Source organism: Oncorhynchus keta, chromosome 19 (genome assembly GCF_023373465.1).
Source record: "Oncorhynchus keta strain PuntledgeMale-10-30-2019 chromosome 19, Oket_V2, whole genome shotgun sequence".
Classification (NCBI taxonomy): Eukaryota; Metazoa; Chordata; class Actinopteri; order Salmoniformes; family Salmonidae; genus Oncorhynchus; species Oncorhynchus keta.
The window spans coordinates 56,319,407-56,387,084 of record NC_068439.1 but is presented as its reverse complement, the minus strand read 5'-3'; the positions used below and the strand labels follow the sequence as shown (position 1 = coordinate 56,387,084).

The following is a 67,678-nucleotide window of genomic DNA, read 5'->3' as shown; positions in this document are numbered from 1 at the left end:
CTGTTTGTGGTCAGCATTTGAAATGACAGCGTTTGCAAATGCAGCATTTTCTTACAGCTTCAAATTTCCTTTTAAATTCTGATGCATCATATTGCACTCCCAAAAATTGGGATGAACCCCTGCTGGCTAATCCAGATTTTGGTGTGAAAATTTTAAATTTCATATTGTGAGTTAGGTAAAGGACTTGGCATACTGCAAAGATAAACAAAATGTAATACCTGTGCCCTGCGTTTTCATCAAGACCCAGTAAGTCACTAAACAAGTTTGTCCATGTGGAATTACCAAAGGTTAACATTACTCAAGTTCCTCTGAGTGACTCCAAAAGGGAACCATTTTAGGTTCTCTGAAGAACCCTTTGCAGAAGGTTGAACCTAGAACTTCTACGGAGGAGGGTTCTTCCTAAAAACCGTTTATGAACATAACACAATTTCGCTTAGGGCCCCCGCAGCCCCTCATGAGTTAAGATTTCTTTCGTGGTCTGCCTGTTTAAAAGCAGCTTCAGACCCCTTTCTATTGTACTCTCTGCTCAATGATATCACAGAAAATACTGATTTGAAATGAATAAATATTAGCAGTACGGTAAATGTACAATTCTTAATTAAGGGAATACCAGATACATACATGTACAAATATTCCAATATAGGGAAAGTTTAAAAACACTCACACCTATCTTTTTAAACTCAAACTCCTGTTAAAGTTTAAACACTAATGCTCAGGCACTATTTAAAAGAAAGGAAATGACAAAAAGGAATATTCAAATTCAGATGGGTTCTATGTACGTACAACCTTTCTTGCCTTTAAAAAAAACAACGAACTTTGGTCTCCCAAAAAAGTGTCTTCAGATCAAAACAGTTCTTGGTAGAACCCTATACCTCAGCAAATAACTTTTTTTTTTCCTGAGTGTAGGGAAGTCCAAGGTAGCATAGAGCATAATCACACTCGACGTTCAATCTCTTGCATACACAACAGATAACACACACATTAATAATGGCGAGAATCATCATGGACTCTGTTACATTACTACCACAGACAATTACATAACCCCACAGCACAACCTAGTGGACAAAATGCAAACATGCAGAGCTTGAATTACAAAACATTCCACACTGTGCAAAACCTAAAAATATCCCACATGTGCTGCTTTACAAAAGACAGGATGAATTCCATGTTGAAAATGGAAGTCTTACTCACAGTCCACACAACACATCAAGATTAAAAAGAATGAAAAGCTTATTTCGCAGGGGAAAATAAATGCATCTTAATTAAGGTATTCCAACTACAGCTTGGTATTTCTACTAAATGTTTCCCTGTTCAAGTTAAATAAGCAATACTGTGCTCACAGTGAAGCAATCACAGTGCTTTGGCTCTGTACTCCATTAGTTTAGATATGAGACCAGATGATGAATATGAGGCAAATGTACAAAATGTCAGCTTTTATTTGAGGTTATTAAAATGGCTTTGAACATTTTAGGGAACCAAAACTGTTTGCTGACAGCCTGTTGGTAGGGTGTGTCCTGTTGCATTGAGCATGCTTGGAAGAGGTGATAATGTTAACCTACTAAACTCAGCAAAAAAAAGAAATGTCCTCTCACTGTCAACTGTGTTTATTTTCAGCAAACTAAACATGTGTAAATATTTGTGTGAACAAAACAAGATTCAACAACTGAGACAAACTGAAAAAGTTCCACAGACATTTGACTAACATAAACTGATTAATGTGTCCCTGAACAAAGGGGGGTCAAAATCAAAAGTAACAGTCAGTATCTGGTGTGGCCACCAGCTGCATTAAGTACTGCAGTGTATCTCCTACTCATGGACTGCACCAAATTTGCCAGTTCTTGCTGTGAGATGTTACCCCACTCTTCCACCAAGGCACCTGCAAGTTCCCAGACATTTCTGGGGGGAATGGCCCTAACACTCACCCTCCGATCTAACAGGTCCCAGACGTGCTCATTGGGATTGAGATCCAGGCTCTTTGCTGGCCATTGCAGAACACTGACATTCCTGTCTTGCAGGAAATCATGCACAGAACGAGCAGTATGGCTGGTGGCATTGTCATGCTGGAGGGTCATGTCAAGATGAGCCTGCAGGAAGGGTACTACATGAGGGAGGAGGATGTCTTCCCTGTAACGCACAGCATTGGGATTGCCTGCAATGACAAGCTCAGTCCGATGATGCTGTGACACACCGCCCCAGACCATGAAGGACCCTCCACCTCCAAATCGATCCCGCTCCAGAGTACAGGCCTTGGTGAAACACTCATTCCTTCAATGATAAACGCGAATCCGACCATCACCCCATGGTGAGACAAAACCACGACTCGTCAGTGAAGAGTACTTTTTGCCAGTCCTGTTTGGTCCAGCGACGGTGGGTTTGTGCCCATAGGCAACGTTGTTGCCAGTGATGTCTGGTGACGACCTGTCTTACAACAGGCCTACATGCCCTCAGTCCAGCCTCTCTCAGCCTATTGTGGACAGTCTGAGCACTGATGGAGGGATTGTGCATTCCTGGTGTAACTCGGGCAGTTGTTGTTGCCATCCTGTACCTGTCCCGCAGTTGTGATGTTCGGATGTACCGATCCTGTGCAGGTGTTGTTACACGTGGTCTGCCACTGCGAGGACGATCAGTTGTCTGTCCTGTCTCCCTGTAGCGCTGTCTTAGGCGTCTCACAGTACGGACTTTGCAATTTATTACCCTGGCCACATCTGCAGTCCTCATGCCTCCTTGCAGCATGCCTAAGGCACGTTCACGCAGATGAGCAGGGACCCTGGGCATCTTTCTTTTGGTGTTTTTCAAAGTCAGTAGAAAGGCCTCTTTAGTGTCCTAAGTTTTCATAACTGTGTCCTTAATTTCCTACTGTCTGTAAGCTGTTAGTGTCTTAATGTTCATTAATTGTTTATGGTTCATTGAACAAGCATGGGAAACGGTGTTTAAACCCTTTACAATAAAGATCTGTGAAGTTATTTGGATTTTTACTAATTATATTTGAAAAACAGGGTCCTGAAAAAGGGACGTTTCTTTTTTTGCTGAGTTTATGTGTGGACTAAAGGTGTCGTCAGCCAGGTCAACTGGGTGTGGATTCCAATGGGTTGGGAGCGATCAGCCAATAACCAGAGCATTGTCTTTTTCTTCAAATTACGTTGCCTATGTTTAGTAAATGGCTTTAAGCTATATCACCACCATCTAGTGGCTACAATGAAAAAAATGACACACAAAAAAATATCAGGACTCCAGCACTGCAGGTGGTGGTAAAACCACCAATATTAGCCTTACGCTTTTTTTCAAATACAAAAGAAAAAGAAAACTGACTACTTTGAAATGGATATGGAATCAATAGAGTGGTGAGGAGGAGCTCCATGTTATATTAATAAAGTCAGATTTAATCAACAAATATGATAATGGTAAGGGTACATGGTAAGGGTACAAGACTGTGTACATATCTGGCTGTTTTGGCAAAATCACTACATATCCCATCGAGCCAAGCAGGGAGAGGCTGCCCATTGTCACAGTTCCAATCAGAAACATACAGTCTACCCCATGCTAGTGGATCTCAAGACAGAACTTGGATCCGCGTGAAGTAGCAATGATATCCTTCGCCACTACCGTATTACTTCAGATATCTCTAACCAGTCAATGATTATTCAACAAAACCATGAAAGTTATTTATTGTTTTATGGTTTTGTTGAATTAACTTAGGACACTAAAGAGGCCTTTCTATTTCCAGATAATTTCTTAGTTACATGATTGTATAACAAGCAAAGGAGTTTTAAAGTTGAAGGTCTTTATGAAGTTTGGCAATGAGGACGAAAACAATACTGAACAAAAATATAAACTCAACATGTTCAGCAATTTCAAAGATTTGTTCATAGTTACAGTTCATAGAAAGAAATCAGTCAATGTAAATACATTCAGTAGGTCCTAATCTATGGATTTCACATGACTGGGCACAAAAGGGCTTTATTACAGACAGAAATACTCACTTGTTCAGGCGAACATGACCAAAGACATGACTGCAACAGTAACCAACTTTGTTCCGATTCATGTATACAGCGGATATCACTGGAGGCTGCTGAGGGGAGGACGGCTCATCATAATGGCTGGAAGGGAGTGAATGGAATAGTATCAAATACATGTTTAATACTATTCAATTCCCTCCATTCCGGACATTATTATGAGCCATCCTCCCCTCATCAGCCTCCACTGGTGGATATGAATGTGATATTTGAGTCAATTCAATTCAAGGGGCTTTATTGGCATGGGAAACATATGTCAACATTGCCAAAGCAAGTGAAGTAGATAATATACAAAAGTGAAATAAACAATAAAAATGAACAGTAGACATTACACTCACAGAAGTTCCAAAAGAATAAAGACATTACTAATGTCATATTATGTCCAGTGTTGTAACGATGTGCAAATGGTTAAAGTACAAAAGGGAAAATAAATAAACATAAATATGGGTTGTAATTACAATGGCGTTTGTTCTTCACTGGTTGCCCTTTTTCTTGTGGCTACAGGTCACAAATCTTGCTGCTGTGATGACACACTGTGGTATAGCTACTGGGTGAAATGGGAGTTTAGCAAAATCGGGTTTGTTTTGAAATTCTTTGTAATCTGAGGGAAATATGTGTCTCTAATATGGTCATACATTTGGCACGAGGTTAGGAAGTGCAGCTCAGTTTCCACCTCGTTTTGTGGGCAATGTGCACATAACCTGTTTTCTCTTGAGAGCCATGTCTGCCTACGGCGGCCTTTCTCAATAGCAAGGCTATGCTCACTGAGTCTGTACACAGTCAAAGCTTTCCTTAAGTTTGGCTCAGTCACAGTGGTCAGGTGCACTGTGTCCTCTCTGTTTAGGGCAAAATAGCATTCTAGTATGCTCTGTTTTTTTGTTAATTCTTTCCAATGTGTCAAGTAATTATATTTTTGTTTTCTCATGATATGGTTGGGTCTAATTGTCCTGTTTGTGAACAGAGCCCCAGGACCAGCTTGCTTAGGAGACTCTTCTCCAGGTTCATCTCTCTGTAGGTGATGGCTTTGTTATGGAAGGTTTGGGAATTGCTTCCTTTTAGGTGGTTGTAGTTGGTTATAGTTGTTTGTGTGCTCTATGGCAGTGGTTCTCAATCCTGGTCCTGGGGACCCAAAGAGGTGCACATTTTTGGTTTTGCCCTAACACTACACACCTGATTCAAATCATCAAAACCTTTTGATGAGTTAATCATTTGAAAGCTGTGTAGTGTTAGGGCAAAACCAAAAATGTGCACCTCTTTGGGTTCCCAGGACCAGGATTTAGAACCACTGCTCTAGGGCAACGGTGTCTAGATGGAATTTGTATTTGTGGTCCTGGCAACTGGACATTTTTTGGAATACCATTATTTTGATTTACAGTCAGGGCCCAGGTCTGCCAAAATCTGTGCAGAAGATTTAGGTGCTGCTGTAGGCCCTCCTTGGTTGGTGACAGAAGCACCAGATCATCAGCAAACAGTAGACATTTGACTTCAGATTCTAGTAGGGTGAGACCGGGTGCTACAGACTGTTCTAGCGCTCTCGCTAATCTGTTTATACATACGTTGAAGAGGGTGGATCTTAAGCTGCATCCCTGTCTCACCCCACAGCCCTGTGGGAAGAAATGTGTGTTTTTTTGCTAATTTTAACCACACACTTGTTGTTTGTGTGCATGGATTTTATAATGTTGTATGTTTTTCCCCCAACACCACTTTCCATCAATTTGTACAGCAGACCCTCATGCCAAATTAAGTTGAAGGCTTTATTTAAATCAACAAAGCATGAGAAGACTTTGCCTTTGTTTTGGTTTGTTTGTTTGCCAATTAGGGTGTGCAGGGTGAATATGTGGTCTGTCGTACGATAATTTGGTAAAAAGCCAATTTGACATTTGCTCAGTACATTGTTTTCACTGAGGAAATGTACGAGTCTGCTGCTAATGATAATGCAGAGAATTTTTCCCAAGGATGCTGTTGACGCATATCCCACGGTAGTTATTGGGGTCAAATTTGTCTCCATTTTTGTAATTCCAAATATTGGGTTAAGATGCCAGATCTAAGGATGATGTTAAAGAGTGTTAGTATAGCCAATTGGAATTTGTTGTCTGTATATTCTATCATTTCATTGAGGATGCCATTAACACCACAGGCCTTTTTGGGTTGGAGGGTTTTTATTTGTCCTGTATTTCATTCATGGCAATTGGAGAATCCAGTGGGTTCTGGTCTTTTAATAGTTGATTCGTATTTGATAATGTATATGTTTTTGCTGTTTGTTCGTTGTTGTAGACCCAAAAAGATTGGAGAAGTGGTTTATCCATACATCTCCATTTTGGATAGATAATTCTTTGTGTTGTTTGTTTAGTGTGTTCCAATTTTCCCAGAAGTGGTTAGAATCTATGGATTCTTCAATTAAATTGAGCTGATTTCTGATGTGCTGTTCCTTCTTTTTCCGTAGTGTATTTCTGTATTGTTTTAGTGACTCACCATAGTAGAGGTGTAGTCTCCGATTTTCTGGGTCTCTATATTTTTGGCTGGACAGGTTTCTCAATTTCTTTCTTAGGTTTTTGCATTCTTCATCAAACCATTTGTCATTGTTGTTCATTGTCTTCGGTTTTCTGTTAGAAATTTTTAGATTTGATAGGGAAGCTGAGAGGTCAAATATACTGTTTAGACTTTCTACTGCCAAGTTTACACCTTCACTATTACAGTGGAACCTTTTGTCCAGGAAGTTGTCTAAAAGGGATTGAATTTGTTGTTGCCTAATTGTTTTTTGGTAGGTTTCCATACTACATTCCTTCCATCTATAGCATTTCTTAATATTACTCAGTTCCTTTGGCTTTAATGCCTCATGATTGAGTATTACACTGTTCAAGTAGACTGTGATTTTGCTGTGATCTGATAGTGGTGTCAGTGGGCTGACTGTGAACACTCTGAGAGACTCTGGGTTGAGGTCAGTGATAAAGTAGTCTACAGTACTACAGCCAATAGATGAGCTATAGGTGTACCTACCATAGGAGTCCCCTCGAAGCCTACCAATGACTATGTACATACCCAGTGTGCGACAGAGCTGCATGAGTTGTGACCCATTTAGTTGGTTATGTTGTCATAGTTGTGCCTAGGGGGGCATATGGGGGAGCGAATGCTGTCACCTCCAGGCAGGTGTTTGTGTGCTGAGGGTGTCAGGTTTTTGTCCAGTTCTGGCATTTAGGTCGCCAGACTAGTACATGTTCCTGGGCCTCGAAATGATTGATTTCCCCCTCTAGGATGGAGAAGCTGTCATCGTTTAAGTATGGGGATTCTAGTGGGGGGGGATATAGGTTGCACACAGGAAGACATGTTTCTCTGTTAAGATCATTTCCTTTTTAATTTCTAGCCAAATGTAAAATGTTCCTGTTTTGACTAATTTAATAGAGTGAGTTAGGTCTGGTCTATACCAAATTAGTATACCCCCTGTCCCTTCCCTGTTTCACACCTGGTAGTTTTGTGAATGGGAATACCAGCTCTCTGTAACCTAGAGGGCAACCAGTGGGTCCGTCTCCTCTATACCATGCTTCTTGTAGGATGACAATGTCTGTATTTCCGATTTCTTTGATGAAGTCCAGGTTCCTGCTCTTTAGGCCAAAGGCAGATGACCTCAGGCCTTAGATATTCCAGGATGAGATAGATGAAGGCTTTGTGTTCCATAAAGTGTCCAATGTTGTTGGTTGTGTGGTTTGGCTTCAGGCAAGTAAGTGTGAGCAGAGCCTGCTGAGCATCTGGTACATTCCATTGGCTTGGGCTAGTGTAAGAGTGGGGGTTGGGCCTGTTTGCCCGCTCACGGCCTGGGCATATGTGTGACTTCCATATTGAGGCCCTATTTGCGGGAGTGGGGGACATGGGGTGGGCAGGAGGGGCATAGGTCTGATCTGAGGGGGCCTAAATGGGGTGTGGGCATGGTTGACTTGGGGGGTGTTGATTGGTTGAGGTGTGGATGTAGGTCCTCTCAGCGTGGGTCCTCTATGTGTAGGTCCAGGGGAGGGTCCCGCAAGTCTGGGAGAGTGTCTCGCTGGTCTGGGTAGGGTGTCTAATGATCTGTTGCTCCTGTGTGAGTGTTGGGGCTGCGTTTGAGAGCGATATCTTTTAGGGTTCGGGCGAAGATGGGCACTGCTGCCTGGTATAGGTGGACCTGGTCGTAAAGTCCAGGGTGGAGTGGTGGGCCAGGAAAACATTTGGTTTTGAGGCAAAGTCAAGGGAAATACTTGGGTTTACCCGCTGTATGGTAGCAGGGTGGAAGTGCTGTGAGTGCTGTGGCCACCCTTTCCTGCTGTGTTCTCAGGTTGTTTGTGCCTGTGTGTATTATTTTGTGGCTAGGTGACCCTAGTTGGTCCTCAGACATAAGGTCTAGGGCACGCTGGGTGTTTGTACACCAGAGTTTAGACACTCTGTGTTTGGGGAAAAACTTTTTTTTCTTATATATATTTCCCGTTTGAGTCCATAAGGAGTACAATCTGTGTCTTGTGTTTGTCCTCAGTGGGTGTGTGTGTGTGTGGGGGGGGGTTCTTAATTTGTCCGTCCCGTTGTGATTTTGACGCTATGGTCAGGGGTGGACTGTTCTGCCATGGTGTCTAGACTTTTGTCAGGAGCTGAGGTGGGCTGTTATCTTTCTCACGGGAGAGCTTCTCCTGCTGAGCTAATTCTTTGAATAGGTGAAAGTCCAGCTGAATCTGTTTGGGGTTGCCCTGTACCAATACTGTTTCAGATTTATAGAGATTTATATTAGCTGACTCTGAGTCCTCATTGTCTAATATCCTGAGTTTCCACCCCTCGTTAACACTCCCCCCTCTTAACAGAGGGGTAGTGTGTTAATATGGTACTGTGCCATGCCAGGGGATGGTCTGTGTGGAAGATTAAGTTGCTTATGTTCCCATTTTTATAACAGTCAGCAAAAAGTGTCTCTTGACTTTCCATAAGGAGCTCCATTTTGTACACTTTTCTTACTTTATCATTTTTTTCATTCAGAGGGTAATGTATTTTATTTACCTCTGAACATTGGGAGACAGCTTCAAAGCTGTCTGCATTTGGTTGGAGTAGCCTGTTTGATTTTCCTGGGCTAAAGGGCTCTGACTCCTCTCACTTGACACGTCAGTGCTAATTGAAGCTGTATCTCCTTGTCCTAGCAGGCTTGGTAGTCCAACTCTTTGTCCTAGCAGGCTTGCTAAGTCCAACTCAGCATTCAGTCCTCATAATGTAAAATATATCATTGTAAGGTATTTTTCTTCTTGGCTTTTGAATATAAAACATAGCTTCAGACTAAACATTACTCACTCAGTTCCAGATTGGATGGTGTTTTCAGTTTGTTTACGAGAGCATTTGGTGTACAGCTTGGGCCTTCCAGGTAATTCCGTGGAGTAAATGTTATGCTGTGGAGGGTATAATGCTGTACATGCCTCTGCCCAAAAAATCCTAGTTTATCTAACTCCAAATCTATATTTTTCCAAGAACATGCTGAAAAATGCAGGAGCTCATCTGCTCATGACCTCTCTCTCTCTGTCTCTTATTAGCTAGTCTCTCTCACTCTCTCAATGATTGATTGTACAATGTAGGCCTAAACACAAATTATTTCAGTTTGTGAGTGTGTGATATGGGGGTTGGAGCCATGTTTATTTAGACAGTATAAAAAAAACTTTTAGAAACAATGGCAACACTGCCATGTTGATCTGAGCCTTGCTGTTGGAAAACCGAGTGTCCCGGCTTTCGTCTACAGTCTGTTGCTTTCGCCTTGCCACTCAAATGCGCACAAAGTCTTCTGTCAAATGGGAATAGGGAGCTCGGCGGAAAATCTGTATTGCTCCATCCAGTATGTGGTGTTTTTTCGTTGTTTCGCCCACCAAGCAAGTTTTTGTGTCGAGGCAAATTAGTGTCAAATGTATGGCTTATTTGCTATGTGAGGTTTACTTGATCGAATAGAAGTTTCGTAATGCATACGTTGTTATGTCTGTACTGATAGAAGTAGGACACTTGACATCCCATTAACTTTGAGAAAAAAAAAACATTTATATAGTCGTTATCTCGAGATGGCTATGTGTAACCGTGTAAATAAATTCTTACATTTCTGCATAAAATGGATATTATGCCACCTCGTGGTGGATTAGTGTGTTTACATTGTCTAATACGCTCAGTGATAAAGGTATGGGATTCTGGGTGATCCACAGCAGATTTATGGTGAATTGCTTTGTGTGAGTTGAAAATTGAATGGTCCCGCGATAGAAATGTATAAAGTTGACATTACATCATAAAATACACCTTTTACATCGTACATGATCAATGTATGTTATTAGTAATTACTGTTGTTGGTTTGGTGTCAAATAAACCACTCTATATGTTATTTGCCAAATCTCAGTTTGCCATGTGGGTTTTACGGCTAACTAAATGTCACTCTTTGAAGTTGGTAGCTAACTCATAAATGCATCTTCTTTTGGAGTGCTCTTTATATCCCATCACTTCTCATCATTCATCCATACAGTGTGTGTCCCACGATTGCAGGTAATTTATGACAAATGTATAAAGTATATGTTTTATAAATTTATGAGCACCAGCTAGCAGCATATTATCCCGGTTTTGTTAGCTTTGGAAAATATGTGGTACATTCTATGTGTAATATATTTATTCCCCACAAGAGTGCAACTTTGAGTAATGTTTCAGGGTCATTTGATATATTTTGAATACTAAAATGGATGATAGTTTATTCTGATGTTGTGAATATAAGATTACACATGGAAACAATATATTTTTATTATAGTAAATTAGGAATCATTAGAAATGGTTAAATCCACCATAGGATCACAATGACTTTGATAGACATTTCGATTGTTATTTTGTTAGTATATTGTACAGCAGATTTATGGAGAATTGCTGTGGGAGTGCTATTTATATCCCGTCGACAACTCATCATCCATCCATACTGTGTGTGTCCCACGATTGAATCTTTGGAAATAAATTAACTATCCATCCATTACGCCTTCCTGTGTTGACTCACTATGACCAGGAAGGTCACATATGCATATTCTTGGCATGAAGCTAGTAGCATAGTGTCTCATTGAATACAGGCAAACAACCTTCATACAATATTTAAAAAAAGATTACAACAATGAGATGTATCCACCAATTCAAAGAAAGGATAGAAGAGCCTCATTGTGGACGAAGACTTACATTGTTAGGGCGGAGAGACATGTGTCTTGTCTGGTATCCATAATATTTTCCTTCGCGCTATCTGATGGTCTTGTCTAGATGGGATAAAGCTTTTGTCAAATTGACGTCAAAAGTATATATTTTGTCTGTGTAATTTAGCTATCCCTAGCCCTTTTCCGAACCTTAACCTTATTCGCTAAAACTGCAACGAAACCCTGTATCCATTTAGACCCTTTCTGACATGAGACAAATGCGGGGTTGACCACTGAGGTATAGGACCAGGTAGACGGGAAAGGTTTTTCGGACACGCCTGGTGCCCTGAATGATGAAGTATGTCACGAAGCGAGACGAACGGATTCGGCTCAGTCGTCCTACTGCCCTTCCCAGCTAGCGAGTTTATGCTTGTGTCAAGAAACTTCAGCGAGAATGTGAAACTTGTCAGCCAAAATTGGGACTTGGGAGTATTCAGAATAATTGGTTGCATTATTATTATTTATTTTTGGTTACTACCAATATTACAAGTTATTTTTAATCGTGTAGGCTGCTATCGTGTAGGCCGCTATCCTACTCGAAATAAAATCAAGTGGGATGGAACAAATTGACCACGTTATAGCTACAGCCATCGATACGTGCTAGCCTTACATCTCACTGAGGTATAATAATAATGGCAAACGCTAGCTAATAGGCATGTCACGGTGACATCAAGATGGTGACCAATACTACAAGTTATTTCTACCTCGCACATCGAGAAGAAAAAAAAACAGCATAAACTAGCTAGCTGAGTAAGGGCTCATCAGGCCGACGGCCGAATCCATTCGTCTCCACATTCTACTCTCAGCTGCGAGACATACATCATCAATTTGGGCACCATGCCACAGACAAGGGGGTTAGTTATAAATATTTTTGAAACGACGTTTCCTTATAGGCTCTCGCTGTGTGGACTCTTGGTGCTTTCATGACAACTGGGAACTCAGATTAAAACGAGGTCAAATCATTACGTCAGTGATCTTCATGCCGGAAAGTTTACGATTTGACATTTGGTCGTTCAAACGATTTTTCCGACTCTGAGCTCGTCCTTTTTCCGAGTTTCCAGAAGTCATTAATGCTCGGAAGTCGGAGATTTCAGAGTTGTCAGTTGTTTTGTCTACCAATGTCGTTTATACTTGCTGAAACCGGCTCTATAGCTCAGTGGCAGAGCACTGGTCTTGTAAACCAGGGGTCGCGAGTTCGATCCTCGCTGGAGCCTAAAATAAAAAAGAATCTCCCTTCTTGCAGAAGATAACCAATAAAATTACTGTGACATTTATCTGATGTATTTTGCACTCACTTTGCGTGTCAATTTAGATGGATGTCGTTTTAGACACGTGTGGACTGAATTGCAAGTGTAAGAATGATACTCAGATTTTTATGATGCTCACATTGTTTATACTCAGCCAAGTGTGAAATGTCTTCTCTGTTCAGCTATGATGTTACTTACTATAGGCTAGTCAAAAGTCTATAAACAATATATCCATTGTTTGAATTGGGTCAATATGCAAGTGTATGGATGAGTATAGCCATCATAATTTTCACATAGTAGTGAAGAGGATTTAGTCAACATTTTAGTTGACTAAAAGCAAGCGAGTGCTTTATTATGGTGCAATAATAACATGTGTATAGCCCTATGTATGTTATGACATGTATATAAGACGGTAATAACGGGTCACAGAGATAGAAATGATAATGTGATCATGATGGAGTTTTGAGTCTTTTGTGAGAGGAGTTCAGAGGAGCTCCAAGGAGACACAAAACTGCACTACTGATAAAAAAAAATGCCTTTTAAAAGCTTTGTTCCAACTTCCAGCTTAATCAATTGAGAGAAGAGAGTATGACTCATGTGAATGTACTGGGTGCTCAAATATAACCTAGGCCTAACTGATGTGTCATAGATACGTGACATGCACTTGTTGCATTGTAAAAATCTGCTCATGCATTTCCCTCTAATAGAGTGTTAAGAGAGGTGAATTATAATGTTCCATGTCTCTGAACTTCTCATTGAGTTAGACCTCCATATCCTCTCATCCACAGTTGGGCGTGCGTGCGTGCGTGTGTGTGTGTGTGTGTGTGTGTGTGTGTGTGTGTGTGTGTGTGTGTGTGTGTGTGTGTGTGTGTGTGTGTGTGTGTGTGTGTGTGTGTGTGTGTGTGTGTGTGTGTGCACGCGCAGAGGTGTGTGTGGGTATCTTTTCTCTGCCCATACATTGCGTTGAAATCTCATCTGCTCCAATGAAGAGGCAAGGAATTCCTTCTTTGGCTCAAAATAGGAGCATTGTTATGATAGCCAGGCGTAGAATGGTGTATGTAGAGCTAACTAATCCCACACTTCACTGCCTAAGAACACCTATCCCTCTCGGTTGCAGAGCAGAGCGGGCATCCCTTAGAAATACAATTACACCCTGATGATGGGGTAATTGTGGGAGTCATTTGTGGGAGTCAACGGATATCAAAGTGAGTTCAAAAGTGAATTCAAAATAGCAATTCACTGTGGAGGAGGAAGCAGTGATGCACATGGACATTGTCAATGTGAAGGTTGAATAGTTCTGTACGTTGCTCAGACTATGTTTATATCTCCTTGTTGAATGCATTATGAAGTGCTGTCTCAATGTGTGGTTGTGGGGAGAAGAGAGGCAGGGGCACAGACAGTGGATGACTATGGATCTGTTGGCTAAACATGAAGTTTCATGGTCATGATTTATTTCGACAGGATATCAGGAGAGTTCTTGCTGTTTGTGATTCTTCAAGTGAATGAAGTTGATCACTTCTAATGTCTTTGCGCACCAGATTAAGAAAGTCATTGTTCCACAAGAGAGGCTCTCTGTTTCATAATAAAACCTGTAGCCTACCTACGACAAGTCATGATTGGTCATGGAAATAGAATTATCACCCTTGCTTAGGATGAACTCTATTTTAATTTGTCAGCCACACACCAGGCAGAACAGTCAATTCAGGTGAAAAAGAAGCGCAGTGTTTTCAGTTCAGATCAATATTAATAAAGGAGAGGAGAGGAGGAATCCTCTCTAGACAATTGAGATGCTCCCGAGTGGCGCAGCAGTCTAAGGCACTGCATCTCAGTGCTAGAGGCATCAATACAGACCTTGGTTCGATTCCAGGCTGTATCACAACCGGCCGTGATTGGGAGTCCCATAGGGCGGCGCAAACCCTAACCAGCGTCGTCCAGGTTAGGGTTTGGCTGGGGTTGGCTGTCATTGTAAATAAGAATTTGTTCTTAACGGACTTGCCGAGTTAAATAAAAGTTAAATAATAAAAAATAAAAAAAATAATAATAAAAAAGATGCAGCCCATGGCTACGTGATGCATTGAGGTATGTCCAACAGAGGACACCTCACTAGACTATTGAGATGCAGCCCATGAGTCAGTGACATAATGAGGTATGTCCAACAGAGGATGCCTATCTAGACTATTGAGATGCAGCCCATGAGTCAGCGATGTATTGAGGTATGTCCAACAGCAGGGGTCACTCTATGTTAGGTTTTGAAGATCCTTCCTTCCTAGTGTCATGCTGAGGGCCTTTGCACTGCCTCACTTACATAGGTTAGTTAAGGCAGTGATTCTCAACAGTACCCTGGGGGGTACTTGGCCTATCCACAGGGGGTACTTGAGAAGACTCATTAGACCATAGGCCTACTGCTAAATTGCACATGAGGAGGTACTTCAGGGGTACTTCAAATGTACTTGGTGGTACAGTAACCAAAAAAGGTTGAGAACCACCGAGTTAAGGAATAGGACGAAGCTGCTCCCAGATCTAAGGTCAATTTCTCAATCACACAATTTCAATCAATCAGAAGCCTTGTCCCAAGGCTCAATTGAGTGAGCTGGCTGGTGGATGAGATTAACCAATGAGTTATTACCATATTTATTCATGTTTTATCAATCTTTTTCAACCTCCCATAGATTGTAGATTTCCCCTCTCTGAAGAACTGTTTGTGTGGTGACGTATCTATGATACGTTATCGGCCATACCCGTCATACAGGCTACTGGGTAGATCAAATGAAATCCCAAATGAACTCAGGCAGTATGTAGGTTATACTTCACCTTGAACTACTACATCTCATTCTCCTCTAAGCCAACTTCACACCTGTACATATTGTTCCCAATAACTTCAGTGGTACTCCACTTTTTTTATTCACAGAGGGGAAAAAAAGAGCAATCATATTCTTGAACTGGTCCTTGGCTCAGTGTAAGTCTGTAAGCACCGGAGGCTGTTCAATGTTGTTATTGTTATGGCTGGCTCACTGCCGTCCCAGTAGTATCACTAGGCTGGCTTCTCTTCTCTAGGCAAGGCTGAGGCTCATCATGTTGCAGGGTATTGTCTTGGCTCGTCTTGTGGTTACGTTAACAGCCGACAGAGAGAGGCGGGGAGAGAGAGGAAGAGATACAGAGAGAAAGAGAGAGAGAGACAGAGCAGATAACACTAAAGACAGAGAGACACAGAGAGAGACCATGTATTAATCCTCCTGGAAAACAGCATCAAAACAAACGTTTCTGGAGTCTGATTCCACAGAGGAATTTGTTGGTCCTTTTTTGGGGGACTTTTTTGAAGGAGGATATTGCTGTCCTCTATTGGGATCATCGTGCTGAAAATTGCTCAAACAATGTATTGGAATCACGCCACTGTATTAAGTTAATGACACTATGTAGGTATGTCAATGTCAACCACAATTGCTTTACCAACTTCTCCAGAACTCATAGAATACATGGAATAGAATACAACTGTATTATCCATTGGTGAGAGAGGCACAGGATCAGCAGCAGTGCAGTGCCCCTGGATGGAGAGCAATTGTGGGGGGTTAAGTGCCTTTCCCAAGAGCACAATGGCAGGAGATGGTACATTGGATCAGAGACCATGTGCGATCATCTACCAACTCTGTCTGTTGGAAATGTGACCACAAGAGAGACCTCACACATACTCAACTACAACATTCTAACAGCATGCAGGTGAAAAAAGGGATGTGAACCATTTTTATAATTTAAAAAAAATGTTAAAACCTGTTTCCTGTCTTTCTGTGTACCTTTGATTGACTGTGTGCGTTGCTATGTTTGGTTGTTAAATGCATGTAAATCATAAATCACTGCTCACAAGAAAGAAAGCATGTGACCGCCTCCGAGGCATACAGATGTTTACAGGTCTCCTACATATTAGCTGGAGTAGATCACCTCTGTATGATAGTCTCCAATGGCGTCAGTTCTAGTAATTGTGTGTGTGTGTGTGTGTGTGTGTGTGTGTGTGTGTGTGTGTGTGTGTGTGTGTGTGTGTGTGTGTGTGTGTGTGTGTGTGTGTGTGTGTGTGTGTGTGTGTGTGTGTGTGTGTGTGTGTGTGTGTGTGTCCATCCCCTGTGTACTACTCTCATATAGGCGGGCCACAGTGTGTGTTGGGGGTTGGGGATTCTGTTGGGGATATAGGGAGTGTAGTGGTGGAGAACTTAGTCCACTATATGCCGGTCCTGGTCCACTGCGGTGCACTTAACATGCTGAGGAAATCTCATATTCCTGTCAGCCTAGCAGAGTTAACAGGAGCGTAACCACCAAGTCCTGGCTCTGGGCCTGGCCAGCCATGACTAAGACTGCATCCATATACTTTCACGTCATCCATCTGCACAGCTTCCTCTCCGATGCCTCACCTACTGTAACGTCGCTTTTACTAGAAGCCTTTTCTATTCCCCCTTATTCTTCGTCCACCCTTTGCTTCACAAGGATTTATCATGCGTGGTATTGTAAGATTGCATTACAGTGTACAGAAATTGCATAGTGAATTGTGTATTCTGAACTCAAGATCCATAAACAAATGTCTAGTTCTGTTATGAACATCTGTGTTTTGGTGAAATATGGAAATGATAGAACCATGCCGTGAGATGATGTGCGTGTCGCGCTCATGTTGAGTTGAGCAAATATATGCAGCTCATTGAAAAACACCTCTTTCTTGCATGATTCAAGATTTCAGATAACATTTTTAGTCAGTCCCAAAAATGTCTCCGATCCTTTTTATGCTCTTTCCTTGAGCATTTTCTTTCTCCTTCTCTGTAGACCTGGGTTCAAATACTATTCAAAATCGTTCAAATACGTTGTGCGTTTGTTTAAGCCTGCCTAAAGTGCCAGATGGGCAAGGATTACACTTGTGGGACTATTCTATTGGTCCATTAAACCAGGCAACCTCAATCAAGCACAGATCAAGTATTTGAAATGATTTCAAAGAGTATTTGAAGCCATGTCTTCTTCTCTGTTCTGTCTTCACATCTGTGGATATTTATCTATTATTCAGAGAACAAACGTGGTCAGCATCTGTCTGGACGCATTCCACAGACAGCTCATCTTTAGTCAACTTAGTTCTAGTTCTAACTGTAAAAAGCTATCTAACACAGATTTCTTTATAGTTAAACGATTCTACCGGCAGCTCAAATACATACAAATCTTCACATACTGCATTTATATGTGTGCAACCTTCACATACCAATTTTGGGTACAGCCGGAAAGGGACTGGCAACTCCTCGGAGCCTGGTTCCTCTCTAGGTTTCTTTCTAGGTTCCTGCTTCTATGGTGTTTTTCCTAGCCACTGTGCTTCTGCCTCTGCATTACTTTCTGTTTAGGGTTTTACGTGAGGTATCTGTAATACACTTTGTGTCAACTGCTGCCATAGAAAGGGCTTTATAAATGAAAGTTGACTGATTGAATTTAGAAACTTGGAACAATATAACTGTAGAACACGCACGCACGCACGCACGCACGCACGCACGCACGCACCATCAACTCCTTATTAACCAGTCCTGCATTTGTGTGAATGAGCAAACCAACACTGGTGTTTCTTCTTTACGCTTTTCCTGCTTTTAATTATACATATTTCAAACCAGTATAGACTCAATTGCCACCCGGACCCATGAGCAACCTAATGTTCCGTTCTAGAAGTATCAGTGTTCCTCTGGTGTTCTCGTTTCTTACAGAGGACAGAGAGGCAGGAAAAAATGCTATGCTATGAATTATGGTGAGGACCTATAGGAATTAAGAGAATCTAAAAATGGTTAAAAAAAAAGAAATAATGTATAGGTACACTAGACAGACAAAAAAGTAGACGTAACAGAAAGTTCAAGACTGTTCCTTCCTTTTGAGAAGGAATGATACGCCTATGGATCTGCACTGCCCTGACCTCTGAATCTCCATTATTTAACCCCCCTGTAAGAGTATACAGAGTTACGGACAGACATGATTATGTACAGATTAGAGAACCGAGAACAACCCAGAAAACAGATGAGATTGTTGTCTAAGTTGCCATCTGTGAGTTATAGAATCAACAATCAATGCGGATGTGATGTGCCTTCCTCACCCCATAGCAAGTGAAACCACATTATCATCCCTGCACTTGATACTTCCTTGTGTCAATAAGAAAGAGAACGAGGTTCCTGTGATTTCTATAGTAATTAATAGGTCATCATGTTTTGGTCTAAGAAGCGTTCGTTCCATTATTAACTCCGGCTTCTCCAAAATCTGGGTTGGACTTTGAAAACAAATTGATGCCATCTGGAGAACACAGTCGACGAAGCAAATTGAGTGTGATTCTGTTGATGCATGGTGTTTCACTACGGTAATATAATAACGTAACCAGTCCGAGCACTCTTCATCCATATGTGATTGAATCAGGGTGCAAAGTTCAACTCTGCTTCTCATCATTTCAGTATAGAGTCAATAGTCACGACGAACGTGGCACAGAACTAACGTTTCATTTTGTTTCCAAAGAGGATCATTGAACTACATAATAAAATGCATTCATGAGCCAATGTTGCTTCGTGTCTTTGCAGCTCAAGTTCAGGATTTGGAGGTGGAGAATAGAACTCACCTCAATGGTCTACTCAGTCATTCTCCAATCCCCCACTTACTGACAAAATCAACAACGACAGACAAAAGCCTCTTTGATCCTGCCTTTTTGTTTGCAGCCAACAGAACATAGAGGAGCTCGCTCCGAGAATAACCAACATGTAAAAAACAAAACATTCTGCCTGTCCTAAAATGTATAACGTTTCAGGCCGTTTGGTCTCCAAGTGAAAGCAGATTGCTCCACACATGCGGAGGCTGGGGTTCAGCCTTGTAAGATCAGTCAGCAGGCCATGCCTGGACGACCCTGGTTAAGGCACAGCAAGTGGAAAAACAAAGACATCAAAACGCAGTCAGCTTCTCCTCTTCTCTGCCTGCCTGAGACCCTGGAAGAGAGAGGGGGCATGCTCCACAGATCAGGTTCTTGTGAAAACGTTCAATTTGGAAGTGATACTACTGAGTAAAACACAGGGCCGTTAAAAGTTCACCGATCTCAACTTTTTTTGGGGGGGGGGGGGGTAGTCAACAGCCTTTTTTGATGAAGACCTTGGGCCAAAACATCAGTAAACTTAAGCACCTCTAGAAAGAAAGATTTGCAGCCAACTTTTCTTATGCTTTACTGTGTTTTGAAATCTAGTAGGTGAGTTGTGGCTTTGTGTATGATGAGGAAGTCAACTACACAGAGAAACTACGCAGATTTCAAAGACAACTGATAGTCTGCAGAAGGACAGAACAAGGACAATTATGAGCCAGACAATCAATGCAAATGTCTTTATATTCCTCATTGTATTTGTCACAACATATTTTCATAGCACAGAAGTACAATAAAATGATAAAACGATACAGACACTTGATGGAGTTGCTGTTGGAGTGGTCATATCATGTGAGGCAGGTCGTTTCCCTTCTGACGTCACCGTGGAATCAGAGTGTCTCAGTCCGAAGTAGGTTTTAAAGATTCCAGAACCTTTCCCGAAATAATTCCAGGAGTTTTCCAGAAATCCCAGTTGAAGAACTCCAGGTTGGATGATTCCCTCGCAGGTTTATGCCCTGCCGATTCCACAAATATTCCAGCCAGGATTTTCTTTACCTGGGTATTTTGGGAAAGTGAATGTTGTGAATTTTGCAACCCTAGTAGTGCACCATGTGGGTTTTAGTAGAGTCATTTCAAAGCTTTAGCAGACTTAAAAAAACGGACAATAAATACTGTACAAGACAATATGGTACACTCTTAGACAAAAGGGTTTCAAAAGGGTTCTTCAACTGTCCCCATAGGACAACCCTTTTTGGCTCCAGGTAAAACACTTTTTTGTTCCAGGTAGAACCATTTTTGGGTTCCATGTAGAACCCTCTGTTGAAAAGGTTTTATAATGGAACCCAAAACCGTTCAACTTGGAACCAAAAGGATTCTACCTGGAACGAACAAGGGTTATTCTAAGAGTTCTCCTAAGGGGACAGCCGAAGAACCCTTTTAGGTTCTAGATAGCACCTTTTTTCTATGAGTATAGTTATACTAGTTTAAGAAATCACAAAATATCAACCATGCTTTTAAACAGAAACTCACATGATAATATACTTTACAAATGAACAATGCAGCATTTCTGGCAAGTTACCCTTTCACAAACATATAAACATTTGATTTTCATACATGCCATCGTTTGTATATATGTATATATATATATATATATATATATATATATATATATATATATATATATATATATATATATACCTTAAATAAAGTGCCTTCCTTTAAAAAACAACAACAACATGTGATTTAAAAATGTAATGCATGTTTGCACACATTAAAAAAAAACTGAATTCCTGAAAGAGGTTTGGAGCATAAATGTTAAGACTTCAAGCCAACAGTTCCCACTCCTACGAAGTCTTTGCAAAAACAATGCAACATATCGCAATGGAATAGAACAGCTATTCAACTTTAATTACATTGACAGAAAAAATGGCTTGCCAAAAACCGCACAGAGCATCATTTCATAACTTTATCTGAATTAATACTGTATTTATCCGCTCTTCATCCATTTACACTGTAGATCCAACTTTTTCGTTTCCGTAACAGGTACCATTCATCTTTAATGTGCGCTCTGAAGTACAGTCCGAAGTGCACTCTGAAGTGCACTGAAGTAGTGGTTCCCAATGCTGCTCCACTGTTGAGGTACGTATGGGCTATAATCTCTAACAATATGAGTCCCCCTGAGAAAACTGTAGAAACATCCATGATTGAAGGTTCTCAAACTGTCATTGTTGAAACAGAGGACGAGAAGTTCAGTCCAGACCAGAAGACTGTCTCCACCTCCAAGCTTCTAAGAAGTTGTTCTGTTGACATGGTATCAAGAATGAGCATGAGGTGCTGGGTGTGGTTGTTCGTGCTTGTAAACTTCTTTCTTTAGACCAAATTCTCTCCTCAGCTTTAGATTATATTTTTTAAGAATAACCTTTCAGCAAATTCATGTTTGTTCAATCATATATCCCCCTCCAGTACCTATTTAACTTCATCTTCTCATAGCAGCATAGTTATGACTTTATTCATGTGTTGGGCATGACACATTCCACAATCCCCTTTTCAAAACAAGACTTACTACAGTATCAAACATCTCGCACAGCAAAATCAAATCAGGAAGTACATTTGGGATGTTTATGTTGCTTTCGTCAGTCACACAGAGCCACGACACCTACAACAAGCCACCAACAGGCTAGACGACAATGTCATGGACAGACGGCGAGAGAGAGAGACAGAGAGCTTGGTACCATGCTGGATGCGAAACACGTCGGCAAGCATTGACAGGACTGCGTTTTTTAGTTGTTGTTCAGTTCAATGAAGTTCAGTTCTGTTCTGTTGGGTCTGGTCACAGGGTGTTTAATGTGCCAAATCCTAACTTGAAATCAACTTGCACCTCAACCTTGCAACCGCCATACCTCCTTATATGCAAAATGCAAAAAGCTATGCAAAACAGTCCTACACGCGCTCCCTTCTCAAGTTAGGATTGGGCCCCACTGTACGGGTGAATTCTGGGTAGTGTAGTTTTGGCTGCTGTGTGTGTTCTCAGTATTCCCGGGCCTCCTCCAGCTCGTTTATGAACACGTCAAGGTGGGGGTTCTCCGGGCAGACCAGGCCGTTGTTGGGCGGCCGCACCGCGTGGAAGCGGCTCCAGTCCCCTTTACACAGGATCCAGGGAAGCACGTCCACCTTGAAGTGGAGCTCCGGGGAGAAATCCGTGCTGATCAGGTTGGGCGTTCCTGCACCCTTACCCCGTGTGATCAGACAGCCACGGTCGTCGTAGCAACAGTGCTGGGCGCCGAGCGTAGCGACATCGCTGGAGAGGGCCGAGCGGATGCAAGTCCTCGCAGAGGGTTTGTAGATGTCCAGGCGTTCTTTAGGGCCACTGGCGTCATGCCAACGGAAGGTCCGGTCGTGTCCCTCGTCGAAAGCGCTGACCACTGTGTAGGCGGCGGCCGAGGGGTAGGCACAGGGGCAGCTGGGTAGTTCTGAAAGGACCTGGTTGAGGTATCTCTGGAGGAAGTCGCTCTTACAGTTCAGCCACTTCTCACAGGTGTCCACATCTAGAGGGAGAGGAGAGAGAGACCATGTTAGATGTAATTACATTAGTAGGTGCATTCTAACTGCCCATGTTTGCTAGTTTGACTAACCTATTTGCTTAACCATTTGCTAAGTGTACATTGATTCGACATACCTGTGCCAAACGGTTCAGTGCCGTTCTCCATCTCGAAGGGGAAAGGTTCAGCCACTGTGTTGACAGCGTCTGCAGAGACAGGAACGGTACCATTTAGTTAGATCACGTCTCTAGCTCACATTCACAGATGATTCAGCTCATCGACTAGTCGACCAACTAACTTAAATTAGCTGAATTGGGTGTGTAAGTGCTGGGCTGGAGCAAAAGCCTGTACATCCTGTGGCTAGGAGTTGGTGACCGGAATCTAGAATAAACGTTGTGTGTGAAGTTCACCTGGACAAGGCTCCATGTCACATTTGGTGGCCTCTGTCAGGGTGCAGCTGTAACCACAGGACCGTGTCCTCTTCCTCTCTCCATGACCACAGGTGACTGAGCACAGAGACCAGGCACTCCACTCCTCCGTCCCCTCCTCTGTACGGGGGGGAAGATAAAACAACAAAACTGAAACTCATTAAGGATTTACATAGTGGTTTCCATGTTGTGGGGTAACTGTAACTCATTAGCCTGGGACCAGACTAATACTTGTCTTTGTTTCACCTTTGGTTTAGCTAGCAAAACTTCTGTCTGGTCACAGTAAGCTAGTATCTCACGCCTTCCATAACGGATGTGTAGGAACCACAACTACACACCCCTAGAATCCCCCTAATGCTCACTCTCTAATCAGAGAGAGTTGAATTCCTCTCCCAGCTGTAGGGTTCCCTAACTAGGTTCCGTAACTGTGTAGAACTCCCATTAAAGGCATTTGGTTTGTTCACCACATACATTTAACAAGCTATCACGGAAAAGGAAAACAACAACTTGAACGGATTGATTAGGAGTGGGCACGAAGGAAAACTCTGCATAGTAAATCGTGCTGCTGGGAAAGAATGCTAGATTAGGTTTAGATGCCTTTCCTGAACCGAAGTATAAACCGGAACCTACTGTAGACTCTTACACAGGAGTAGCGTTTCCCTCTCAAAGACCCCTTAATTAGCAGTTTTTCTAAAATAATATTATCTGGAACAAAAAAATCTATCGACTAAATGTTAATATTTGCTATTATAGCTAAGCCATAACAAGGCCTGTATATAAGTTTTCTATCTCAGGCAACAGTATAATTTTCCTCGGGTCTAACCTTCTCCCAGCCCCATAGTCCTGTAATGTAGACTCTGCCAAATTAGAGACAAGTCTCCGCAATGAGGCTGAAGTTCTCCATCTGCTTCTGAGAGGTTTGAGTCTGGTGTTAATGATACCGAAAACATGTCCGCCCTCGATTACAGACAAGATGAGGTGGGCGCAGAAATGGCAGCTTTGTTGGTGGTGCAGCTTGGGCCTTTGTGGCGCTGCCAGCTCACCATGTGGCCAGAACACAGGAATAGACTCTTCTCAGTACAGGAGCGTTTTAATTACAGAAGGGAAGCCCCAACGTTACATTACGCTAGTCTGGCATACATACTTTATATTCACTAGAATCTTATTTTATATCTGACCACTTAATAGACGTGGTCGCCTTGTTCCTAACCAACATACACCTCATTTAGCAACGTTCAAGCCAGATGCACATGCACATACACATCCTATACTCAGTGAAATTGTTCAACTGTCTATGTTATCGGAATGCACTGTGTTTTGGTTCATTGAGGTTTGAGGTTAAGAGCAATTGCCAGAGTTAACAGTCCGTCTCTTTTGTCTGAAACCAATCCCTTTGTCTGATCTGAAGGGTAGAGGCAAAGGGCACACTGGCTAAAATGAGTGACTTAGAATTAAACAGGGAGCTCCTCTGCCTGGTGCACTATCAACGTAAACATTCATCAAACTACGAAGTTGTAACTCCTCTCTGCCTGTCCTCCGAGGCCAGATTCTCTCATCCCACTGTCTTTTCCATTCCTTTAAAGCTTCCACATCCATACTCTTCCCTTCTCTTTTCATTGGCTCTGCTCTGCGGGGCTGAATAAAGCTATCTGCCTGTGCAACCAGAAGGCATGGTGCTCTTTTCCCACCATGCAGAAGGAGAAAACAGACTGAGGAGAATTAAGAGAAACCAAAAACAATAGAGGAGTAAATGTTCTGCACAGCCCTGAAAGCCCTCGAATTCTTGAACTGTCTCAAAAGGCCTTGCCGCCTAGGGCCCAGGGCAGAGGGCCGAGCCAGGGTCTGGGGGCCTGGGGTCCCGGAGGGGGGATGAAAGACCCAGCCGAATGGCCCCTGTCATCCCCTCTTCCCAATCTGCCCTCTAATTGTTCACAAGCAGTGAGCTGTTTTGTCTGTCAGGGGGAACAGGCTCACGCTGCCATTAGCGAGTGCATCGGGCCCATCTTCAAAAGACAGCAGGCCTCCACAGTGAGCTGCGAGCTGGGACCCAGTGTCCACTTCAAAGGCTTGGGCTCCACAATGGGCCTGACGGTCGAGTGCTCGCAGAGTGGAGAGCTCTCTTGCTCGCATGCTCAGTCAATACTTCGGTCTCTCTATCTCTCTCACTATAATATTGTACAACTTTTCTACATTAACCTCCTATAAATCTCGTTGTTTCTCTTTCTCTCCCACCATTTTATCTCCCACCATTTCAAAACATCCTCAACTTTTGGATGCCATTTTATCAACTAGTCTCAGACAGGCATGTCAAAGACCAGTGGATCAAAGATGAAAGTTTTTCCAATTAGAACGATTTTTGGAAAGACTTTGGTCCAGAACCGTTGCCTGGAAGCCAAAATGATTGCCTAGATTATCAGTTGCTACTGGCATGTAGAGAAATGTTGACTCTACTGTACTCAAAGTGATCCCAAGTTAGGTGTTAACTAAGATGGCTGGTGTGACATCTAGACAGACACTGTGCCACTTAGGAGTTTACACAGGCACCCCAATTCTGTTCTTTTCCCCAATTATTGGCAAAAGATATGATCTGATTGGTCAAAAAAAACTATTATTGGCAAAAGATCAGAATTTGGCTGCCTGTATAAACTCAGTCTTAGCGTAGACAAGAAGCCTCACCATAGTAGCTATGAGTGGCGTCCCAACCCTCATTCCAGCGACTGTCCCAGTCTCCCCCCACTCCACTTGGGAGGGGCTCCTCACTACCATACTCCAACAGGTAATCGTCCTCCTCCTCCTCTTCAGTCTCCTCCAGCCCTGAGCGGCCAGTTCCATCCTCACTGGAGTCAGCATCTGTGTAGCCCCAGAACAGGGGCCAGAACAGCTTCTTACCGCCCAGCCAGTCTACAGTGGAAGGGGAGGAAGGAGGGATCCAGTCCTCGTCCGTTACCAGATCCATCTCCACTTCTATGTTAGGGTCATCCACCACCTCAATGGTCACCTGGGACAGGTTGAGAGGAAAGAGGGTGTTAGTAAATGTTATTACAAAACGCGCAAGCTTGGTATCAAAGGTCTTCGCATGCTAAACTGGCAACCTCTACACACTCTGGTGTATTCGTGCACACAAAGTCTGTACAAAATAAATAAATAAATAAATAAATAACATTTAAAAAAAGACAAGCTCTTTAAATGATATAAAGCAGGTGTATTCCAAAGCCACAATGAAACCAAGATATGACTGAGCAGACTCCTCGGAAATAATCCCAACCTCCAGAAGTACCAGGGAAACTGACCTGCCTAATTTAAAGCTCTGACTTGGCCAGGCAGAAACGAGATATGCATTGAGAACTCAATCAGATGATCCTACTTCCTGAGCATTTGTTATGATTTTAACTCCTCATTAGACTGGTAGGTGACTCATTAGACTGGTAGGTGACTCATTAGACTGGTAGGTGACTCAGACTGGTAGGTGACTCAGACTGGTAGGTGACTCAGACTGGTGGGTGACTCCTCATTAGACTAGTGGGTGACTCCTCATTAGACTAGTGGGTGACTCATTAGACTGCTAGGTGACTCCACATCAGACTGGTGGGTGACTCCTCATTAGACTGGTGGGTGACTCCTCATTAGACTAGTGGGTGACTCATTAGACTGCTAGGTGACTCCACATCAGACTGGTGGGTGACTCCTCATTAGACTGGTGGGTGACTACTCATCAGACTGGTGGGTGACTACTCATTAGACTTGTAGGTGACTCCTCAGACCGGTGGGTGACTCCTCAGACCGGTGGGTGACTCCTCAGACCGGTGGGTGACTCCTCAGACCGGTGGGTGACTCCTCAGACCGGTGGGTGACTCCTCAGACCGGTGGGTGACTCCTCAGACCGGTGGGTGACTCCTCAGACCGGTGGGTGACTCCTCAGACCGGTGGGTGACTCCTCAGACCGGTGAGTGACTCCTCAGACCGATGGGTGACTCCTCATTAGACTGGTAGGTACTCCTCATTAGACTGGTGGGTGACTCCTCATTAGACTGGTGGGTGACTCCTCATTAGACTGGTGGGTGACTCCTCATTAGACTGGTGGGTGACTACTCATTGGACTGGTGGGTGACGACTCATTAGACTGGTGGGTGACGACTCATTAGACTGGTGGGTGACGACTCATTAGACTGGTGGGTGACGACTCATTAGACTGGTGGGTGACGACTCATTAGACTGGTGGGTGACTCCTCATTAGACTCATTAGACTGGTGGGTGACTCTCATTAGACTCATTAGACTGGTGGGTGACTCCTCAGACTCATTAGACTGGTGGGACTGACTCCTCATTAGACTGGTGGGTGACTCCTCATTAGACTGGTGGGTGACTCCTCAGACTGGTAGGTGACTCCTCAGACTGGTAGGTGACTCCTCATTAGACTGGTAGGTGACTCCTCAGACTGGTAGGTGACTCCTCAGACTGGTGGGTGACTACTCATTAGACCGGTGGGGGACTCCTCATTTGACTGGTGGGTGACTCCTCATTAGACTGGTGGGTGACTCCTCATTAGACTGGTGGGTGACTCCTCAGTAGACTGGTAGGTGACTCCTCAGTAGACTGGTAGGTGACTCCTCAGTAGACTGGTAGGTGACTCCTCAGTAGACTGGTAGGTGACTCCTCATTAGACTGGTAGATGACTACTCATTAGACTGGTAGATGACTACTCATTAGACTGGTAGATGACTACTCATTAGACTGGTAGGTAACTCCTCATTAGACTGGTGGGTGACTCCTCATTAGACTGGTGGGTGACTCCTCAGACTGGTAGGTGACTCCTCAGACTGGTAGGTGACTCAGACTGGTAGGTGACTCCTCATTAGACTGGTAGGTGACTCCTCATTAGACTGGTGGGTGACTCCTCGTTAGACTAGTGGGTGACTCCTCGTTAGACTGGTGGGTGACTCCTCGTTAGACTGGTGGGTGACTCCTCGTTAGACTGGTGGGTGACTCCTCAGTTAGACTGGTGGGTGACTCCTCATTAGTTAGACTGGTGGGTGACTCCTCATTAGACTGGTGGGTGACTCCTCATTAGACTGGTGGGTGACTCCTCATTAGACTGGTGGGTGACTCCTCAGTTAGACTGGTGGGTGACTCCTCAGACTGGTAGTGACTCCTCAGGTGGTAGGTGACTCCTCAGACTGGTGACTCCTCAGACTGGTGACTCCTCAGACTGGTAGGTGACTCCTCATTAGACTGGTGGGTGACTCCTCAGACTGACTGGTAGGTGACTCCTCAGGTGACTCCTCAGACTGGTAGGTGACTCCTCAGACTGGTAGGTGACTCCTCAGACTGGTAGGTGACTCCTCAGACTGGTAGGTGACTCCTCAGACTGGTGACTCCTCAGACTGGTAGGTGACTCCTCATTAGACTGGTAGGTGACTCCTCATTAGACTGGTAGGTGACTCCTCATTAGACTGGTGGGTGACTCCTCATTAGACTGGTGGGTGACTCCTCATTAGACTGGTGGGTGACTCCTCACTCCTCATTAGACTGGTGGGTGACTCCTCATTAGACTGGTAGATGACTCCTCATTAGACCGGTGGGTGACTCCTCATTAGACTGGTAGATGACTCCTCATTAGACTGGTAGATGACTCCTCATTAGACTGGTAGATGACTACTCATTAGACTGGTAGATGACTACTCATTAGACTGGTAGATGACTCCTCATTAGACTGGTAGATGACTCCTCATTAGACTGGTAGATGACTACTCATTAGACTGGTAGATGACTCCTCATTAGACTGGTAGGTGACTACTCATTAGACTGGTGGGTGACTACTGCTTATACCTGTAGGTGACTCATTAGACTGGTGGGTGACTCCTCAGACTGGTAGGTGACTACTCATTAGACTGGTGGGTGACTCCTCAGACTGGCAGGTGACTCCTCAGACTGGTAGGTGACTACTCATTAGACTGGTAGTTGACTCCTCATTAGACTGGTAGGTGACTCCTCATTAGACTGGTAGATGACTACTCATTAGACTGGTAGATGACTCCTCATTAGACTGGTAGGTGACTCCTCATTAGACTGGTAGGTGACTCCTCATTAGACTGGTAGGTGACTCCTCATTAGACTGGTAGATGACTCCTCATTAGACTGGTGGGTGACTCCTCATTAGACTGGTGGGTGACTCCTCATTAGACTGGTGGGTGACTCCTCATTAGACTGGTGGGTGACTCCTCATTAGACTGGTAGATGACTACTCATTAGACTGGTGGGTGACTCATTAGACTGGTGGGTGACTCCTCATTAGACTGGTGGGTGACTCCTCATTAGACTGGTGGGTGACTCCTCATTAGACTGGTGGGTGACTCCTCATTAGACTGGTAGATGACTCCTCATTAGACCGGTGGGTGACTCCTCATTAGACTGGTAGATGACTACTCATTAGACTGGTGGGTGACTACTCATTAGACTGGTGGGTGACTACTCATTAGACTGGTAGATGACTACTCATTAGACTGGTGGGTGACTCCTCATTAGACTGGTGGGTGACTACTCATTAGACTGGTAGGTGACTACTCATTAGACCGGTGGGTGACTCCTCATTAGACCGGTGGGTGACTCCTCATTAGACTGGTGGGTGACTCCTCATTAGACTGGTAGATGACTACTCATTAGACTGGTAGCTGACTACTCATTAGACTGGTGGGTGACTACTCATTAGACTGGTGACTACCTCATTAGACTGTGACTACTCATTAGACTGGTGGGTGACTCCTCATTAGACTGGTGGGTGACTCCTCATTAGACCGGTGGGTGACTCCTCATTAGACCGGTGGGTGACTCCTCATTAGACTGGTGGGTGACTCCTCATTAGACTGGTGGGTGACTCCTCATTAGACTGGTGGGTGACTCCTCATTAGACTGGTGGGTGACTACTCATTAGACTGGTGGGTGACTACTCATTAGACTGGTGGGTGACTCCTCATTAGACTGGTGGGTGACTCCTCATTAGACCGGTGGGTGACTCCTCATTAGACTGGTGGGTGACTACTCATTAGACCGGTGGGTGACTCCTCATTAGACTGGTGGGTGACTCCTCATTAGACTGGTAGGTGACTACTCATTAGACTGGTGGGTGACTCCTCATTAGACTGGTAGATGACTACTCATTAGACTGGTGGGTGACTCCTCATTAGACTGGTGGGTGACTACTCATTAGACTGGTGGGTGACTACTCATTAGACTGGTGGGTGACTACTCATTAGACTGGTGGGTGACTCCTCATTAGACTGGTGGGTGACTCCTCATTAGACTGGTGGGTGACTACTCATTAGACTGGTAGATGACTACTCATTAGACTGGTGGGTGACTACTCATTAGACTGGTGGGTGACTCCTCATTAGACTGGTGGGTGACTCCTCATTAGACTGGTGGGTGACTACTCATTAGACTGGTGGGTGACTCCTCATTAGACTGGTGGGTGACTCCTCATTAGACTGGTGGGTGACTACTCATTAGACTGGTAGATGACTACTCATTAGACTGGTGGGTGACTACTCATTAGACTGGTGGGTGACTCCTCATTAGACTGGTGGGTGACTCCTCATTAGACTGGTGGGTGACTCCTCATTAGACTGGTGGGTGACTACTCATTAGACTGGTGGGTGACTACTCATTAGACTGGTGGGTGACTCCTCATTAGACTGGTAGATGACTACTCATTAGACTGGTGGGTGACTCCTCATTAGACTGGTGGGTGACTACTCATTAGACTGGTGGGTGACTACTCATTAGACTGGTGGGTGACTACTCATTAGACTGGTGGGTGACTCCTCATTAGACTGGTGGGTGACTCCTCATTAGACTGGTGGGTGACTACTCATTAGACTGGTAGATGACTACTCATTAGACTGGTGGGTGACTCCTCATTAGACTGGTGGGTGACTCCTCATTAGACCGGTGGGTGACTCCTCATTAGACTGGTAGATGACTACTCATTAGACTGGTGGGTGACTACTCATTAGACTGGTGGGTGACTCCTCATTAGACCGGTGGGTGACTCCTCATTAGACTGGTAGATGACTACTCATTAGACTGGTGGGTGACTGGTGGGTGACTTCATTAGACTGGTGGGTGACTCCTCATTAGACTGGTAGATGACTACTCATTAGACTGGTGGGTGACTACTCATTAGACCGGTGGGTGACTCCTCATTAGACTGGTGGGTGACTCCTCATTAGACTGGTAGATGACTACTCATTAGACCGGTGGGTGACTCCTCATTAGACTGGTGGGTGACTCCTCATTAGACTGGTAGATGACTACTCATTAGACTGGTGGGTGACTACTCATTAGACTGGTGGGTGACTCCTCATTAGACTGGTAGATGACTACTCATTAGACTGGTGGGTGACTCCTCATTAGACTGGTGGGTGACTCCTCATTAGACTGGTGGGTGACTACTCATTAGACTGGTGGGTGACTCCTCATTAGACTGGTGGGTGACTCCTCATTAGACTGGTGGGTGACTCCTCATTAGACTGGTAGATGACTACTCATTAGACTGGTGGGTGACTACTCATTAGACTGGTGGGTGACTCCTCATTAGACTGGTAGATGACTACTCATTAGACCGGTGGGTGACTACTCATTAGACTGGTAGATGACTACTCATTAGACTGGTAGATGACTACTCATTAGACTGGTGGGTGACTACTCATTAGACTGGTGGGTGACTCCTCATTAGACTGGTGGGTGACTCCTCATTAGACTGGTGGGTGACTCCTCATTAGACTGGTGGGTGACTCCTCATTAGACTGGTAGATGACTACTCATTAGACTGGTGGGTGACTACTCATTAGACTGGTGGGTGACTCCTCATTAGACTGGTGGGTGACTCCTCATTAGACTGGTGGGTGACTCCTCATTAGACTGGTGGGTGACTACTCATTAGACTGGTAGATGACTACTCATTAGACTGGTGGGTGACTGGTGGGTGACTCATTAGACCGGTGGGTGACTACTCATTAGACTGGTAGATGACTACTCATTAGACTGGTGGGTGACTACTCATTAGACTGGTGGGTGACTACTCATTAGACCGGTGGGTGACTCCTCATTAGACTGGTGGGTGACTACTCATTAGACTGGTGGGTGACTCCTCATTAGACTGGTAGATGACTACTCATTAGACTGGTGGGTGACTCCTCATTAGACTGGTAGATGACTACTCATTAGACTGGTGGGTGACTACTCATTAGACTGGTAGATGACTACTCATTAGACCGGTGGGTGACTACTCATTAGACTGGTAGATGACTACTCATTAGACCGGTGGGTGACTCCTCATTAGACTGGTAGGTGACTACTCATTAGACTGGTGGGTGACTCCTCATTAGACTGGTGGGTGACTACTCATTAGACTGGTGGGTGACTACTCATTAGACTGGTGGGTGACTACTCATTAGACTGGTGGGTGACTCCTCATTAGACTGGTGGGTGACTACTCATTAGACTGGTGGGTGACTCCTCATTAGACCGGTGGGTGACTCCTCATTAGACCGGTGGGTGACTCCTCATTAGACCGGTGGGTGACTCCTCATTAGACTGGTGGGTGACTACTCATTAGACTGGTGGGTGACTCCTCATTAGACCGGTGGGTGACTCCTCATTAGACTGGTAGATGACTACTCATTAGACTGGTAGATGACTACTCATTAGACTGGTGGGTGACTCCTCATTAGACTGGTGGATGACTCCTCATTAGACTGGTGGGTGACTACTCATTAGACTGGTGGATGACTCCTCATTAGACTGGTGGGTGACTACTCATTAGACTGGTGGGTGACTCCTCATTAGACTGGTAGATGACTACTCATTAGACTGGTGGGTGACTACTCATTAGACCGGTGGGTGACTCCTCATTAGACTGGTGGGTGACTACTCATTAGACTGGTGGGTGACTACTCATTAGACCGGTGGGTGACTCCTCATTAGACTGGTAGGTGACTACTCATTAGACTGGTGGGTGACTCCTCATTAGACTGGTGGGTGACTGGTGGGTGACCTCATTAGACTGGTGGGTGACTCCTCATTAGACTGGTAGGTGACTCCTCATTAGACCGGTGGGTGACTCCTCATTAGACCGGTGGGTGACTCCTCATTAGACTCGGTGGGTGACTCCTCATTAGACTGGTGGGTGACTCCTCATTAGACTGGTGGGTGACTACTCATTAGACTGGTGGGTGACTCCTCATTAGACCGGTGGGTGACTCCTCATTAGACTGGTAGATGACTACTCATTAGACCGGTGGGTGACTACTCATTAGACTGGTGGGTGACTACTCATTAGACTGGTGGGTGACTCCTCATTAGACTGGTGGGTGACTCCTCATTAGACTGGTGGGTGACTCCTCATTAGACTGGTGGGTGACTCCTCATTAGACCGGTGGGTGACTCCTCATTAGACCGGTGGGTGACTACTCATTAGACCGGTGGGTGACTACTCATTAGACTGGTGGGTGACTACTCATTAGACTGGTGGGTGACTACTCATTAGACTGGTGGGTGACTACTCATTAGACTGGTGGGTGACTACTCATTAGACTGGTGGGTGACTACTCATTAGACTGGTGGGTGACTCCTCATTAGACTGGTGGGTGACTCCTCATTAGACTGGTGGGTGACTCCTCATTAGACCGGTGGGTGACTCCTCATTAGACCGGTGGGTGACTACTCATTAGACCGGTGGACTACTGACTGGTGGGTGACTCATTAGACTGGTGGGTGACTACTCATTAGACTGGTGGGTGACTACTCATTAGACTGGTGGGTGACTACTCATTAGACTGGTGGGTGACTCCTCATTAGACTGGTGGGTGACTACTCATTAGACTGGTGGGTGACTACTCATTAGACTGGTGGGTGACTCCTCATTAGACTGGTGGGTGACTACTCATTAGACTGGTGGGTGACTACTCATTAGACTGGTGGGTGACTCCTCATTAGACTGGTGGGTGACTACTCATTAGACTGGTGGGTGACTACTCATTAGACTGGTGGGTGACTACTCATTAGACTGGTGGGTGACTCCTCATTAGACTGGTGGGTGACTACTCATTAGACTGGTGGGTGACTACTCATTAGACCGGTGGGTGACTCCTCATTAGACTGGTGGGTGACTCCTCATTAGACTGGTGGGTGACTCCTCATTAGACTGGTGGGTGACTCCTCATTAGACTGGTGGGTGACTCCTCATTAGACTGGTGGGTGACTACTCATTAGACTGGTGGGTGACTCCTCATTAGACTGGTGGGTGACTCCTCATTAGACTGGTGGGTGACTCCTCATTAGACTGGTAGATGACTACTCATTAGACTGGTGGGTGACTCCTCATTAGACCGGTGGGTGACTCCTCATTAGACCGGTGGGTGACTCATTACATCGGTAGCTGACTACTCATTAGACTGGTAGGTGACTACTCATTAGACTGGTGGGTGACTACTCATTAGACCGGTGGCTGACTACTCATTAGACTGGTAGATGACTACTGTAAGACTCATCCTGTATGTTAAAGCTCCAATTGGCAACCTAATTCTCTATATAGCGCACTACTTTTGAGCCCCAGGGAATAGGGTGCTATTTGGGCCACAGTCTACATAGTAGAGGATGTCAGGACCAGGCAACTGGGGGGCTATAGTGAGGGACTTCCATCCCGAGTAGAGGGCAGAGCCAGCCTGAGGTCATTACATGCAGCTCCAGCTAACCACATCCTGGAATCAACCAGAAGATGTAACCAACTACTGTGAGATTGAGATGAGTTGAATGGAAGGGCATGCTGAAGACATTGAGGCTAATCGCTTGAGAAATCACAGGAAATGGGAGGAATTGAGCAGATTTTCTACTAGAAGTAGATTTATGTGATGTGGAGCTGAGTTGTCCTTCTTCTGACATTTTATGAAATATCCCACTCATCATGCCACAGAGAAAATCAACACCATAGAAATGAATGAAGGTAACCAATCTCTATACTGCCTAACCAAGTGGGCACTCTGCCACACATTAGTATAGGATGAGTTTCCCGCCCTACAATGCAAAGAGATCTCTGTAAAGAAATCTCTGAGAGTGAGAATTTCTTTCAAATATCCAATCAATAATCATCACCACTCACCTGGATGTTGGGGTTCTGAGAGCTGATGTCTGCATTGGCGAGCTCAGGGAAGTTCTTGAGGTCCAGAACGAAGGGTTTAATCTCCTCCTCTGGCTCAGGCTGGGGCAGAACCCCTACGGAGCGATGCTGAGAGTGAGACCACCTCCTCTTGTGGCGGTGCTCCATGTCAGGGGGGAGGAGGCTCTGGACCTGGTTCTGCTGCTCCAGGGCCTCCGGTCCACGATGGACCCCACTGGCGGGCGACTGAGCACGAGCCTGAGTAAAAAGATAGGAGACCTCAATTAAGCATCATGATGAAACACAGTGGACTGGACCATTCTGAAGATTTGGATGAAATGAATAACACACAGTCAGTACATTTGCTACAGGCTGGTTTAAAGCCACATAGGTTAAACTTGCTAGTTTAATTTAGCAGGTTGTTATATGAAAGCTTAAAAACATTGGGGTTTTCATTGTCAACCCCCTATAACATTTCCACCATATTACTATCATGTTTCCACTGTCCATGCTGTTAGACCATTCTGAAAACCATGAGGGCAACAAACCAACCAACAAACCCACCCTAGTCCATCCATTTGTCTTTTTTCCCACAGCAGCCAAAGCCCTGGCATCCAGGCCTTTGACAAAGAGGAGACTGTGCCAGATTCTCTAGTTTTAATGAGAGAGCCTCGGAGTCGTGGGACCCCTGGGACGGTGGGCAGGCTGGCCTTGTGTGTCTCAACCTGCCGTGCCGCCACACAGCTACCCGCTGTACACAGACACAAGTTGTAGGGGTCCTCCTCAGTCAGATTCCAACCATCAGACACCTGTCAATGTCTTTTTCTAAATTGAAGCTCATCAGAGACAAGGATGAAGTTCTCCCCTAATTCTGAGCTAAGATCAGTTTGACGTTTCTCCACTCTTACAGTTAAAGTTCGAATTCAGGGAGGGTGAGCTGATCTAAGGGTAACTTCCACTACTCTAAGCTTTTAATTCAGCCAGCATCTATAAATAAATAGCCCAAACATCTGACGGGGCCTCAGTGTCTGGAGCCGTGCCAGTTTGCGGTCGAAAATGTGGTGCCATTTAAAACAATGAGGGGGAACAAAATCTGGAGCCGTGACAAAACGGTTGAGCAATTGTGGTTATGGGGCCGAAAACAGACCATACTTTTTCAGTGGCTGCAATTGTCCCATAAAAAAAAGTCCATCAGATCAGATCCAACCATGAGAACACATGGCCACCATTTAGAGGTAACCCCTGTCAAACAGCATGAGGACGGGAGAGGAAGATGGGGAGAGAGAAAGGGGAATGAGAAAGAGTAAACAAAGGATTCTGATGAAGAGAGAGAGGCAGAGGGGGATCAGAAAGGCTTCCCCTGGGGTCTAGGCAGGTCCCTCTGAGGCTTAGCATTAAAAGATCTTCAATGCATGGTTTCTACCACTTGTATCATGGTCTGACTAGAGAAGTATTGTCAGAAGTTAGATCTAGTTAAAGGAACTCATATAAGATACTCCTGACACACAAAGATATACACCGACAAGACTTTGAGATTGGAGTCATGAAGGGCCGCATATTTTCACACCTTCCTCATCTTGTCTTTTTTACACATCTGGATTCTGTATTCAGTCTCCTCCTCCTCTCTCTCTTTCTCTCTGCAGAGGGGCTCCCCTGATGATCAAAGGCCTATTGGTTGATGGTATGCGGTCTGTCTTTACGAGCCACTATGGATGTGCAGCAGTGGGAGCCCTGGCCTTTCCGACACACAACAAAGGAATTACCATTAAATTCCTCTTCCGTCATGAAACAAAGCTTAGTGTCCTTTGTAGGGGGTGGCTGGGGGGACACTGGAGCCATTTAGGCCGGCCGGCCTAGTAGTCGGCGGTGACACACATTCAGCGGGGACAGAAGAGGAAAGGAGGGGAGGTGGATGTACAGTACTGTATGGATGATGAAGCAGAGGAGAGGAACACAGGCAGGCGGGCGGGCAGGCAGGCAGGCGGGTGGGCGGGCGGGTGGTGTGGCAGGCAGGCCTGATTTATGTGTCCACAGATATCAAAGGCCTCTGCACTTGGCCATTTTCTAACCATTACAGAAGAACAATAAACTATGGGGTCCTTTGATCGCCTCTTTGAAAATGTGGAAAAGAAAAAAGAAAAAACAAGTGCAAGCGCTTGAAAGAGGGAGAGAGGAAAGGAGGGGAGGGGGGGTGAAACCGAACAGATAAATAAAGCAAACAGGTCTCAATATTTGGGAATGAGGCCACGCACACTTCACACCCCTCCTCTGCCCCCCATGATGAGGGGGAAACCAAAAACAGGAAATTCCACATTAACTCAGTAAAGAGCCAACATAAACAATCAACCAGCCTGACCTCTGACCTTTTTCCAGTGTGAGAGAGAGCTGCTGAGGGTTCCTTTTAACCCACTTGGTTATGTAAGCCCTTGTTATTGTGCCTCTCATTCCTCTACTGTACAAACCAGCCCCTCCTCTATCCGCTTACACTGGCATTTAACAGGTCACCAAGAAAGGTGACATAGGGTCATACTCGCTGGTGCCCAAAACGCGCATTCAGCACCACCAGTCACACTCTTCCTCTCTGTCTCTCACTCCCTCCCTCTCAGTTCCTCTCTCCCTAGCTGTTTGACGTTCAACGGACATGAATCACCATCAGTTATAGGCCATGGGCATCGGGACATCAATAGGGCACCCACTGGAGGAGAGCCAGGGGAGAGAAAGTACAAAGGAACGACATCATAACACAGATCTGGAATCTGTCTGTTTGCACCTTTCTTTCATTCGTACATCTGATTCTGTTCATGGTGACCTTCAAGCCCTCTATACACACACACGTCCACGAGCGGCACAAATACCCCTATTGGATCCGGTTACAGATGTGAGCTAGGTATGTGTGTTCAAAGGGAATACAGCCTTTGAATGTGTTGTAGCTGCTGTGTAATGCTATGCTGCTTAGCTCAGGCTGACCTTCTCTGGATGCTCAGATACCTTACTATACATGGAGAAACACAGAACAACACTTTGCCCCAAGGCCCTAGAGCTTCATTGAAACAAGTTTCCTTTGGTTCATGAACAGGGAATGGGCAATGACAGTCTGCTATGAGTGCACAGCATTGTAAGTCTGTCTGTGATGCCGTGATTATGGTTTGCTATCAAGTAAACCTTTGAATGATGTGAATGATAATGCAGAATGTTTTTGGCAGGAGAGCAGTAGTTATTTTCTGGAAACTAATTAAGTTATCACAATTAATTTGACTTAAATAAATAATTGGCATGATGGCATCAAAATAACTCACTGTAATTTGCACGTAGACATGTGTTTGTAATATGTTCAAATATTGTACTAATTAAGTATTAAATCATTTACATATGCTCAATTCATTTAAATACCATTTGCATCACATTTCACTCGTTACATTTGGAACGCATTGCACGGAATTGCCCAAATCTTTGTAGATGAAAATAATCAAGAAAATACATTTGCTTACCTCCAAAGACACGCCGTTATGCAGTTTGTTGTGCTGTTTGGTGGGAAAGCCCATCACCAATCCAACGAAAAGTACTAAAAAGATCATCAATATTGTCAGACATCTCCCTCCGACTTGAATCATTTTCTCCATTGAAGTGACAACTAACAAGTAATTTGAAGTCCCCAATCTATCCAATTTATCCCTAACTTGTATATTCTTTACGTCGCGAGAGAAACGTTGTTTTCTGTCCTCATCCGAGCTTCTCTTTTCCAGAACTTGTTTCCTTACGAGCAGGTCACCTATTCGACCAGCAGCAACAGCTTTAAAGTCTTCCTCTTGATAGAGATGCGCGCTGATGTCCGATGGCATCCGACGCACAATCCATATCCCTCTGCCGCACTTCGACGCAACTCTGACCACTCAGACTCTCAAAGCGACTGATTTCTCCTTTCACTGTCTGTCTGCCTATATGTTGCGTCTAGGTCAATGTCTAGGTTCTTTAAGCCTCCCCATTTAACCAGACCAACTTGGGCTATAAGTACAAAAGACACACACAACCACGCACTCTCTCAGTGCGCACCGGTGAACGGTTTATTCAACTAGGTTAAAATAGTTGGGTACACTTCCTTATGGATGGGTGAGTGTTTTCTTCCAATACATTGACATCTGGAGTTGAGAATAGCCTGTTTGCGTTATCTCTGACGCGTTAATCCATTATCCAATTGAAGTCAGTCGATTATCTACAACGCAGGTTTGTCCAAATCAATCAGTGTCTGAGTCGCACTGATTCGGATACGCACGTCTTCACACCTTCTACACTGTTGAAGAGAGGAGTGATGCTTAAGAGGGGGTGTCTCGCGGATCTAGTTATCCAAATAGAGAGGGAGAGAGCCCTTTGGAGATGTGACCGGGACACAGAAACGACTGATAATTGGCACGCGCATAATGGAAGAGGAGATAAGTGACTTTGTAGACTGGATTAAATGGATTACCAGGGAGCCAACACCTTCATTAGGCACAGTAGGTGTCACACGTCAAGAAAACATTCCCCCTTAGCAAAGGCGCTGATCATAGGTCTACTTTCACACTACTCTTTATGTAAAAATATGGCGCGTCAATGTAAACTTCACCGCAAGAGGCGTCACTCTCCAGTAACAGATACAGTTTTACATGCCGATATTGGCCCGTTATTCACCTATTTAACTATATGAATATATTTCAGAGATCGGCTTGTGTCCACTCTCTCCCTACCGCTCTTTGCTGCATGTGTACTTTTATATAAACAGGATAAATCATATGCTTTCTTTAAGATAGAAAGTTGGAAGTCATTTAATGCTATTCATTGTGTAAAGTCTTCCCGATAGATGTTACACATTGTATGCATATAGACCTTCTTAGAAGACAAATCTAACCAAGAGCTTGAAACAAACAAAGATAGATTTAATCTCAGCACTGTTTCCAACAGCAAGTCAACACAAACCATAGCTTCAAAAACCCCATCAAGTGGTTTATCTCCAAACATTGAACTTGCCAAGAGTAAAAGCCTACTGATAACATACAGGTGTACATGCATTTACAGAGTAGGTCAGATCACATCTCTCTTTCCATTGCAAGTTCAACGATGTAATGTTACATCAAAGGGCTTTTAAATCGTTTAATTTAAAAAACATTTACTTTGAGTTAGATAATGATTAATCACATATGATTATAGTATTATTGAAATCTAAACAGCCTTCCTGAGATAAATGGTCATGTTACTGGACGTCAGCAATCACATCATGCCTCAATAGAAAGGAGATGGGAACAGGATACAGAGGGTGATCCCAAATAGCACCCTATTCCCTATATAGTGCACCATTTTGACAAGGGCTCTGGTCAAGAGTAGTGCACCATAGGGAATATGGTGCCATTTGGAATGAAGACAGACTACATGGGCCCACCCAGATTTAACTAAACACAACAGAAAAGTAGCAAGTTTAAAATGTTACGTCTGGACAAATTATAGACACTTTAAATCTCAGCGATAGTTTAATAAGGAGTTTGTAGTAGTGGAATGATCACAGTGCTAACCGCAGCTCTCTTCCACATATTTCTACTTCCAATACAAATAAAAATTATGTACACTCACACGCACTACAAACTGGATATGTGACTAAAGACAATATTATACTTGAACTGACCCATAAATTGAGCCATGGAAAGTCAAACATAACATTTAAACAAAACAAACTCAAATTAAAACACAAAATCAGCCAATTCTGGAATGCCATATTAGAGAAGAATCATTGTGGAAGACCGTTGGCGGGAAAAGATGCTTTGTTTAAACCAAGCGTCAGTTAGCCAGCCGTAAAGCCTGTCATTTCAGTGAGGCTACATCATCTGTATATTACCGATGCCTGTCAGTAGTACTAGCACTGTCATTAAGACACACATACTCCATCAAAAGTGTTCCTAAAAAGGTTTCTTTTGCTGTCCCTGTAGAACCATTTTGCTTCCAGGCAGAACTATTTCACCCAACAAAGAACCCTCAAAAGAACCTTTTGGTTAAAGGTTCTGGAACCAAAAAAAAAAAAAAAAAAAAAAGGTTCTACCTGGAACTGAAAAAGGATGATACAGAAATAACCAAAGAACCCTTTAGGTGTCTTTATTTGGAGCTGCCACAGAGACATTATTAGAAACATCTTCCACAAAATAGAGCAGATTGAACAAAATATGACATTTGTAATAAATAAAGGCGTAACACTTCCTGTATGTCTATGTCGTGCATTATATATAGCTCATAAGGCACTATAAATGCACTGTGAAGAAGGTATCAATAGGAAGTTTTACCAAATAAGGACATATCTGTACATCAGAGAAGCATGTCTAGGATGCATCATCTTCATACATACAGATAAACAGGTGGGTCATATTATGGCCAGCGTGTCATAGTTTACTAAGACATCAACACTGGTTATTAAGATAAGCACTTAGAAGATATACAGTTAGAGACTCAAACCACGTGGTTCTTCGGTAACGGTCAGTTTCCCGGACACAGATTAAGCCAAGAATCTCCATTCAAATAGTTTTTTCAGTCCAGGACTAGCCTAAAAATCGGTGTCCGTGATACCAACACTAAGAGAAACACTTCACACGACATGGCTCTTATCAAGCTTATAGAAATATTAAAGACTCTTCAGCGATAGACATGTTAAATACGCTAGAGCGTATAGACATGTTAAATACGCTAGAGCGTATAGACATATTTAAGACATTTGGGCTTAAGTCATTCGAGTGCAGGCATAAACACTAAATATCTAAGGCTGAAGAATGATAGAAAAAAAGCTGTAATATATAATATATATATATAAATGAAATATTCACAACATGGCAGCTCTTCAAAAGGGTTCTTACCCTATTCTTCTAAACTGGTGAAATATGTAGCTTACACACACAGAGAGAGATAGAGCGAGAGAGGATTAGCTCTGATAATAGGTCCAAGACATTTTACCTGTTCATTTACTGTGTAAACAGCAGATAATATCAACACCGGTCAGGGAAAGAACCCCCGTGACAATATTAAAGTCTAACACACCGATCAGAGTGGAAAGTTCAATATATAATAAGCTACACTTGACGGTGTACCTCATTTGATATGAAGCCTATATGTTGCCCTATTAGTCATGAATGCTATATATTATTTATTTCCTTCTTTCTTGCATTATAACTTCTGCTGTTATCCTAGAAATGTAATCCCTAGAACAAAATGTAGATCGCGGTTCTAGGGATTCCATTTCTCTGATTCGTTAACTCCATTGGTACAACCAAACAAATTCTTCCTCCCCATCTTGTTATTATTATTGCATTAGAAGCCCCCATAATGCAGTTGGAACACGGAAATAAGATTCAACATTTAGGTCCAACACAAAAAAAATAATAATTCACAATAAGTTAAGATACATTAAGACAACGATAGGGGCTTACACACTTCGAAACGAACATTAAGACAACGATAGGGGCTTACACACTTCGAAACGAACATTAAGACAACGATAGGGGCTTACACACTTCGAAACGAACATTAAGACAACGATAGGGGCTTACACACTTCGAAACGAACATTAAGACAACGATAGGGGCTTACACACTTCGAAACGAACATTAAGACAACGATAGGGGCTTACACACTTCGAAACGAACATTAAGACAACGATAGGGGCTTACACACTTCGAAACGAACATTAAGACAACGATAGGGGCTTACACACTTCGAAACGAACATTAAGACAACGATAGGGGCTTACACACTTCGAAACGAACATTAAGACAACGATAGGAGCTTACACACTTCGAAACGAACATTAAGACAACGATAGGGGCTTACACACTTCGAAACGAACATTAAGACAACGATAGGGGCTTACACACTTCGAAACGAACATTAAGACAACGATAGGGGCTTACACACTTCGAAACGAACATTAAGACAACGATAGGGGCTTACACACTTCGAAACGAACATTAAGACAACGATAGGGGCTTACACACACGATAGGACCTTGGTGACTTTCTTTTATCCCTACCCCACTGTAGTGTAGTGTAGAGATACTCAAATCCCCTAAGTTCCACTTCTACATTTTCATTCTTTAGTCAGGGACTGATTTAGAGCCGGTGCACCAGGTAAGTGCAAAAACAAACAAAGGTGCAAGTATGCCTGGTGTAGCTGGTTCAGTTAGTTATATGACAAGAAGGCTTGACGTGGCTGGGCTCCAGGAGCAGACTCTCCGCAGAGGACCATGGACCCAGGGAGGAGGGGAAATCATGATGTTTGGAGTACTTCAGCTGCAACACATCCCCAACCTCACTGATGGCCTCCAATGCCTGGGGGAGAAAGGAGAGATAACAACAGGAGACCTTATGTTTACTACACATGGAGTCAGAAGTGGGATTCTATACTGAGGAAAGAGGGGTGAGTCGAGTAGCTCACAACAGCAGCATATTGTGAGTAGTATTAAGAACCACGAGTAATTCCTGCTGATCATAGAGACAATGGGGAGAGGTGTGCTTCTTACACCATTGTGAGGGTTGCTGAACCATGACATTCACCTGACTAAATTGTTAGTGAAGAAAAATGGAGTCTACTTGCGTGAAACTAAAACACAACTGAGCACAAAAAAAAAAAAAATAAATTGGCCTACACCACTTTCCACAAGAGACTTTCTGTGTTGCGATACCATCGGTCCGCAACCCACCTGGAAACAATTTACCTTCCTTGATTTTCTCTTTTTTACAACACCTTCTCTGAACTTTGAGTAAAGAGGGAGAAAAGATTTCCAAAGAAGAAAAAATGTGGCTTCATGCATTTGAACAAAGTGAAGCTGATGTGCTTTAAAAATGGAGCATTAAAAACAGTGTTGACATGATCTTCCAAAAGATAAATGACTGTCCTTGGACAGACAACGCACATGCCCAAAGAAAACTACATCTGAGCTTGCTGCTCCACCATAGTTATGGCACTGTGCGGTCTTTCCTTCAAAGACTCCCACACCAGAGTTCAAATAGTATTTGTGTTCTTCCAAATACTTTGAACACATAATTGAGCCTCCCTGGGATTGCCAGATGGGTGGGGTTAGCACTTATGGGATGATTTTGTTGGTTCTGTTGCGCCAGGCGAGCTCAGCTTAAGTATTTGAAGAAAACAAACACTTGCTGAACCCAGGTGTTCTCTCACACCCCCGCCCCTCTCATAAAGCATGTATTGAAATGCCTTTCCTGTCTGTCCTCCATGCCTGCAGCACATCAGCCCTGACAGTCAGAAGCCAGGCATGACTGACTCACTGCTGGGAGACAGTCAGTCAGTCACTGTAACTACTTTGAGGAGACGAAGAGATGTGGAGGAATTCCATCAGCTATCAAAGGATGATGGTGATGTCTCAAGGGAAAAATAAAGTCTTCACCATACATTCTAACAATGCACCTACTATTGTGACTAACCATAACCCTTCACATCAATTGGACTGGACCCGATTCTAGGACCACATAGAAACTTTGGGTACATCTCAATACATAAATGTTGTCTCCTCACTTTAGTATCCTTCCTCCTCCTTTCATCCTATACGAAGATAAAAGAGTTGAATAGAATATAAATAATTCGGAACACAAATCCTATTGAGTGAGACAGACTGACAAAACGAGGCTACACTTTTGAAAAAGTACCAGCGAGAGCCAGATAGAGATGGCTCCATGGAGAGAGGGAGGAGTCCTTTGACTACTCTGTACTGTGATTAGTTGACTCACTGTGTCAAGCATGTCTGGTGCATGTGTGTGTGCGTCTCTGATCGGTGACTCACCGTGTCCAGCATGTCCCTGGTGTGTGCGGCAGACACACAGAACCTGGCCCTGGACTCTATGATGGGTGTGGCAGGGAAGCCAACCACCACCGTCCCAATGTTCCTCTTCAGCATCTCCCTGCCAAACGCCCTGAGAGCGAACCAATCAGAGATCAGGATTATGGACCACGTGACCAATGTGTTAACAATCTGCTTATTCTATGGCTGGCTGGCTGACTGAGCAATGTCATGTTGATCGTGTGAGAGAAAAGTGAATACAACAAACAGTCTGATCGTGTTCACTGTGGTTATTTACTCAACAACTGGTGTTAGTTGACCAAGATGTGTGACTTGGCTGACTGATCAAACCTACTCCATCTTAGCTGAGGTTTGTGTTTTTGTAAACATCACGAACTAGCGGTTACCAGACCTACCCTATTTTGGCGGGCATGTAGAGCATCATGGGTACGACAGGAGAGTCATTGTTTCCGTAGATGATGAATCCCATCTCTCTGAGTTTCCTTCGGAAGTAGGTGGTATTTTCTGACAACTGCTTTAGACGCTCCGCCCCTGAAACCATTAACAACCAATTAAACCATTAGCTAATTCATCTATTAACCTGTTAAACCATTAGCTAATTCATCTATTAACCTGTTAAACCATTAGCTAATTAATCTATTAACCTGTTAAACCATTAGCTAATTCATCTATTAACCTGTTAAACCATTAGCTAATTCATCTATTAACCTGTTAAACCATTAGCTAATTCATCTATTAACCTGTTAAACCATTAGCTAATTCATCTATTAACCTGTTAAACCATTAGCTAATTCATCTATTAACCTGTTAAACCATTAGCCAATTCATCTATTAACCTGTTAAACCATTAGCTAATTCATCTATTAACCTGTTAAACCATTAGCTAATTCATCTATTAACCTGTTAAACCATTAGCTAATTCATCTATTAACCTGTTAAACCATTAGCTAATTAATCTATTAACCTGTTAAACCATTAGCTAATTAATCTATTAACCTGTTAAACCATTAGCTAATTAATCTATTAACCTGTTAAACCATTAGCTAATTAATCTATTAACCTGTTAAACCATTAGCTAATTCATCTATTAACCTGTTAAACCATTAGCTAATTCATCTATTAACCTGTTAAACCATTAGCCAATTCATCTATTAACCTGTTAAACCATCAGCCAATTCATCTATTAACCTGTTAAACCATCAGCCAATTCATCTATTAACCTGTTAAACCATTAGCTAATTAATCTATTAACCTGTTAAACTATTAGCTAATTCATCTATTAACCTGTTAAACCATTAGCTAATTCATCTATTAACCTGTTAAACCATTAGCTAATTCATCTATTAACCTGTTAAACCATTAGTGATTACAACCATGAACAGATAAACCACAACCATTGAAAGGACTGTGGCATTTACACACCACTTCAGGCCTAACTTCCTTGTTGACTGAAAGGAAGGGATACAGCTAGGTGCTCAGACTCAGAAAAACAGCATCTGCCATTTCATTTTGAAACACAGAGCTGAAAACGTAAAGCATTCCAGGCTTAAGTCTGACATTAAATTAATTTCACTCAGACAGTCATTTCCCCTGGGCCCTAGCTTTGGAATTCAAAGCCATTCTGAGAGAATGATAAACGTATAGGCTGAAAGAAAAAAAAGAGAGTGGTGCTTTCAGGAGAAGGAATTGCGTTACACTTGTTTGAAATTCCTTTCATATCGAGGGGCTCCCTGGTAGGAATGTCCTGTCTGTCTCCGGTCACATCCACATATTTGATTTGAGCTTCAAACCAGAGAAAGTAATTCTGGTTGTGTTAGGGAGGTGGTTCCCTGAACCACACTCGATTTGATGAGCAACCTTGCCGGAGACACTCAAGACTTATTAAGTCTCCAAGCGTCGAACCCCAGTCAGTCATTCTGGCACATGACACACCGGCCAAAACGTTAGCAGCCTTGATGCCACTACTGGTTATGCAGCTATTGGCAGTGACTACGCTTCAAAGGCATGAATCTCAAACCCACATGGAGCTGGGAACCATCGAACTGTCAATGTTACTCTTTCCTGAGAAAACTGTCAAGTGATTCAGACAAGGCCGTGAGATCAGCCATTTCCATCCATCTGCTTGTCAGAGAATGGTATGGAGCATTGTGATGGTTTGAACATATCTGCTAGATCAGGCTCATATTCATTGAGGACCAAACAGAAGTAAGTGGACTGAAGCTGAGGCCCGACTTGGACTTGATCCAATAAGAATGGTTCATTTTCCGTTGTAAAACGTTTCCCATTGCATGCCCTAATGAATACAACCTTGCTGTTCTGTGACCCACCTGGGAGGGACCTATCCACTGATACCGGGCGAGATATATATGTTTTCATCCCCCAATGGGTAATGTTGGTCTATAGAGTAATCTGATCCTAGATCTGTGGTTAAACGCAACTTCTACCTTGGTGGGAGACGGGAGGAACCTCCCTGTTAGAGTAACAACCCTGGAGTGACCCGGACCCCCGCTGGGCTGTGTGTGCGTTTGTTTGAATCTGTTTTACCACAGCTTGTTCTCTGAAGCCCTGAAGGTCAGGGGAGACACCTAGAACTCTAACCCCCCCAGCGGCAGGCCGCTTTGTACCCAGCTAGAAGGTGCAAAGACAAACACTCCAACACACAGACATCTGAAACCTATAAAAACTCTATGTGGGGAAAGTCCATGCTACCACTTCACAGGCTTCAATCACCCAGAGCCCTCTGAGGGATGCAGGGGACTGTCTGGAGGTTTTAACCCAGCCTGGTGCTACTAAGAGGGGGATGTGCTCTGCTGTGCGTGTAGGAGTGACTATCAACACAGTTGATCTCCTTAACTCCACTCCTTTAAACATGCATTGCCTTTAGTTTTTGAGTGATAGTTGGTGGTCGTAGCCCTTTACACTCGTACCTGTATACATACGGGTTGAAAATGGCAGATTTGGACACTGATAAGCGCCTAAATTGGAATGCAGTGGCTTCACAGTAACATGCTATACATGACGTCAGACCTCAGGCTCCACAGCGCTTGAGCACCGCGCGTGACAAGAAGTAGCCCAAATCCCTCCCGCTAATTGGGCAACTTTTGCTAATGTTTTGTTGTCTGAGCCAGGGAAATTCTGTACATTGAGGACTCGATGTGCAGTATTTTGAAAGATGACATGTTGAGGATTATAATAAATACTGCTTTGACGTCATACAAGCAAGCCAAAGACCCATGAGTCCAAAAGTGCACTTCACATTTCCATATCACAAAACACATGTCATATACCGTGTCAACGTTTACGATCACCACGTTTACATGTCCTGTTACAAGACAACATGGCGTTATACACTGGGTTGTTTTGACAGTTGTCCTGAACAGAGTGAATCTGTTTATTGTATTGTGAAAAAAATTGTTGCAGCGGAAACAGGCATCTGAATGCACTCAAGACTCCATTCTATACGCACCAACATTAAACTGAACAAAATTATAAAACGCAACATGTAAAGTGTCGTTTCATGAGCTGAAATAAAAGATCCCAGAAATGTTTCATACGCACAAAAAAGCTCATTTCAAATTGAGCACAATTTGTTTACATCCCTGATCATTACACAGGTGCACCTTGTGCTGGCGACAATAGGCCTCTAAAATGTGGAATTTTGTCACACAATACAATACCACAGATGTCTCAAGTTGAGGGAGCGTGCAACTGGCACGCGGACTGCAGGAATATCCACCAGAGCTGTTGCCAGATAATTGATTGTTCATTTCTCTACTGTAAGTCTCAACCGCAGACCACGTGTAACCATGCCAGCCGAGGACCTCCCCAGTGGGTAGGCCTGGCTTCCAAGTGGGTGGGCCTATGTCCTCCAAGGCCCACCCATGGCTGTGCCCTTGTCCAGTCATGTGAAATCTATAGATTAGGTCCTAATGAATTCATTTCAATTGACTGATTTCCTTATATGAACTGTAACTCAGTAAAATCTTTGAAATAGTTGCATGTTGCATTTATATTTTTGTTCAGTTTACAAATTGGTACTCTGAATTGCCTAGTGAAAGCCTAACACTAAGATTGTATTTGAAAACGTAGCTTGTCATGTTGGCAATAGAACAAACGTTCAAATTATGCCCACCCTGACCCAGACTGCGATTTATAATGGACAGTTTTTGGATTGCGTAAACAACGGTAATTGTGTTAAGGCGGGGATGCAGGGCTGTGTTCCAAACAAAACAACTACAAGTGTTCTTGATCTACTTCCTTAACGACAGAGCGAGGAGAGCTAAAAAATTAAAGTAAAAAAATTACCTTATAGTTAAACTTCTTTGAGTCATAAAAGTGTATTGGAATGACTTAGGTACTGTGCACACTTTGGAGAGGTGGGTGGCCACTTGGAGACACCAGTTAGACCTCTCACTCAAACCCTTGTTTACCTTGTGTGACACCTACCCCAAAATTCTCCAAGAATATTCTTTTACTGAACGCATCTTCAGTATTTTCAGATTTCGTTATCAAATGAGGCAAAAAGTGCAGTAAATGTAAAATGTGCATCAAATCAATAGTGTAATGTTTGGATTCAGTCTTGTGACTGGTGGGTCCTCACCTTTAGTCTAATCATTTTCCAAAGAGTTCCCTTTTAATTGCTACCATGTAATCTTATTAAAATCTGTTCCTGTACACACACACCCCAGGGCAAAAAAAATAAATAAATCATAGAATGTTTGGGAATGATGCAGTCAGGAACTTGTGAAAATAGCTATAGCAATATGGAGTGGGAAAGCGGCGTTGCGTTTGGACAATTAATAGACACTGCAGTAAATTAAACCAAATGAAAAAATCTATCTTGTCCAGGACCAGCACGTCATAACCAATCAGAGCTACAGTAGGCCTATATGCAAATAATCAGTTTGCCTGACATTTTACAGGCAGCAGCAAGAGCACGACTTTAAATCATTAGAAAGCAATCGCCAAAATACACCCGAATGGATTTCTGAAAATATGAAAATACCAATACAGTCCTCTTACATTAGGGAACTTCACAATCCTATGGATCAAACAACAATGAACAGGTCGGCACTCTCTCCCACAGTTGCCTATGCACACAAACAACAACAACATCAACAACTAATGCCTGCCTGAGTGAGATGAGCTAAAAATCTGCTGTTGTTGAACAGGGAAATGGATTCTTTCAACGTCAGCCACTTTACTTTTAGTCACCAATAAGGCTGTGTGTGTGTCGGGGGAGTCCAAACAGGAATAGTGCCATGGCAACTATATGTGCCATAGTAGAATGATTATTATCCAGACTCTCCTTTGTTTACCTTTCTCTGTTCGCCACTTAGAATTGTATTATACAGCCTTCATCGCTTGGCTGTAGGTGAGTAATTGCCACTCCTTGAGTCAAAGTACAGATCAGACCAGTTCAAAGCTGGTGAGGAAAATCTATACAAACCCTACATGACATTAAGCTCCCACCTCTGAGCTGTCATCTGTTGGAGAGGGCAATGACTTCGCGTGACAAGATTAACCAAGCAGCAGGGTTTAGGTCAACTCAACAGTGGGCAAAACAGCTCCTAAGCTTTCCAGGTCTTTACTGCCATCGTGTGGCTACTGATGGTAATGACACTGTGGTGTCAGTTACTGCCTAATGCAAACAAAATACTTTTTGTACTGTATAGCAGTCATCAACCCTTTGGCTTAGATTCAACACATCAAACAATTGATGATTGAATCATGTTTTTCAGTGCCAGGCAAGAACACGAGCCTATAATACAAATAAAAGTTGTCACACCCGTGGTATACCATGGCCGTCAGCCAATCAGCATCCAATGCTCGAACTACCCAGTTTATAACACCCTGTAGCTCCCCAGGACCAGAGATGAAAATAACTACCTAAACAGACACTAAACTAGTTTTCAATCAACAACACAGTGTGGTACCAGCTGAAGTGGAGGCTTGCTGTGTAAACTCACCCAGACTGGTGTTGTCCTCTCCCATGATGATCTTCATAGAGGTGATGATCTGTTGTGACACGGGAGGGGACATGGCCGTGGCATAGATTGAACTGTGGGAGTGGGACCGCAGGTAGTCTATCAACTCCTATGGGGGAGAGAGATACAATAAAACACCATTGTCAATATAAATGGGGTTCATAGTTACAATTAATACTACATAAAGGTTGAACTTCAGATCGTGAAAGTCTCCTATTGATGTGAACACATGATATATGTGACAATCTGAGTTAGGATCTCAAGACAGGATTTAGCCCTTAGATAATTTCCCACATCATGGGGCAATGATAAAACCAGTTTGTCTTGTTGATGACTAAACCTCCACACCTAAACTGTCCTAGTAAACTGTATCAGAAACCACCCCGAAAAAATCTTGAATCTTATCATTATAAATATGATCTCCCATGTCAGTGCCTGTTATCCACACACACACACACACACACACACACACACACACACACACACACACACACACACACACACACACACACACACACACACACACACAGCTTTGTTATAATGGAATGTTTTAGAACATTTACTGCCCTGAACATAGCTTTGGGAACCTTGGTACCCTGCCAAGAACATTTCTCCTAACCCGTGACCCTTTGGAAAGAGTCACAGGCTGCCCTACTTCCTAGTCTCGTATTCACTACGTTACCAGAATTGGCAGGTGTGAAGACAGCAGGAAATCAAGGTTGCTTTAGAGCAGACAACAAACTCACCCTCTTCCCTCCGATGTATCCTCCAGCAGCACCAAAGCTCTTCGTGAATGTTCCCATCATGATGTCAACGTCTTTGGGGTCCAGACCAAAGTAGTCCACCACCCCTCCACCTCGTGGTCCGAGAGCTCCGATGCTATGGGCCTCATCCAGGTACAGATAGGCCTTATAATGCTTCTTCAGGGCTATCACCTCAGGCAGACGTACTATAGAGCCCTCCATACTGGGGAGGAGAGGAGAATGGTGAGAGGTGGAGGGAGGAGAGAGAGAGAGACACATACACATTCAAGACTGACACATGCACACTAAAACGATGGGTCAGTTAACTGTACTTTTCACCTTATGTTACTTCACCTAGAAATATAGATGATTAGTTCACCCTAGGTATAATCTCTGCCCACTGAGTGTACGCTACATTGTTTAGTTTATTAGGTATACCCATCTAGTACTGGGTCAGACCCCCCTTTGACTCCAGAACAGCCTGAATTATGTTCCTAATGTGTGGCAGGATGTTTATTCCCCACACCGTTATACCACCGCTACGAGGCTGTACCATTGACCTCAGGCAGGATGGGGCCATAGACTCATGCTGCTTTACGCCAAATCCTGACTGCCATCAGCATGACGCAACAGGAACGGGAATTTGTCGGACCAGGCAATGTTTTTCCACTCCTCAATTATCCAGTGTTGGTGATTGCGTGCCCACTGGAGCCCCGCTTCTTGTTTTTAGCTGATAGGAGTGAAACCTGGTGTGGTCATCTGCTGCAATAGTCCATCCGTGACAAGGATCGACGAGGTCTGCATTCCGAGATGTTGTTCTGTACACCACTGTTGTACTGTCCCGTTATTTGTCTGTTTGTTCTGTTCCAACGAACAGTAACTGAATGCCTCCATGCCTGTTTGCCTGCTTTATATACCAAGCCTCGGCCACAATGACTCCTTCTGTAGGAACGGCGTGGTGTACCAAATAAATTAGCCACCGAGTGTATCTTATTTGCAGCTCCTTGATCTTTGTTTGCAGTGGGAAGACAATGACTGTTTATCTTAAGTTCCCTAAGGGTGTGTCAGCCCATTTTAACTACACATTAGTGAATTATATTGATTAGGGAGAGGCAGCTTTACTTACAACCATATTGATCATTATGGATTCGTTGACTTTTTACAGTAAGTACCTTACGAAGAACTCAAGCCAGACACTTATGTTTTATGTCCACTTCTATGCGAAGTCTGAATGCACCGCAGTAGGATTCACTCTACATCAATCCATTCAGGGTGCTAGAAAGAGCGTATCCGCATAAAATCGGTTTGATTAATTTAATCTGGATTTCATTATTATTATTCTTTTTTAAATAACATGCCTCCACAGAATCCATATTGCCCTACATATGAGAGTTCAAAGGGTTAGAATCTGTTAGTCTTTCTAAAAAAATAAAATAAAAAAAAGGTAGACTACCTGTAGATTCCCTCGACCAGAATTAGCATCTTCTTCCAGGGCCTGTGTGTTCTGGGCTGGCCGTGAACAATGGCATCTCTCAACAGCTTCTCTAGACTCACCATATCTGGGAGCGGAGACCGACAGAACGGTGTTAGAGAAGACTAGGACCTAGACAGGGTGTGAATAATGCAGCCGGAATACCTGAAAGTTTATTTTTTGACGTTCAACAACGCTACATTGTATCCGTGATAACACAGACTGACACCCAGTCTCAGAGGAGTCTAAAAACAAAAACCTTGGCATGAACAAGGAGCAGACTATTGGTTATGCTTCTGTTACGTGACACACCGAACTGATTACAAAGGGAGGAACAGTAGATTATGTAACGGTAAACGTCTCCGACGGACACACCCACTACCGGTGCCAGGTAAAAACACACCAAAAACACAGAGCCTTTGTGGAATTCTGATTGTCTAGTTTCCCCCCAGTGTGTAGTGGCCTTGGGGGTAGTTGAGTGGAACTAGTTTTAAAGTGTACTCACTGTTGTGTTTGAAGACGCGGATGGTGGCGCCAGAGAGCCGCGCCCCCAGCGCCAGAGAGGCGTGGTTCAACTCATCACTCAGAATCAAACAGCCCTGGAAATAGCAAATCAATTTACAGACAGTATTTTCATACAACATATTCAAACTTGCCCCTTACAGAGCGATGGAGGACATTCAATGGCGTAGACTCCTTATAGGAGCCATTGTCTTAAATCAAGTAACTCATACAATATATTACATCAAACAGCCCTAGAATGTAAATACAGTTGATTAATATTAAGTCATAGCAATACAATATACTGAAGAACTAATACGGTATACAGGACAGCTTCCCTGAAGGGGAAGGCTTTACAGACAGTCTCACAGTCAGTGACACCTCGGCCATCACATGACACCACACACCGTTGCATAGTTACCGGAGGGCACGTTACACAATTTAATCATCTAGTGAATGAATGATTGAGCAGAACGAGCTCATTATTCAATGACACAACTTACAAGAAGAAGCGAGGAAAGGAGGAAAAACGAGAGAGAGAAACCGACTGGGTTTAAGAATTCTGGACCTTTACCTCCTCTCTAACCAGTGGTTCCGATGTCCGTTAGGACAGGAAATGTGTGTTCTTACTCTCACGAGGACGACCACGTGTGTGTAAGAGAGGGTACAACACATTCTATTTACACGCTCAAATGCCCATGTGGGCTTGTTCACATTGGTCAGACAAAACGCGCACTCGAAGAGTAGCTGAACACAAAACAGCTATCCGCACCAAAAATATGGACTGCGCGATCGCGCGGCACTACATCCCTGGATGGTAGACCAGATGCTGCTGGAAATGGTGTTGGAGGGCCAGTAGGAGTCACTTTTTTCCTCTGGTCCAAAAATAAATAATAATATCCCAATGCCCCAGGGCAGTGATTGGGGACATTGCCTTATGTAGGTTGTGGTCTTTTAGATGGGACGTTAAACAGGTGTCCTGACTCTCTGCAGTCACTAAAAATCCCATGACACTTATCATAAGAATAGGGGTGTTAACACCGGGGTCCTGGCTAAATTCCCAAACTGGCCCTCATACCATCACGGCCACCTAACCATCCCCAGCTTCCCTCCAAATTGGCTCATTCATCCCCCCCTCCTCTCCCCTGTAACTATTCCCCAAGTCGTTGCTATAAAATGTGTTCTCAGTCAACTTATCCAGTAAAATAAAACAATTACCAATACATTTGTGAATGCCAATCACGGTGCAGTCTCAACCCTGAAATTCTGGGTAATTGAGAAGGTTTCGCTTTCCTCCAGAGGAGGCAATATTGTGAGGCAATTGTTACAGCGAGCAGCACTTTGGATCGACTGCTTAGATTGCGTCGAGCCAAAGGGTCTGAATGAACAGCTCTCCCTCATCTTTTTTTGTGAAGACGTTTTCTTTGTTTATTTCTCCGTCTTTTGTTACTCAAGCGGAATGCATGTGTAGGAATCCTGAATCAATCATATTGTTTGAATAACTTGTGTAGTTGCTGTTACTACTGACATGTTGGATTGACATGACGAGCGGGACATTCCCCTGCGAGGTGATACAGGTGCCTCCCAATATCCTTTTCCCACTCAAAGCTCTGGTGAAGGTGATTCATGGCAAAACGTAAGCCCATTGTTTGTTTGTCCCGTTCATACATCTATCAGCTTTACACAGAAACAGTGCTCAATTTTTCTTTAGTCTCCCGAAAAGTCAACAGTTAAAGTACCCTGGGGTAATTTCATTTTACTTTGTCAACACACACACACACACACACACACACACACACACACACACACACACACACACACACACACACACACACACAGACAGACAGAGAGAGAGAATGTGTCTGACACAGAGCGCTTCCTACTTTTCACATTGTAGTCATTTTTGCACACTCTTATCCAGAGACTTACAATTAGTGTATTCATCTTAAGATACCTAGGTGGGACAACCACGTATCACAGGCATATACAGTACATTTTTCCTCAATAACGTAGCTATCAGTAGTCAGAGCAAGGAGGTAGGGTTCAGCGATGTCAACCTTTGTCCTATGATGATTATGTACCATAAAAATCAGTGATATACGATGCTATCGCTCCCATTGGCCATTTAAATACAACAACTCAAACAACCTAAAAGCTCTGCTAAAAAGAAAAAAAAAGACAGTTAGGCTGTAGCGCAAAATCGAATTTAACTGGACAAATCCTGGCGAAAGATGTTGTTGAAAGCCGGGGAAGAGGCTAAGTGCAGGCAATAGCAAATGTTTTTGAATATTCCTTTCTGGTGGAATTGCAGAACAGGTGTGTGTGTGTGCGTGGCACGCACATGATGGAGCAGTGACTGTCTGATGAGGAACAGTCTTACCGTAGCGAGTTAAATGATACATTATGGCCTTTAATTGTTTGTGCCATCTCTCATAAAGCTGTGATTGAGAAGCCTATGCCTAGGCTGTAGACCTTCATTCTTGAAAGCCACAACAACTTTAGGGCAACTAAAGTTCATAACTTTAAGTTGTCTTAAGGCTTTTATGATAGGCCTAGTAGGAGATACAGTTGAAGCCGGAAGTTTACGTACACCTTAGCCAAATACATTTAAAAACTCTGTTTTTCACAATTCCTAACTTTTAAATTCCCTGTCTTAATCCTATAGAACATTTGTGTGCAGAACTGAAAAAGCGTGTGCGAGCAAGGAGGCCTACAAACCCGACTCAGTTACACCAGCTCTGTCAGGAGGAATGGGCCAACATTCACCCAACATATTGTGGGAAGCTTGTGGAAGGCTACCCGAAACGTTTGACCCAAATTAAAGAATTTATAGGCAATGCTACCAATTACTAATTGAGTGTATGTAAACTTCTGACCCACTGGGAATGTGATGAAAGAAATAAAAGCTGAAAGAAATAATTCTCTACTATTATTCTGACTAGAGGCCGACAATCGGAAATCGTATTTTGGGCGCCGATTTATAAAAAATATACCTTTATTTAACTAGGCAAGTCAGTTAAGAACACATTCTTATTTTCAATGAAGGCCTAGGAACGGTGGGTTAACTGCCTCGTTCAGAGGCAGAACGACAGATTTTCACCTTGTCCGCTCGGGGGAATCCAATCTTGCAACCTTTCAGTTAACTAGTCCAACGCAATAACGACCTGCCTCTCTCTCGCTGCACTCCAGAAGGAGACTGCCTGCTACGCGAATGCAGTAAGCTACGGTAAGTTGCTCGCTATTAAACTTATCTTATAAAAAAACAATCAATAATAATCACTAGTTAACTACACATGGTTGATGATATTACTTGATATTATCTAGCGTATCCTGCGTTGCATATAATCTGACTGAGCATACAAGCATCTAAGTATCTGACTGAGCGGTGGTAGGCAGAATCAGGCACGTAAACGTTCATTCAAACAGCACTTTCGTGCGTTTTGCCAGCAGCTCTTCATTGTGCGTCAAGCATTGCGCTGTTTATGACTTCAAGCCTATCAATTCCCGAGATGAGGCTGGTGTAACCGAAGTGAAATGGCTAGCTAGTTAGCGTGCACTAATAGCGTTTCAAACGTCACTCGCTCTGAGACGTCTAGTAGTTGTTCCCCTTGCTCTGCATGGGTAACGCTGCTTCGAGGGTGGCTGTTGTCGTTGTGTTACTGGTTCGAGCCCAGGGAGGAGCGAGGAGAGGGACGGAAGCTATACTGTTACACTGGCAATACTAAAGTGCCTATAAGAACATCCAATAGTCAAAGGTTAATGAAATACAAAATTGTATAGAGGGAAATAGTCCTATAATTCCTATAATAACTAACCTAAAACTTCTTACATGGGAATATTGAAGACTCATGTTAAAAGGAACCACCAGCTTTCATATGTTCTCATGTTCTGAGCAAGGAACTGAAACGTTAGCTTTCGTACATAGCACATATTGCACTTTTACTTTCTTCTCCAACACTTTGTTTTTGCATTATTTAAACCAAATTGAACATATTTCATTATTTACTTGAGGCTAAATTGATTTTATTGATGTATTATATTAAGTTAAAATACGTGTTCATTCAGTATTGTTGTAATTGTCATTATTACAAATAAAAAAATTAAAAAACGTCCGATTAATCGGCATTGAAAAATCATAATCAGTCGACCTCTAATTCACATTCTTAAAATAAAGTGGTGATCCTAACTGACCTAAAACAGGGAATTTTTACTAGGATTAAATGTCAGGAATTGTGAAAAACTGAGATTAAATATATTTGGCTACGGTGTATGTAAACTTCGACTTCAACTGTATTTTGTGTACTGCCCTGCTGTGCAATCCGAGACTCGTTTTTTACTGAGCAGCGCCAGTCAAGTTCAAATAGGCTAAACTATTGTCTGTCACATCACAAAGTCGTCACCATCGAAAATGGCTGTCAATCCACGTTGATCGACGATGCGATCATAAAGTCTCCCGACAATACTTCATATGCTACTACCCTCAGGGCCATTGGTGTCGTCAGGCATTATGACAATTGACTACCCCGTATCTCAATGTTTTGAGAACACATGGAGGAAACTAGATTGTTTTGGAATGGCGTTAACCCTTTAAGACCAACGTACAACTGGTGAATGAAAACATAACATGTTTTCACCACCAAAAGGAAATACGATGTGTGCCCAACTGCGATCATTTCAGGGAAGGAAAGGTTACTTTAATACATTGACTTACAGAAAGTGAGTGGAAAGAGGGGAGAGAGTAAGTGAGATCGAGAGAAAGGCACACACACACACACACACACACACATAAAAGTGATACATAAGCTAAGTTTACATCCAATTGGCGACAGATTTTCATGCAAATATCCTACAATCCACATAAAGAAATATGCACGTTTCAACCCTACTGATAGATTTGTCACAAAAACTGTGGTGTTAATTAGCAACTGTGTCTACTCCGGCCTTGGTAACATCACTCGAGCCAACAGCTTGTAGTTACAGTGCGGATAGGCTGTGGGCGGATAGGCTGTGGGCGGATAGGCTGTGGGCGGATAGGCTGTGGGCGTAGTCTACATAATCTCATCATTATAGAAAAGCATCGATCATCATGTCACCAGAATAAAACTCTCAATATTTATTTGAAAGGAGCATCAAGTTCATCACCTAGCACTTTCACCACCCCGTGAAGTTCATCAAAATGTATTTAATCTGTAGCCTAATAAAATGCATGCTTTCCTGAATCGTAGTAAGCGTACTACACACCAGATCGCGTGACTCAAAGTTTACTTCGATATGGTCATTAAATAAATATTTGAGCATAAAGGCGCTTATATCGCCATTTCTCGCATAATTAATGTTACCAACATAAAAAGAGTGTACCAAAACTTCCATCACAGCTTTCGTGTTTTTAAAAGTTGTTTTATATAGTAGTACTTTACTTGCATTAAAACTGTGGATGGAAATATGGTGAGGCATTCCTGCACAATTCCTACCTTCCCAGCGAGAGCAGGAATGTTCATAGAGTTGGTAGCGAAGCCCATCCCAAACGCCATGGATGACTCCACCCCCAGGAACCTAGCAACCAGCTGCTCCAACTCCTCATGGATGTCCAGGTTACCTGGAGACAGCAGAACATGCCAATACAATAAGGCCTTACTGTAAAAAGGTCAACTCAGCTAAATGACATTACCACCAGCAGCACCGCAGATATTGAGATAAGTGAGATGCAAGACTTCTCTCTCACACAGTATCTACGCACGTGCACAGGTTCACAGTGTGGTAGCCAGGGCACCAGGAGAAGTTGAGCCTCCCACGTTGAAATTCGACCCACTATGCTGTTTACTTACTGCATCTACATCCTATCGCTGAGTCTATGAACACGTGTTCATGTCAATATAAAGTGCATGACGTCAATAAAGATGCACGAACAGAACTATCCATATCAGTAACAGTGATGCTCTGTGGGTGTTTTCACACTTGGACCCTTTCAGACAATTTTTGTGCAGTGTTTACACTTCAAAATTGTTTTTTGGATATTGATTAGCGATTGTCAAGGATGCACAGAAATTCCAAAATACGTGTGGTTTTCAGTTCAGATTATTGGTCTCCTCCCCTTCATCTACACTGATTGAAGTGGATTTTAAAAATGACATCAATAAGGGATCATAGCTTTCCCCTGGTCAGACACTCATGGAAAGAGCAAGTGTTCCTAATGTTTTGTACACTCAGTGTATGTCCAACATGTCATTATATTCGGTGCTCTGTCATTGTGTGGTACATAATAACAGAGGACGTGCCTTTTGTTTCCTTGTTTCTTTAAAAATGACAAAACCACAAAGAATACGGGAGAAACAAGACCAACAACAAATTGAGCGGAGCAGCTTGTCTGTACTAGTGCAGGCTTCATATCTGTGCTTCGTTTTAGACAGCATATGCCATTCATCCAAAGCGACTTACAGACATGCGTGAATAGACTGTGTTCGGGCGGTATCGGGAATCGAACCCACCATACAGCCATTGCAAGGGCCATGCTATACCGGAGCTACAGAGGTCCACAGATATGAGTGTATCAAAGCAAATGCCCCCCCACAAGAAGGTTATTATAACCAGGTCTTACCCATCTCAGAGCGGGTGCTGCCCACTCCCACACCGTACTTGTGTGTTGACCCTGTGGCATTGTCAGCACACCTCCCAGTGTTCTCAGCAAAGCCCAGGTAGTTATAAGAACCCATGTTGATCACGTCTTTCACCACCTTGCCTGTGTGTCTGGCAGACAAAGACAGAACTTTGAGCAACTCTGACAAGACATGGAAGTATTAAACAAACCAGTGTCAAAAAGAGAACATACCCATGACAATATGAAGGTGTTTCCTTTATTTTTATACAGTACTCATTTTTGCCAGGCAGCTAAATTAAATACCTTACTGGCTAAACGTGTTTGAAAAGGTTTTGTTTTTAACGGCATCTTGACGTGATGGGTTCCCTAACACTTACATTTGGTTGTGGAAAATAAGCTAATACAATCAAATAGGGCCTAGCTAAGAGTGAAAGAGGTCAACCATTAACACACAATAACATGTGATAAATAGAGTTGGTGGTTTCTATCCAGCACATTTGTCCCGACAGTCTCCCCTCACAAAAAGCGGAAAAAATATATATTTTTATATTTTTTTCCATTATTCTTTTGATACGGTCCTAAAATGTTTGGCATTTCAGCAGTCAAGTTAAAATAGTGTCACCAGTGAAACTTACCAAAAATCTATTTTTTGAGTGGATTTGTCCTTTAAGTAGGGCAACGACCTGAAGGGTGATAGAGGGGGCATGATAGCACCATGCCTTCCATGACGTAGGTAGGTAAGGACACACACATTTTGGTATTCTATCCTTGTGAGGACATAAAATGTATTTCCATTCAAAATCCTATTTTCCCTAACTCTAAACTTTAACCAGTAACCCAACCTCTAACCCTGACCTTAATTCTAACCCTAATTGTAATCCTAATTGTAACCCTAAACCTAAACTTAAAATAGCCGTTATCCTCATGGGGATGTGGGAAATGTCCCCACAAGGGAGGTTTTTCTTTTGGGGGATTTTAGGTCCCCACAAGGATAGAAGAACCAACCCATCCATCCACACACATCTTGTCTCCCGAGCTACTCCCATGATTTTCTAGGGCTGGGCCCTAGGCTACAGCGCCAAACAAATGTCCTCGTAGGAGCCCCCCCACACACTATAAGTAAGCCCTGTTAGGGTTGTTAGGGTGCGCGACTCACTCGAACGTCCTGTTGTAGTCTTTGGAGGTTCTCTCCACCAGGTCCATCTTGGCTCCAGGGACACTGCAGATAGGCCTGTTCCAGTTGTCACGGATACGCATGTATAGATTCCTGGTGTAGAAGTTCTCAAAGTCCTGGTACAGCGGAACAAAGTCCTACAACACAGACAGAGAGAGAGAGATCACCGTCATACGTTAGAATGATTAACTAGGTCTGGATCAATCCAAGCGCACAGGTGTGTCTTTCTTTCAAGCTTTCAGAGAGCTCGTTTGACATAGTTTACGCTTGCACTGAGCATTGCTGTTTACAAATAACAGGTTTGGGAAACGCTTACTCTGTTCTGGAACCTTCCTTGAGTAATTGTCAGGACATAACGGTTGCACTGAGCATAATGGTTGTGAAACACATTCCTGTGTTACATGGCAACATTTCCTTTTGTAGGATAGACGGAAGAAAAGCCATTATCCATCGGGTGATTGGTTGAGAATTCTTGGGTGTGTGACATCACTCAGAGCCCTTACCAGAACACAAAACATGGCAGACAATCTCTCTCGGTTGAGATCTGACACCAGTAGTAATCACCAACTTCAATGAAGTTCAAATTGCAAGACGTCTAATATTCCTACACCCGAATAAGATTGTCGCCAAGGAGACGCACCTTATTCACACAGCGCTTGAGTAAATATTAGAATCGTAATAGTTTGGACTACATCAAAGCAACGAATCCAGTAAAAGTCAATTAGGGTGGGAGCAGAGTGAGAGTGGTGAGCAGGGAGTCTGTAGAATTTATCCCTAACCACTGATACAGGGTCAGATCTTAATGATTAGGTTAGGATTGGGAAGGTGGGCCGGTGAGTGGCAAAAACCTTATTCTTTAGAAAAATACAGACAAACAAAATGTATAGACACTCTGGATACGAGTGTCTGCTAAATGACCAAAACGCAACAGTAAATATAACAAAAGTACTGTCTGCATCTCTTACCTTCTGTTCGTCCCTCTCTCTGGCCACGTGACAGTTCTCGACGCCCCAGTTGCGGAGGAAGTCTCTGAGGTACCCGAAGATGGTGAGGATGCCGTAGCCCACGTAGGTGAGAACCGCCACAAGCAGAGGAGTCTCCTCAAACTGCTCCACAAACGGCCTGTTGTACAGGCTGGTGTTACGCACAACATGGTTGTTCTGGGGAAGAAGAAATACACGGAAGTGTTACTTACTCAAAGTGATTTTGTGTTGATCTTTGCATGAAATTCCGTTAACGCCAAACAAGGTGACACGGAAACGCCATTGTTTTTGGGGTAGGCCTAGTCGTTGCTTAGCAAAGCGTACCCTAACGGCAGTTGAAGTTACTTCTGTCCCATGGGTGACAGCCAAGGTGAGAAAAATATTAACGAGTGACATTTGAGTGAACTTATTATCTCTGATTACATAGGCCAGGGATAGAATCTAGGGTGATTTGTGAGAGTGAACATTTAAAAAAAGGTGTTTAGCTTGGCTTCCAGATCAAGAGAGTCTAACAACTACATTTAAGATGCTTGCCGAGCCTTTCTATGGACATTAAAACAACTCAGAGGGAAACATGAGAAAAAAAATAGGCCCAGGTCTTCTTTATTCAGAGATCGTTTGTTAAAAACACAGAGGGACAAAAACAGACCCAAGACCATTTCAAGTTATACAATAAAACAGTTGTTTTAAACATAAAAACATACGTGCGGTTGTTCCCCCCCCATAAAAAGCCAGATCACATAGCCCCTAGGCTCAGAGGGTTATCCATAGGTTTCCAATTGAGGCTGAGCTGAACTGTGGTTTATTGTCCTGAAAACTATACTCTGAAATCAAATGACCTGAAGTCAGTCAGCCTCGTCCCCCATTAAACCCCTGGCTGCTTAGCAACCACACGTGACCCAGTCATGCCCCTCTCTGAAATACCTTTGTGGTGTATGTGTTTGCACGCATACAGGCTGTTCTGAACTGAGCTCAGAACTGGTCAAACCAGCTACCAGGGTCTGTCTCCCACGGTGAACAAACATGAGGAAATAGCCCTCTAACTTGTCCACTAACCAACATACACCCTGAGGTCTGACTGCTAACAACTAGACCTTTAGGCTAACTGAAATGCACAGAGAGAGAGTTGCTTCATGTTTAAAGTGAAAAATGCCTTTCAGAGAAAGCAGTTAGTGTCCTAGGCCCTACTTCCACCACCACAGACTACTAAAAACAGACAGATCTTATTTGAGCACCATTTATAGCTGTGCATTAGAAACAGTCCTAAGACCAACTGTCATGTGAGAAGAGACTGCTTTGAACCTGGGGTGGAAACTGGAAATGTAGCCTACAGTACAGTATGTTAGAAACAGATAAGATTAGCATTCCTGAAACATTATTTTGTGTCTGAGAAATTAAGCTAATTGACTGCACCCAAATTGGACATTTTAATTTAGAGGATTCATATAATATTCAATAACTATTCTCCATAGCAGTGTCAGTGTAAACAGAGACCAGCCCTTCTACAATCTGACGTACAATTTGATGTTTTTTTAAACAATGAGTTAGAAACAAGGAATCCAAAGACACGGTCAAAAGAAATCGACTTGCATTGGATTTGTGCCACACATGCTTAAAAGATAGCTTTTTAAACAGTGTCCAGGTAAACAAAACCAAAGCATAGGTTGCTGTCATACCTTGTCCATAAACTGCTTACAGGGTAAGGAAACCAATGTCATTTTGTAATTTGGGTGACCTATACTGATAACAAATATCACCTAAAAGTAGGAACAGCACCATTTAGTGGTCAGAACCTGGTAATATCAGGATATAGGATGGGACACAAACCTAACAACTTCAATGACTAATTTGTCTCAACTGCCACCACGTCCCTCTCTTCCATATCTTTCTCCTCAGAGACATTCCTGCACTGCCAGGGCCCACTCCCATAGCCAGCAGCCATTCTCCCCAGGTGCAGGCTTGTGTGCTGCCCGGAGAGGGGGGTGTGTGTGTGTGTTTCTGGGAGACAAAGTACTCCTATCTAGTTGTTACACAACAAAAGCTCTGCCTCCCCATGCTGACTGGTATTCTCCATAGTAGTGTCAGTGTAAACAGAGACCAGCCCTTCTACAATATCTCTCTCTCACACACACACACACACACACACACACACACACACACACACACACACACACACACACACACACACACACACATTTAGCAATAACTCTGTGTTACTACACACATACCAGCATTATCACGTAATCAGGTTAAAAAAAACATAGGTGTTTTGAGTTTAAGAGTGAATTTATGATGTCAATGATTAGTTTAAGTGTCTTTGGGGAAAACTAAATAAAACCAATGTTCAAAATGAGTCAAGGATGTGGTCGATTGTGTACTGTAAACTTCCCTATTCACTTTCACCAATGAAACATAGCAGCCTATGATTAGGCTATCTGACAACACCCATAACCTATCCCTCAGTACACACAAATTATGAGGCTTGATCATTTCGTAAGAAAACATCCACCCTGTCAAACTTATAATAATACAACTACGACTAGGTAATAAAAGCTACACAATGAAGCGAATTATTCAACTGTTTTATACTTCGTCGGGCTGTGGTTATTCAATCTACTTGTGAACAAAGGCAAGTGTTTCTTCCCTATTCCCATGTAGCGGTAGCGTTGACGGGTGGGCCTCACCTTCTCACTCGGGCGCCGATACTTCTTCTGTTGCGGTTGTTGGAACAAACAATGATTCTTCACGAAACCGTTCCTTCCCGAAGATTTTTTACCGTTTGCGGTCCGGTGGCAAACATCTCCATTTACCAACTTATTCGCCGAGCTCTCAGTCATACTTGGTGGCATTTATTCGCTTGAATATCCCGGTTGTATACTTGTTCACCAAGGGACTCTTCTCTTCTCAGTTAATGCCGGAACTAGCATTCTGCCAGCAGCACAAACAACGACGTCACATTCGTATGGTAATGAAGAAGCCTTCAAAATAAAAGGCCGCATTTCAAAACATTTATTAAGAAAAAAATGTATTAACACAAATAATGAAAAAATACAATGTTGACACTGGTATGTTGAGAATATTGGGCTGTAGAGAGAAAACGTTTTTACCTGTCTCAGCTAAAGTGCAGTGGAAAATACTCAGAAGGGTCTCTACTAACTAAACACAGTGGGGCAAAAAAGTATTTAGTCAGCCACCAATTGTGCAAGTTCTCCCACTTAAAACGATGAGAGAGGCCTGTAATTTTCATCATAGGTACACTTCAACTATGACAGACAAAATGAGAAAAAAAATCCAGAAAATCACAATGTAGGATTTTTAATGAATTTATTTGCAAATTAAGGTGGAAAATAAGTATTTTGGTAGTTCTCTCTAAAACACGATGTGTATCGTGTTGTATTGGTGGGTGGGTGGAGAACGAAGTGCTAGGTACATACAACAGTCCCCCTCCAAAACGACACATATTTGGTTAGTAGAGACCCTACTGAGTATTTCCCACCTGACTTTAGCTGAGACAGGTAGAAAAGTTCTCTCTCTCCAACCAGTATGTATCCAATTCCCATGTACATTCTATTAAAGTGGATTGCTTTGGCAGCTATGGAGGCGGCTGGGTGAAAAACCAGCAGCAGGCTGTGCGATGCAGTCTCCCTAAAAAATTAACCATATTTGGTTAGTGGAGACCCTACTGAGTATTTCCCTCCCCACTTTAGCTGAAATAAGCAGAAAAGTTCTCTCTTCAACCTAACATGTGTCCCATATTATAGTGTATTGAATTGTAGGCTATGGAGGGGGTGGAGATTGAAGTGCTGCTGGATATGCACGACACAGTCCCTCTTAAAAAACTAACCATATGAGTATTTTTAATCCCACTTTAGCTGAGACAGGTTGAAAAGTTCTACAAGCTAATATGTATCCCATATACAGTCTAAAACAGTGAATTGCATTGTGGGTTATGGAGGGGGTGGAGCGAAAAGCCAGCAGTGGGCCGTGCGACACAATCCCCCTCAAAAACGAAACGTATTTGGTTAGTGGAGACCCAACTGAGTGTTTCCCAACACAGTTTATATGAGGTAGTAGTTTCTTTACAACTCAATACATTTCCCATATAGAGTGTATTGTATTGCAGTGAATGAATGGGTTGAGTAAGGAGTCACCAGCACTCTCTATTAAACCCGTTGCCCAGCACAAGACAGCAATTTAAGTTTTGCAGACTATTGAGAAGGTTAATTCCAAGAATATATTTTTGTATTGTATTAAAAGCTCATTTCTTTAAATATAGCCTACACAATAGTTTTCAACATACTGTACCATTAGTTGTGTAAACTTTCAAAAGAAAGGCTCATACAAATAATACAATATAAAAAAATGCTGCTAGGAGAACGATAATCTCGGGTCTGGGGAAACTAATCTAAACTTGATGCTCTCAATCTCACACAAATGATCAATGAACCCACCAGGTACAACCCCAAATCCGTAAACACGGTCACCCTCATAGATATCATCCTAACCAACCTGCCCTCCAAATACAGCTCTGCTGTCTTCAACCAGGACCTCAGCGATCACTGTCTCATTGCCTGCGTCCATAATGGGATTGCGGTCAAGCGGCTTCCCCTCATCACTGTCAAACGCTCCCTAAAACACTTCAGCGAGCAGGCCTTTCTAATCGACCTGGCCAGGGTATCCTAGAAGGATATTGACCTCATTCCGTCAGTGGAGGATCCCTGTTTATTCTTTAAAAGTGCTTTCCTCACCATCTTAAATAAGCATGCACCATTCAAAAACATGTAGAATCAGGAACAGATATAGCCCTTGGTTCACTCCAGACCTGACTGCCCTTGACCAGCACAAATCATACCGAGGCGTACTGCATTAGCATCGAATAGCCCCTGCGATATGCAACTTTTCAGGGAAGTTAGGACCCAATATACACAGGCAGTTAGGAAAGCTAAGGCTGGCTTTTTCAAAACAGAAATTTGCATCCTGTCGCACCAACTCCAAAAAGTTCTGGGACACTGTAAAGACCATTTCGAATCCCACCGTACCTTCTCCGCTATGCAATCTGGTTTCCGAGCTGGTCATGGGTGCACCTCAGCCACGCTTAAGGTCCTAAACGATATCATAACCGCTATCGATAATAGACAATACTGTGCAGCTGTATTCATTGACCTGGCCAAGGCTTTCGACTCTGTCAATCACCACATTCTTATCGGCAGACTCAACCGCCTTGGTTTCTCAAAT

The 67,678-nt window shown here is 43.3% G+C and overlaps 2 protein-coding genes, 1 long non-coding RNA gene and 1 other non-coding gene across 4 annotated transcripts; 1 reads left to right on the top strand and 3 right to left on the bottom strand.

Annotated features, from left to right (window-relative positions):
* The first annotated feature begins 12,342 nt into the window (after positions 1 to 12,342).
* trnat-ugu (transfer RNA threonine (anticodon UGU)) lies at positions 12,343 to 12,414 on the top strand. The gene has a single exon. It is a non-coding gene; the product is annotated as a tRNA-Thr (tRNA).
* Positions 12,415 to 19,779: 7,365 nt separating this feature from the next.
* LOC118398512 (isthmin-2-like) lies at positions 19,780 to 39,911 on the bottom strand. The gene is made up of 6 exons (XM_035793907.2): positions 38,661 to 39,911; positions 35,176 to 35,430; positions 25,698 to 26,019; positions 23,004 to 23,141; positions 22,731 to 22,799; positions 19,780 to 22,599 (listed from the first exon to the last, which is right to left on the bottom strand). Exons 1-6 carry the CDS (start codon positions 39,009 to 39,011, stop codon positions 22,082 to 22,084), a joined length of 1,653 nt encoding a protein of 550 aa, XP_035649800.1. The 5' UTR covers positions 39,012 to 39,911; the 3' UTR covers positions 19,780 to 22,081.
* A 746-nt stretch (positions 39,912 to 40,657) lies between these two features.
* LOC118398511 (serine palmitoyltransferase 2-like) lies at positions 40,658 to 65,388 on the bottom strand. Its single transcript, XM_035793906.2, has 12 exons — positions 65,128 to 65,388; positions 62,426 to 62,620; positions 61,443 to 61,597; positions 60,287 to 60,435; positions 59,163 to 59,287; positions 53,696 to 53,789; positions 53,173 to 53,278; positions 51,723 to 51,942; positions 50,959 to 51,085; positions 45,385 to 45,520; positions 44,972 to 45,101; positions 40,658 to 43,502 (listed from the first exon to the last, which is right to left on the bottom strand). The coding sequence occupies exons 1-12, from the start codon at positions 65,290 to 65,292 to the stop codon at positions 43,350 to 43,352; spliced, it is 1,755 nt and encodes a 584-aa protein (XP_035649799.2). The 5' UTR covers positions 65,293 to 65,388; the 3' UTR covers positions 40,658 to 43,349.
* LOC127909427 (uncharacterized) lies at positions 45,548 to 46,260 on the bottom strand. The gene is made up of 3 exons (XR_008071074.1): positions 45,826 to 46,260; positions 45,634 to 45,793; positions 45,548 to 45,601 (listed from the first exon to the last, which is right to left on the bottom strand). It is a non-coding gene; the product is annotated as an uncharacterized LOC127909427 (long non-coding RNA).
* Positions 65,389 to 67,678: the final 2,290 nt, after the last annotated feature.

Excerpts from the sequence above, each read along its gene's own strand:
- LOC118398512 (XM_035793907.2), bottom strand. The coding sequence starts at position 39,011 with ATGCCATCGGACATCAGCGCGCATCTCTATCAAGAGGAAGACTTTAAA. Across the intron at positions 35,431-38,660 it reads ATAACGGCGTGTCTTTGGAG|GCTCGTGCTCAGTCGCCCGC; the intron begins GTAAGCAAATGT and ends CTTTTTACTCAG. Across the intron at positions 23,142-25,697 it reads CGCCACTCATAGCTACTATG|AGGAGGGGACGGAGGAGTGG; the intron begins GTGAGGCTTCTT and ends CCCCCCGTACAG.
- LOC118398511 (XM_035793906.2), bottom strand. The coding sequence starts at position 65,292 with ATGCCACCAAGTATGACTGAGAGCTCGGCGAATAAGTTGGTAAATGGA. Across the intron at positions 60,436-61,442 it reads GACTACAACAGGACGTTCGA|ACACACAGGCAAGGTGGTGA; the intron begins GTGAGTCGCGCA and ends TTTGTCTGCCAG. Across the intron at positions 45,102-45,384 it reads TACATGCCCGCCAAAATAGG|GGCGTTTGGCAGGGAGATGC; the intron begins GTAGGTCTGGTA and ends GTTCGCTCTCAG.